General features: G+C 38.8%; 1 protein-coding gene across 2 annotated transcripts; it reads left to right on the top strand.

Annotated features, from left to right (window-relative positions):
• Positions 1–25794: 25794 nt before the first annotated feature.
• Positions 25795–60692, top strand: THBS2 (thrombospondin 2). Of its 2 annotated transcripts, none has more exons than XM_065632075.1 (22): positions 25795–25868; positions 27325–27399; positions 28340–28896; positions 30369–30453; positions 34984–35180; positions 35974–36114; positions 36360–36456; positions 37665–37835; positions 38392–38568; positions 39923–40096; positions 40544–40671; positions 40778–40930; positions 41979–42197; positions 46003–46110; positions 47876–48035; positions 49488–49606; positions 50226–50460; positions 53483–53710; positions 54146–54417; positions 55387–55484; positions 57751–57890; positions 58573–60692. In XM_065632075.1, exons 2-22 carry the CDS (start codon positions 27330–27332, stop codon positions 58578–58580), a joined length of 3537 nt encoding a protein of 1178 aa, XP_065488147.1. In that variant the 5' UTR covers positions 25795–25868; positions 27325–27329; the 3' UTR covers positions 58581–60692. The 2 variants fall into 2 exon arrangements, with proteins under 2 accessions (XP_065488147.1, XP_065488146.1); XM_065632074.1 differs by lacking the exon at positions 25795–25868 and adding an exon at positions 26011–26119.
• Positions 60693–72089: the final 11397 nt, after the last annotated feature.

Below are 72089 nucleotides of genomic sequence, written 5' to 3'. Positions count from 1 at the left end.
GCCACTGTTGCATATTTTAAGGATCCTCTAGGTATATGTGATGCACGCTCTAGCAAACTAACAGACTTGAACCCTTAAGGTACTTAAGTTTTTTAAACAAAGAAACATCTATTTTTTTTATTCTGATCATGTTGAGCTAGACTGAGCTACCTTGAGACTTTTCCACAAGTCCTCAAGGATATTTGAGATACCTAGGGAGTTTTGGAGTCAGATTCTCTAGTTTGCCTGCCTACAAGGTTGGGTAGCACCTGGATTACAGTTAGAGGTTTTTGGGATCCTTTTTTGGATTCCTGTCCTATTTTAGGCCCACAAAGTTCTTGAACAACAGCAGAACTGTGAATGCGTCAATACTGCTGGTATTGAATGAGACCTGAGAAAACAATTCCGTTTTCTGAAGTCTTTCTTCCCTACTTTTACAGGATTTCAAGACAGTTGACCTGAATCTGTAGCTGCCTTTTTATCTAACAATAAATTATAACCAGAAGCTTTGCCTCGAATATTTTAGAAGAATCATGGGAGGACCACAAGTTGCTCAAAAGCCTGCCATTCGAGTAATCTGAGGACGCTCAAAAAGGTTTCCAGAGATGTGTGGTTAATGTTCATCATTATGTGCATTTTTTCCAGCATGACTAAAAAGCTTTTAGGCCAGTCTTGCGTTCCTGCTCACCTAATCCAAATGATGACACTGTGCAATCAGTCACAGTGAACAAAGTGTTTTGTAAGCAGTCAACACTTCATTTTCTGAGCCCCGTCCAGATCCACTCATCCTTTATCTGCTGAGAAACATGGCATTCCCCTTCCTGATTTCTGCTGACTGTCCCTGCTTTGTAAATCACATCTTGAAAGTACTCTATGATAAGTACAGAGTTATCTCCATCACTGCCAAGTATTTCACTTGTGATCATTTCTGGTTTTGTACTTCTTTCCTTAAAGATATCTCTATATAAAGAGGAATATGTAATTCCACTGTTTCCTTTGGGAGAATGGGGCAAATATGTGCCACTTAATACTGCTTGTCAGAATTTTGATGAATGCCAGTGAGAATCACAGAATCACAGAATGTTAGGGATTGGAAGGGACCTCAAAAGGTCATCTAGTCCAATCCCCCTGCCAGAGCAGGAACACCTAGATGAGGTTACACTCACCCTTTATACATTTATAAACATTAATAAGGTCACCTCTCAGTCCTCTCTTCTCCAAGCTAAAGAGACCCAGCTCCCTCAGCCTTTCCTCATAAGGGAGATGCTCCACTCCCTTAATCGTGTTCATTGCTCTGCGCTGGATTCTCTCCAGCAGCTCCCTGTCCTTCTTGAACTGAGGGGCCCAGAACTGGACACAATATTCCAGATGAGGTCTCACCAGGGCAGAGTAGAGGGGAAGGAGAACCTCTCCCGACCTACTAACCACCCCCCTTCTAATACACCCCAGGATGCCATTGGCCTTCTTGGCCACAAGGGCACAGTGCTGGCTCATGGTCATCCTGCTGTCCACCAGGACCCCCAGGTCTGAAATTGCACTGGACAACAGCCAGAGCCAAAGCAGAAGAGCAGCTGAGTGAGGGAGGACAGTCAGGGCCCTGTTATGCCCAGGGGCTCCCCAGCGGTGGGAGGGGCTGCCCATGAGGGTCTGTAAGGGCAGTACTCAGCAGCAAGGGACCTTCCCACCTCCCAGGCAGGAGCAGGACAGCCAGGGCACTGGGGCAGCCCCAGTTCCAGGCATTGGGCACCTCCCTGGGGATGAAGCTGGGCCAAGGCTGGGCCAGGACATGGACCTGTGGGTGGAGGGGTTGGGATTTGGGCCCAGTGAGGGGAACCAGGCTCAGACATGGCTGCGGGAAGACCCAGCAAAGCTGAGGGTAGGAGCTTCAGCTGAGGCAGCCCCCAAAGGAACTGGGGTGCAGCCCTGGCTGGGGCGTTTTCCAGCTCTTCTCTTGCAGCAGCTCCTGCTGTGGGCAAGCCAGCCCCATCTGCTACCGGCTGAAGCCCTGTTAGGAGTGTGCTCAGGACAAACCTCAACAAGGACTCGTTGAACAGCTAATAGCAATGTTTCCATTAACAGGAACATATAAGTTATTACTGCTTCTACAATGTCTTAGGAATATGAAACATTTTATTGGCAAAGGGTGAGGTAAATTTAGGTACAATGTGCAAGGCAGGAGGTTTCACATAGCTGAGTTCTACGGCCAGGGCTCCTCAAGCAGTGGTCTGTGGTCAAACTCCATCTGCAAGGGACGGCCAAGTAGCACCATGCCACTGTAGCCACCAAATGAGCATGGAAAAGGCCACTGGACACTTAAGGTTAACATTCAGGAAGTTCCCATGCTACTGACTCATCTGAATCTGATGTCAATTTGCTGACTTAGTCTTCCAAATCATAAGACAGTGGCTGGAGAGCCACGGTATGTGGGCATTCAGGGAAACCTGGGAACATCTCATTCTGATGGACAGAGGAGGCTGGAGGTAACATTCCTCATGTGCTTTTCAGTTTTCTCCCTAAGCTGCCCAAGGCTTCTGGTCCCTGTGCAATGCAGAACCTCTTTGCTGCTTGGTCCTTAGCTTCCTATTCCAGCCATTGCTAACTGCCTTGCACCATCAGTGACCTATTTGAACAAGGTTTCAGGTATTAAGGGGAAGACGACAATATAGATGAAGTAGGAACAGGAGGGACACCTCACCAATGAAATCATAGAATCATAGAATAGTTTAGGTTGGAAAAGACCTTTAAGATCATCGAGTCTAACCACTCACCTAATACTGTCAAGTCCACCTCTAAACCATGTCCCTAAGAACCTTGTCTATGCATCTTTTAAACACCTCCAGGGATGGTGACTCAACCACTTCCTTGGGCATCATCTGCATACAAAGCAAAACCCACTGCCTTGCTTGAGGATTGTAGTTCCACTAATAGTATTGTTGCATCCAGTGTATGACATGAGAATGGAAAAAAGTGAAGGTATGCTTCTGAGCTCATCAGGATCTGGGCTTGGAACTCACAGCTCCTGCTCCAGTCTAATGTTTGTGAAACTGGGACATCCTACCACACAAGAAGACAAAAACTGAGCTCCCCCAGTGGCACTTACTACTAAATTACAGGAGTCTTTGATATGGTCAGAAATCAGAAACAGCAATCCAGGTGCTAGGGAAAAGACATTTTTCCCATGGGTAGCAGTGACTACTAGTTTCTGCTACATTCATACCCAAAGGCAGCTGTCATTCAAGAGCTCTTACCTATCATAAAAACTTACTTTGTGACTGAGAAGAACAGCAATTGATAGACTGAAAAACAGTCTTCTACCTGAAATCAGAAGAGCTACCGGAATCCACATGTCTCTGTCATTTTCATGGTATCTGAGTGAAAGAAAAACATCTCTTCCTTCCACTAATTAAAAAAAAACCCCACATTTGGGAGAAATGAGAATGTTCATAACTTTAACATCCTGTGTTCTTGAATTAATTATAGTAGATTGACTGAACTGTATGTTTGGAAATTTAATATTTTCATTCACATGGAATTATTTACTGCATAAAATAGACTAAAGCAATAAATATTTTTAGTCATAGGAAAACACTTTGTATTACCAATCCGATACACATGTATGAAGAGAAATGTCTTCTAAGTAACTATTTTAGAGATTTGGCTTAGGAACTATCTTGCATCTTTTTGAGAAGCAGTTGTACTCAGAGCATCCTCTCCCCTTTTTTCTCTTCTCCTGATAAATGTGTATATTGAAGATATTTACTTATCACCATGTAGCTTGTTAGTTTTATGTTTTATAAGTTCTGCAAAACTTAATCCAAAGTACCTGAGGATCTACAGTAAATTGTTTCCCTAGTGCAAACACGCATATCTGTTAACAACAATGTAAAAAGCAATTCTTTTTGTGATATCTCACTATGATATTTAGAATTCATGCTACTACATCCTTGGTTTTCTTTGCTAAACATCATAACGTAATTTAAGAGATAAATTAATTAAATAGAAACACAAATGGTAGTTCAATGTTGGAGTCCATGTTGTAATATTAATCCTAAACTACAGAAGAAATGAGTGAGAACTCTTTTCTTAGGAGTTTCCAAAAAGCTTTGCTGAGTTCTACCTCCTAGGAGGTAAACAGTCAGTACTCCAAAGCTCAGCTGTTTCACTCCTTGTTCACTTTAGAATTAACGATCTTTCTGGTCAGTGATAAGCTGCCTCTAGGGTTTCTAATTAATAAATGCTGACACCACAGGATGCAAAGTAATAACCTGGTATGGATTAGTTTTTCTGATTCAAATGAATCAAAAACCTTTCAGTCTGTTAACTTTGTCCTTCCAAGTTTAATGTTGAATCAACCATTGCCTGTCTAAATCATTCAAGTTTTATGCCAATACTAATATCATCTGTCTCCCACAGCTGGCACACTGTTGGCTTAAAAGCATAAAGCTGTCTTGCAATCTATATCTTGTGTCCTGAGTACTTGGGCTGAAATACAACTGATTGTGTGCCCACGACTGTTTTTTCATTGAATATGTATCTCAGTGATCTGGCAGCACACAGATCTGATGTGAGTGACTTGAAAGCCACAGATACTTCTGATCTCCGCCTAGCTATTTTTTTTTTTTTTTTTAAGAAAACTGTCACATTAGGTTTGAAAGATAAGCTGTAGTTTAATTTATGGACTTGGAAAAACTATATAGGAAGTTTCACATTGACTTAATGGGTTCATTTTCTGCTACACAAACAAACCCAGTGACTAGTGATAGCTCTGTGATTCTGCTTGAACTCTTAGAGACATCTGGCCTTTTACAGTTCCCTGATAGAAGGCAGGCATTTTTGCCTTGGTGTGTGGTAACATAACATGTTATTGTAATGACTTAATTACCCACAAAGCAAAGTGATGGGCTGAAACAATAGCCATAAAACATTTGGAGTCTGGTTGGGAAAAATATGTCTGAAGAAAAGATCAAACAAGAGTTTGTTTTCCCTTTCTTCTCTTGAAAATTCTCGTGGTAAATACGACTCAGAAGACCTTATAGTAAGAGAAATCTTAATCTGCTATTTCAATTACTAAGTATATAAAGAGACTACGAGATGAGATAATTATGTCACTGGCTGAAACAGAAGAATATAGCAGAACATTTTTTGCAATCTGTACATAAAAGCACAAGGGAAATTTGTAATGACATCGTTACTATTAGCTTGCAGAATATGAGAACTAAAGTTCAGGTAGTATAAATGTAATAGACAGTAGAGCATAAATGAACACACTTGACCTTGAGGCTTAATAAAGCATATGCATTAATGAAATCAAATGACGAAAAGTTCTGTCAGATACCTTTAATCTTCTTTTTGTTTTAGCAATTCTCTTTTTCATGACTATTGCTTTAAAGCAGTGAAGAACCCATGAAGTAACTTGTGCGTTTTAACTTCTAACAGTAGAATAGCACTATCGACTTTGGAAATTACTTTGCATTCATATTATAAACTTTGCTTGCATTACTAGCTGTAGTAAAATACATGGCAGTTTGGCAGTTCTCTTACAAACTTCAACTGTGCTAGTTTCTCCCCTCTTTTGTATTCATTTTAGATATATAAGGAAACCTGAGTACCTACACACTAAATAGTGTCACAAAGAAAAGACAAGTAGAACAAGGGATTTTCTTAGAGCTTTAACTCTAACTTAGAGCTTTAACTCTAACTAAACAGTAGAGACCTACTGGGGTGTGTGCTCCTGCCACTATATGTTTTTGGTATTTTTCATTAATCTACATTTTTTGTAGACCTTTCCTTCATCACAGTATCACTTGGCATTGGGTTGCTGTATCTGACTCAGCAGGTGCATATCTGATGGTACAATGTATCTTGATACTACAAAGCAGTAGACAAAGGTGGATGCTGAGGTGGCAGGTCTCTGTCTGCCTTGTATAACAGCGTTTTGAGAGGTTGGAAGTTAAGAAATACCTAATTAAAAGAATTTTCTCCAATCGGACTCTTGTCTTTTGGTGGTGGGAAGACATGAAATTTAGAACTTAAATAATTCTCCTTTCCCCTAGAAAAGCTAACCCTCAAGTAAAGAATCACAGTTAAAAATATGCACTTCTAAGTGAAATACAGAGATTGACAGTAATTATGACTTTGCCATCAGAGCTGCTTTAGTTAAGTGCTTGGGTATATGTTAAATTTCATGCACATATGTAGCTCTGTTGAAAACAAAAAAAATCTAATCAGGTTGTTATTTATTGACTTGTGTGTTTTCCTGAAGTGGCATATAAGGTGGGAGAAGAAAAAAAAAAAAGAAAAAAAAATAAATCTAGTGTAATTAAACTAACAGAAACTCATCATTCAAAGTTACTGTATTCTATCATGACACTTAAATGCAAACTTCATAGCCAAGAGCACGAAATATTGTTTATATTGGAGCATCTGCACTCCATGTATTGCTAGCATACAACTCTGAGGTGGAGCATGATAGTCATATTAAAGAAGAGCGGCTTAGGAGGTGAAGATTAGAAAAAAATGGTCCATTAAGAAGCTGAAGGAGGATGAAGAGAGTTGTGTTCCAGAGATCTGCTCTGGCTTTGAATAATGAAATTATGTATACACAAGGGCACACAGTATAGCAGAGTGAAAAACAGCTGGTGTTTCTCCTTTCTGTAGTTAAATACTACAAAATAAAAAGTATTGGAGAAGTTTACGAGCAGATCTCCATAAACAGCATGAAAGAAAAGCACAAATTCTCTTTCCTGGGCTCTGTTTGTTGCCTTATCTTCCTCTTTGGAAGACAGATGGACTGGAAAGTTGCAGCATCTCAGGCTTGTCTGTTAGGGTACAGGGGATAAGAAAACCCATGACATTCAAGTACCATAGCTGTTCTGGAATAGTTACACAAAAAAGCACCTTTAGCCTGGATGCAGACAGATTTTATAAATAGCATAGAGGTACAGGAATAATAAAATTCATCAAGCTCCCCTCTGGTCTTACAGGCAGCAGAAATGTGCCATTGGTGATGGCAGCATCCTCCCATTTCACAGTTTATTTAACAGCAGGGCTGAGAGAGGACTGCCGTGGACGCAGGCTGCATCTGAAGTTTCAATGCTTTGAGAGATAAATGGGCAGTTTTCAGCCACTGCTCTGAGATGCTTCTCTGTTTTGTGCCTTCGCCTTTCTCGTCTGTCACTCTGCTTGGCTTGCATGGGAAGAGAGGCAGCTACATGGCGGTGCAAAATTTTATCACAGCACTGCTCGCCCCACTGGCCTCACCATTGCTGCTCCACTTCAGTGGTGCATCCCTTCTGCAAACTCACAGTGAGGGGGTACGGAGGAGGCTCCTCAATGTAACTTACGGTGCAGTAGGAAAACCAAAACCAAACCCAAACCAAACAAGCAAAACAACAACAACAAAAATTTAACCAAACCAAACAAAAAACCCCAAACAAACAAACTTGGATTTTAAAGCAATTCCACTACCTAGACATACACAATTTAGGAAATCAGTTTGCCCTCTGGAGATTCTCAGAAATTAGGCTTCACTTCCAAAGCCAGTACTGACTGCAGGGCAGTTTGCAGAGAAGACACATTCCTTCTCTAGGAAAACTCAGTTAGTATGCAGCCAGAGCTGGACAAAGAAAAAGCAGGTGTTCTCCACTGGTGGAAGGAGGTGGGGGGAGATGATGATTTATGTTTAGGAAAGTTAATTTTTTTTTTCAGACTTAGGAATTTTTTTTTTAATTTTATTTTTAGTAAAAGGTTTCTAAGGGGAAAAAAAGCTGTGGTTTCAAGAGGATTTTTTCCCCAAGACATATTACAGTTGTGCAAGAAATCTCTCTCTCCAAAATTTAGTTCTCAAATCTGGAAGTACTTGCTTTTTATTTGTTCACTTTACTCACTTTATGACACCATTCCTGTTCTCCCTATTTCTTGGTAGACACATGAGAGAAGCCACAGGCACTGTGCTGCTGACTTGACTATTCTAGCAATGTGTAGGGGCTCTGATCTATAAAGGTATTTGATCTGTGTGGCTATTGCTGTGAAAAGCTGCATTTAATTACTTTTTTCCCTCAAGCATAAGGACTTTATTTTTATTTTTTTAAAAAACAATGGCAAATTCCACAAGTAGGCCTCAATTCATTTGTATTTATTTTATCTGTTATTGTGTATGCATGCATGCATACACAAGACCTTTCTCCCTCTGACTCCACATCATTTTCAAGATAAGCTAACATTTTTAAGAAAAATATTTTATAAAAGACTAACCCCTTTAACAAGACATGCACTTACCCTCTGTATAACTACCATTCAGTACAATCTAGCATAGCTGTGGGGGAGAATCCTGTATCCCTTTTAAGTGTGTTCATTTATTCTATTGAGTTGTTTCATTTATCAATCTGTACAAAACACAGAAACGTTCTCAGAAAGAGCTACTGCCCCCTGTTTCCCACTGAAGTAGCTATTTTTAATTCCCTCATGATCTGTTGAAGAAGAGAAACAGTAAGAAAATAAGAAATAAGAATCTCTCTCCTCTCTTCCCCAAAGACCCACAAATTGGATTTCTTTATACAACAGGCAAAACCAAACAAACAAACAAATTAAAAAAAAAAAAAAACACACAAAAACCCCCACAACACCTCAAATAAACAAAAAAAAAAACCCTGGTAAGTTACGTACACCTGTGGGGAAATTTAAGTTGGCATATAACGACCATTTGTTTTGCTTGAAAGACCCTTTTGGTTCTAGACTGTATCTGTCTGTCTGTCATACCTAGAACTGGAGGACCTCTGTAAGTCCACTCTCTACACATAAGTAGAAAAATGGATCCATGTTTTTTCTCTGTCCTTTCCACTGAAAATTATAAAAAGTGCTGGTACCATGTAACTACTAAATACTAGGCTAGGCTTTTCACCTGGTAGAAAGTATCTTTTGTAGCACAGTAATGCCCCTGACACCACACTGAGAAACCCTTCCTTGCTAATAATTCCTTAAATAGGATATGTTTACTTATTTCACTGTCTTCCATTGAATCCTCTTTTTCTATTTTATCAATTTCTGGTGCTTATTTGGATTATATGGTCAGACAGTATGGCAAATGGCCCATGAGGAGACTGGCTTCTGTTGAGAGTCAGGTCTGTGAAACAACATGATTTCAGCTGAATGCTTATCTGACCGAGTCAGTAAGAGACAGGGAGTCTTCTTCCATTCAACAAAAATCTGAGTGGAAAGAATGTTTTTTATGACTTCCTTTCCAAGTCTACATAAATCAGGTCTCCACTTCCTCACATGGCATTTCTCAAAATATGGGGTTCTGGTACATAACCATTTGACTCAGGTAGAACATCACTGCCATCCAAATGTGACATTGCTTTTCCAGAAGGCCAGAGAAATTTTTCTGGAGTAATGCATAGCAAAATAAATCTCTTTACAGCACTTGTTTTATTGATGTTTTTTTCTACTTCTAGTGGCTTACTTTTTTCTCCTCTCTACATTTTTCCTTCTCTAGCTCCTCAGCTTTTCCTTTTCTGCCCATCTTTCTGGATTTCTGTTGTAGATCATTACTTCAAGGAAACATCGCATGCTCTTTGTCCTGAATTCAATCTGCACAGAGAGCCCCATGGTTTTTGTGCTGCCAATCTTATAATTATATAAAGAGTGAAGTTTCTACTACTCACCTTCCCTTTCAGTCGCCATTATCACTACTGAGGAATCAAGGAATCCCAGTCCCAGTCTTTCCGCTGACCAGGAAGGGAACTCATGGGTCACAATCAGCTGAATCTCAGGACTACGGAAACTGGAATAGCTTCTTCAGCAAAGCAAGAGGGAACTTTCTGTTGCTAGTGAAGAATGATATATCTTGTCCTGTTTGTGAAAACACTTCCTCTTTCATACCTGTGTCTTTCTTGACTACATGGCCTTGTCGTTACTTTGATCCTTCCTTCTCTCCTGTGTATTCTTCTTCCTTTGCAAGCTTCTGAAAAATGTTCGCATTCTCAGCATGTTTCTTTAATTCCTCCTCAAATAACAGCCCCAACCCATAATGTTTTCCTTTATTATGTTTCGAAAAGATAGAATTTGGGTGTAAATCACATGCAGGGCAATGTGGTAACTACAGACAGAAGAACCAAGAGGAAATGAGGAAGAAAAATGGAGGAAAGTATTCTGATGGTCTTTTCAGTAGTGCATAGGTGGGGGAGATACTTAAGGAGCTGCTGCTTTCTTAATGTACTTTCCACAGCTTTGTATATCCTTTAAAATTACTCTGTGCACAAAACTTGGACAGTGTTAACAGCTGGAAATACAGAGGTAACTGTATCCAGTATCAGAGAAGGCTACTAGTTACTCTAGGCCCTGCACCTACGGCGTGCTAGTTTATATATCAATAATGGTTGTTTCCTGTTCTTGTCCCATAGGGATCTCAATATTCACTATGCAAGTGAGTGCAAAATATCATGGGTTCAATCTCATTTTAGTGTCTGACCCAAAAGGAGAGTAAAATGAGTTTTGGACACATCTAAACTTTCAGCCTTTTCAAACTCCAGGAAAGCTTTTGTAAAGTGACCAAAATGCCCTTGAATTGGGGCAGGGAATGGAGAAAATCTGCCCTCTGAAAACAATGTTTATGGGCTAACTCTTGAAATGGGCTCAGAGGGGTGTGCTGAGTAAATATTTAGATCATTCTAAGTGGAGTATGGAGATACAATGGTGCCTTAATTGAAACTGTGTGCTGCTTTGTAGGAAACAAACACACACTTTTTTTCTGAGATGCACATCAGGTCCATTCCTCAGCTGCAGTAAACCAACGCAACCTTGACACAGTCACTAGAGAAAAACCAAATGAAGTTGTACTGAAGGTTTGAAACAGGAAGATTCACCTTCTCCTAGCTGGTTGCAAATTCAGTGTCTTGAAGAAAAAAATGCCTGCATGAACTTACTGTAGTTTTACAACCAAATATAGCACTTGAATGTTCAAAAGCCGCATTTGACATGCAAGTTAGTGTGGACAGTTTTAACTGAGCTCATCCTGAGTGCAAATTGTGCTTTTTCTGTACACTCTTCAGATCATCTAGTAAATGGCAGTCACATATCTTGCATTTGCTGTAGCAGGGAATATTTCTTCATTTGCTAGCTTCAGAGAGAACAGGTTGGCTTTTTTTCTTTATGAACTATTTTTTTTTTTCTTGGAAATGGTATCTAGGGTTTAGATATAATCAGTCACTCCTTAATTGATTTCAAATGTTGAGATTCAACATAACATGAATTGAACCACTGAACTGTACTTCACCCACTACAGATTTTCTTTATAGTCCTATAGTTTGTCATGCCTAAGTCTGTGGCATACAGTACTGATGTGATACTGCCCTCCTGGCGTAGTAGTGTGCACTGAATTGAAACTCATTGTGTGGGTCATGTAAAGCCAAAGCTCTGATTTTCTTTGGAGACAGTGACATCTGGAAACACTGCCTCTGACGTTACTGTGAGAAGGATCTCATCTGGGGAGAGCTGAGAAGCTGCAAGTGTCATTTCTGCATGTCATCATTTTCCCAGCAGGGGAGTCCTCTCAAAGTCAAACAATTCACTTTACAAATTCTGACATGTTTAACGAGAAGTAAAATAAATGCTATGTTGCAGATGTACAGGTCCAAAAGAATTATTTTATTTCATGTCAGGCATACCCCTCTCATTCCAGGCATTTAATTAGATCCACCACCATGACATGAAGAACTGAGAGAGGAAAAGGCATCATGGGCAATCAGAAAAATATAACAGGTAAGGGAAGGGGGCAAGGAAATAACACATAACCTATGAGGGCTCTGCGTTCCTCTGGAAACCACTGAACCAATCTCAGATAATTTCCTTTGCCAGGTTAGAGTCGTACAGGAGATTTTCTTTTGACAAATCAGGTGCAAAGCAACTTGGCAATAGCAAGTAGCAATTCAAGGAGAGAACAAAAGAAGAAAGACAGGGTCATTACAGTCATCACTCATGCAGAGAGACGAGAAAGTGAAAGGAATTTTATTGCCATCATGTACAGTATCAATCATTGCATGTCAGTAAAGTCTGTTCTTTGTGCTAAATCCAAAAAAAACAGTCAATGAAAAAAATTTGCTTGCACTATGCACTTTCTGCTTCATCAGCCAAAGATGGCTGCACCACTGGTAGCAGAACTTTCCATATACTATGGAGAATGCTTCACATCTCTAATTCTTCCACCAGCCTATTTTTTCATATATGCATTTTTTTTTTCTGCAAAGTTGTCAAGATTTTGTCCAAGATATCTGACAGAAGCCAACCAACATTTGACTAGCTAAGCCTAGTCCCCATTCAACCTATTCCTCCACCACTTTTTTGGACTGGGGAACTAGTTCTAATGGAATACGTGAAAAAGTAGTTTTATATTTCTTGTCTAAAATATTCCAGAAGGCCTTTTACAAACCATGACCAAGAAAGGAAATAGCTGATGGAGATATTTTTTACAGTTGGCTAACCACAATATATAAACATACAGTTATGATAAATATCAATACCACTTTTTTTCCCAATTAAAATATGCATTACGTAACACTCAGGGGACTGCTGTATTCTCACTATTTGCAGACTTTTAACTTTCCATTGTTTGTAATTTTTAAACTAGATGGACTCAAAAAAGCCATGGGAGTTCTTCAGTGTCTGTGTGACTGGTTAGACCTCAGAAACAAATGATACACTTTCTTGAAATGTCTTAGGATGTCAAACTTCCTCCAAGTGACTTCTAAAAAACCTTGGAACAGACAGACACAATGTTAAATTTTCATGGTTTTAACTGCAGCTTCATGAAATTTCTCTGAACTTTGTTAATACAGAGCTTAGGAGAACACAAAAGCTATACTACTATTCAGTGTAATATAAACTTCACCTTCTGAAAACAAGGAAATGCAATTAATCTACCTTTCCTCATCTCTTCTGCCTCTGGAGCACCCTCTTGCACTGTACACCTTCTCTGTCCCTGCTCCTAAGCCCCCTGCTCTCTCCTTATGCTGACATTCCCTATAAATTGCCTCTGACCCAAGAAGGCATGTGAGATGCATCTGAAAGCTTATGAAGAGATCATTCTACAGGATCTGTGTGAGGGATTCCTTGTCCACAAGACCTAGTGACTTGCTGTGCTTTGTTTATACTCAGTTCCGTTGATCAGGAAGTATGTCAGTATAATCCTAGCTACTACGTCAGCACTAATTTCCTTGGAAAGTATTCCTAAAATAAAACTGTAACCCGTATATAGATTTTCAAGCACCTTGAAATAGTCTTTTGCATCCAAAAATATTCATGTTGTATGTATTGGGTTAAAGCTACACTACAAGATCTTTGTATGCTCCGCATGCACATATAATTTATGTCTTAACATAGCATCAAGATGTGATCCATGCAAATTCTAAGCCTGTCTTTATGACCTCCTGTATTCTTATTTTCTCGTTTCCTTGGAAGAGAAATCTATCTTGCAGGCCAGAAAGCAGGCATAACACATTTCAGTCATTTCCCAGTCTGGAACACCCATGGCTCAGAACACGTTCATACACACTTTCTGTGCAGTTGTACATGCCCACATGAAACTTCCCCCACTAGGAGGGGGGTCCCCCACTAGGCAGGAGGCAGGAATATGACGGGTTCTCCAGAGGCCTCATGAAGTTTAGTTTACCTTCACCGGAGGAGGACCATGTCTCTTTGAGGCACTGAGTCAATGCATGTGTGGAGCTCCTTTGCTCCTCAACAGATACTAAACCTCAATATTCACATGATGCTTCTTTCAGCTCATTTTCCTGGCTTTGACTTTCTAACCTAAATCTTGAGAAATTTTGTATTTGAACCCCTTCCAACTACCTGTTTGCCATGGCTATTTTGTGTTTGAGATATATCCAAAAGGTCTCGATTCATTTTGGGAAAGGTTGAGCCAAGGTTTGAGCCTTAGTTGTACATTTAAAATGGAGGATTAAGTGGCTTTGCGTGCTGCTCCGTGGGTATGGGAGGAGGGCACTTTGGAATTGATTGCTTAAATAATGTTGAACCTGGGACACTAACCCTGCCTTGCAACCTCAGGAGACCAACGATTTTCCAAACAGTCAGAGCTATATGTGAATTTTGGAGTACTTGGAATAGTCATCTTTGAAATAGTAAACTGCTGACAATCCTAACTATAACTCAGTCTTTATTCTGGCACTGTTCCCGTTTAATTCTGTAACATTTTTGAGTAAAGAATAATTAAAAACTGGGTATAGACATAAGAATTTTTTCCATACACCATAATGCTGAGACACTGCATGCTGCCATGTCAACTCCAGAAATGCATGTTTTTCTGGCAAGGCTTCCCAGTTTGATGTATAGTTTAGTGACCTCTTCACACTCCCTTCCAAATGCAGCTGCAATGAGAAGTTACTTATGGCCATCAATTTAAGTTGAGGAGTTCTTTTCATGCCTGTCTCTTGGATACAATTTAGCAGTTGTCATTTGAGATTCCTCAGGTCTCATGGGTGAAAGACCTAACAAAAAGGCTTATATGTTTGTGGAGCAAGAAGTATCAGGCATTTCCCCAGTACATTTTGCTCTCAGCTGAGCTTTGTTACATAAATTGGGTACATAGAACTGACACACAAATATGTCAGACATGCAAAAGTTTCCTGAAAAATATAAATGATCAGCTACACCTTTTCAGAAGTTTTTGTATTATGCATGCCACTTCTCTAGAAGATATAAGTTCTCCCACAAGTCTCCTTTCTACTTCCAGAGATTCATACGAGTACCACATTTTATCTTCATGTTGCCTGCTTGAAACATGAACTGTATATTTACTGAGGTTTTTCTTTCATGATTTAAGCCTCAGAAAACTGTACTTATGCCATTTTAGTTTGTGTCTGTCCATAAGCAAGCCCAAATTAATTTTTTAATCAGTACAGAATTAAAGGATTGTTTTTTTTGTTCAAACATACTTCAGTCCTTTGGACTAGTTAGAGTTTTAGAGAGAAATTTTTTATTAGAATAATCACTCAACAGATCATGATCTGACTAGGAAAAATTCCTTGATCCTCCGTTCCTAAGAACATTCCTACACAGTGAGGGTCAACTTCTATTTCCTACTGACATCAATCTCTTCTATTTGCTTAATATTTGGTACTGTAGTTAATCTGATACTTGTGGATTATCCCCAGGCATCCAGTAACAACTGCTATATACATTATAGGAATGTTACAGGCAGCGCAGATAACAACATCTCTATGTTAAGGTTATCTGATTCTCTTTTTATTAACTTTAAAGTTTTTGCCACTCTAGTACTCTAAACTAAAATTTTATGGTTTCGAGGCTGTCTCAAAGTTCATTTTTTTAGGACATTTCAGAAAAAATAGTTGGGAAGGTTGTTTCTGAGGTTGGAATCAGCCTACCTTATATCCAATATCCCAAACTCATATGTAAAAGTCACTTAGAGGAAGTCTTGTGTCCTCATTTTTGAAATAAAATTTCAAAATTCAATTAAAATAGCAAGGAGCTTGACTTGGAAATGTGAAGAATGCAGTTTGCAAGCTTCTTTGAGGACCAGATCAGGGGAGTCAGAAGTGTGGGAAAATACTCTTGATCAGGAGGTAGCAGAAGGGCAGCAGATCTGAGGAGCAGACAAGAGAGATGAAGGCAGGAAGGACATCTTGTGATTGGTGTCACATATAGGGGACAGATAAGGGCAGAGTGTTAGACAGGAGAAAGACAAAGGAGTATAGTAGCTAGAGAAGAAGAAATTATATTAGAGATATAGGCTTGGTAGAGAATACTTAGAGATGGTTTTAGCACCCTCACTGCAGAATTTAACTTTTAAATGTCTGAGTCCAAAGCTCCCAAGAGATATGTGTGAAACCTACAGGAAAGTGTAGAACCATCCTTGTCCAAAGCCTGAGTCATTACTCAGCCACTGCTTTTCACATTGTCTCTGCAATGCCTGGTAGAAGTTCATGATCCAGCCTGTGGGTAAATGTGGTTTGACATGAAGGAATTTCTGGGTGTTTTCAATGTGTCTTGTATCACTTTGTGAACCTCTAAATTATGAGGTGTGGTATAAGAGACGGAATAATTTGTTCTTTTTACCCTACCAGCCTGACTGTCTCACAAGCTTGTCTTGTTGTTATAGAGCTTGGAAGGTCACTGAGAAATTAATTCCCCTTCACAATCTCTTTTTTATGAGTCCAGCATTGACTTATCATCCAGAGCTATACCTGAATTTAGCACGTACTATCTTCCCCTGTTTCTGTGTAATGGGCTGAATGTCCTCATTCATTCTCTCTGCGATTTTAGGTACTCTCTATTTTTTTTTTCCTTCACTGTTACTTTTCAGTATCTGTATTTTCCACATTATTTTTTTTTGGCTACACATTGAATTGTGAGGCCAGGTAACAACTTGCTAGTCAAAGAACAAATTGTGAACTCATGGAGACTTTAAACAGAAAAGGCCAAAGGGATCTTGGAAAGATTAGATAGATGATAACACTTAAGAAAAAAAATACGTTCAGGCTCATCAGAACAATGCGTGAACTCTGACATCTCAGTCATTTACTGTCACTGTAAACTTTAAAGGCATGTTTTGCTCATTTTGGTCTTTGGTTAGCACCTCTGGATCTTGTTCATTCTAGACTTGTTTTTAGGAGGGGAGGAGTCATCCTCTGGAAATGCCTGTGTCTCTGCATTGACCACAGGAAGAGTCAGTCTAAGACTAGCTAAGACTTGTGTAACCATCTTCTGAGTTAACTGAGAAAAACATACATCTTTATAGCTAGGGCAGCTGTCAACCCATCACAATTGGAATTTTCCAGAATCTCACTTTCCTACTTGATATTTTTTCTTCCTTAGAAAGCATAATCTCATTAGTTTTAAAATTCTCCTTATGGACCTGCTCCTTTTCCTCATGGAAATAAGAAACACAAACAAACAAACAACAAAACAAACCACAACAACCTTTTTTTTTTTTTTTTTTCTGAATTTACCTGGCAAAGGATGCTATTGGACATCTTTCTAAGTTGTCATGAAGCTGCCGAATGGACCTAAACAGGGAATGTCCATAAGATGACACCATCCATGGTCCTGTGCCATGACCTGCTTACCACTTCTACAATGCACAGGCATACAGTAAATCTGCTTTCTATCATGAAGGCAGATGACTAAATGCAGTTGTGAAATAGGTCATCTATAAAGCAATCCAGTAAAGATCAAAGAAGATCTTGCGCTGGCCTTGTGCTATGAAAGCTCCTAAACACATTTCCTTTTGGCTGTGTGTTCAACCTTACACAGACTTCTATGATGCAGAAGTTTTAATTACATCTGGGAATGAATTTCTAAGAAAACCAGCATTCTAACAAGGCCAAACCTCAGAAAAGAACTTTCATTGTCCTTTTTCCAACAATAATCTGAGATAATTTTCTTTTGCAGCACCACAGCCTTTCTTCTATAGATCTGACTTTTGGAGGCCACATGTATAAGGTACTTGGAAGCTTCTGATTTTCCTGGCAGAACTAATTAGTGCAGATTTATATGATAAGGTCAGACTGTGTCCTGCCAGGAGGAGAAGTCACTATTGCAAGTTTAAAAGAAAGATGATAGATGCCACCTTAACTGAGACAGTAGTAATGGTCAAAGAACAACTTATATACCTATGGCTACACCACTGACATAATTAGCCAGATGTCTTTCAAGATTGGTTGAACTACAGCCCCTGTAAGCTTAATCATTATTTTTTATCTGTGACATGTTAAAGCTGTCAATGTGCTGATCATCTCATACTGGTCTTTTAAGTGACAAAACAACAGAGACACACCTAACCCAAACTTAGATTCCATTCACACTGGGCTGATGCACATCTCTGAGGAGAAAGCAGGGTGAAAAGGCAAGTTTACACTTCAGCATCCAAAAAGCAACACTGTAAGAGCCACTTAGGCCATGTGGTGCAAATAACCTCATCCCCTTGTTATGTGCCACTCTCACCTCCCTTCAGAAGGTAGTTTAAGAGACTGGAAGCAGTATTTGGCTGAACATATCCTATACCATAGTCCATATATCTCTACAAGGAACCCCAGGTTTGCTGAAGAAATTGGATTATTTCCATTTACAGAATAAAATCTTCTTTTTTATAGGTGCTGTCTAACTTTACTGTACAATCCAAGAGGCTGAAATAGTAATTCTAAACAAAGGTCATGCAGTTAGATTTTTATTAATTACTGAAAACTTGATTTCCAACAAAGAACCTCAATCTAATTTTGGCACACAAAATGTACATGCAACCATTCATGCTCCAGATATTCCACTAATTTACATATGCTGGAAATGAATTTGAGAAAATCATAACAGCAAGAGAGCACTGAGAAATTTAACAAAGGACACAAATCAGGACTTAGTCAACTATCTGTGAAGGTGTGAAAAATAAATAACTTTTAAATAACTAATAACATTTCACTGAATTCAAAAACTCAAACTTTGCTCATTATACCAGAAAAGGCTTCCCATTACATGTAAGAATGTGGCCTCAAGGGGACTCACATGGGTACAACTTACTGAAAGTTATAGCTGCAGTTCTTACTTGGCAAATAAGTAGCTAGCAAGCTGCCTTGGACATGACATTGCCTGTAGGTTGTTATTGAGCTGGTTCCTAAATGGGTTCTGGATGGAGTTTGATAAATATGTGAGGGATTAGACCTGTAAGTTAATATCTAGACTTGACTCCAGATTTTCAATATTTTTTAGCATCTGTTAAATGCTACATTCTTAAGGATTTAGGGGCAGAAGAATGAGAAATAGAAGAAAGCGCTATTTAAACTAAGTGCTATTTAAAATAAAATATCTCAAAATAATTTTGAGAAAAAAACATTAAATCTAAATGAAAAGACAAATGAAAGGCATTCTGCTGTATTTGAACAAGGGATGTCTGATGACAGGATTAACATGTAGCATATGATTAACCAAAACAAATAGAAGTAAAAATACACATTTTTAACCAAGCTGATTCTGAACTTGTGTCTTTAATCTCACATTACACAGGTAGCTTCCAGGGATACCATAGTGAGGGACATACCTTTGAACAGTCACACACGCTTACACATACAGTTTAATGGAACACTGTGCAAACCTTACCAACATGTAGGCATCCACGACCAGTGACATGAACACAGGCTTATCCCTACCTCTGCAAAAAACATTCACTCAGTTGCAAAAGTGCCACAACCACCAACTTTACTTCTCTTTCCCTTAATGTTTTGAATCATGCAAATTACCATGCAAATTTAAGATGCATTATGTGGTTAACTGAAGAAAAAAGAGACAGTTTCTGGCCAGTAAAGCTTTTCTTGAAGTAGAATCAGCTTTGTTCTTGTGTGGTTTCCTAGAAACTGATACTCTCAAAACGTACAATAGCTAACTAAATAAATGCAAGACAATAATAAATATTAATGGCCCTCTTCATTTGATGAATATCACTCCCTTCCTGTGCCCCCATTTCCAGCACATCATTGTGAACATTCATTGAGAGGAAAATGAAGCAATGGTAAGAAAACAATATCACTAGGAAGAAATGTAGTTAATTCCTGTAAGACAATGTCGAGGTTTGGTTGCGGGGTGACAATAAAACCATGGCAGACATATTGTTAACCCCCTCTCCCCTGGCTCCTGCTTTTTAGCCCCTCCCTCTCCCCCCTTCCCATTAAGGACAGGCAATTGAGAGGGAAAGAAGAACCGAGAGAAGAGAGTTGGAAAAATTAAAAATGTTTTACTAATGCTACTAATCAAAATAGAGAAAATAATACAAAAGATACAAAACCGATCTTGGAAGTCCCGGCAACTGCTCTGGCAGATGTAGGGCCAGCACCCGAAATCCTGGACTGGACTCTGCAGCCAACTGGAGCTGCATTCAGTCTGTCACTAGGCCTCAGTTCACAGGGACGACTCGCAAGGTCCTCTCCTAATGTCGGCCATAAGGAAAAGGGATGAGATCCTCGTGATCTCCCACTTTTATATGAAGTAGCACGTGAATGGGATGGAACACTTAGTTGGTCAGTTTCAGTCACCTCCTGCTTGCACATCTCGCGAGATGCATCATTATCAATGACCTTGCATTCCATTGCTATGTCTACCAAAACATGTATCTAGCTTTCAGGAAAGCACAGTTTGTAAGAAGACTTTAGCTGACAGAAAAAGAGAAACTTGTGTTTAACAAAACCAGGACAGGTAAGTAAACAAGGAAGAGTACTAATATCAGTAAACCACGCATATGTTGAACTGATCTTTAGTTTATAATTTTTATTGCCAGAGAACATGGATAGAAATAGGAAGAGCATGTTTTATAGGAAGGGGAACAAAATGCAGTTTCATTATAGTCTTTTGACTGACGTGAAGCCAATTGGCTCTTGAATGGAGTGAAACATAGAACTAATTACAAATAAATAAATAAAAAGCTAATAACTTGCAAGAACTGGTAAGTCTGCAACAAATGTGTGTGGAGATACATTGTTTTGTTCCCAGTATATGCTATAATAGATATTTTCCCCATTACTCTAGTCTCCCCGGCATTCTGTTATATGATTATATCAATTTGAGTAGTTTATGATTATCACCAGAGCAAGTTTTTCTGTTCACTTTTCAGAGACAGTCACAGTAGAGCAAGGTACATAGCAGTAAAACCAATTTTCCTCACCTTTAAACTATGACAGAGGGGTTTTTCAAAGTATTTAATTCTATGTGGATGGTGCCTTTCAGAGCCATTTCAGACCAAAATGGATGCTTAAAAGCACGAGTAGTTATACTTTTATAGAGGCCCCATTTTTAATATGTATGCCCAAGTGTTGGTTCAGGAAGAGATGGTGTGCTGACTAGGGAGCTGAAATTCCTCAACTGACTCCTCTGACCGTTCACAGCTAAGTAGGATGATTTGGATTTTAAATATTCATCAACAATGCAAGTAACGGCTATGTGAGCACACCCAAGTAATTAATGTGCTAGAGGAAGCTGTGGTCTGTGTGTAGATGTTCTTATAAGAGGAAAAAGAGGCAAAACACATATTAGAGTTAAAAAAAAAAAGGTGGCAGAATTATTTCTTCAGCTTTAATCATCATAAGCATTATCAGGCCACAGCTGAATGATGCTCTTTCTCCTACTTAGAGACCCACAGTCAGCTGTAGTAGTTTCATGAATTGCTTTCTTTCATCTCTTCACTTCTTCCTGTGGGACCCATGACTCCATTTGTGGGAGTTTTGAACATATGGAGAGATATCAAACCTCCAGACTGTTCGGTGTGGTCTTTCAAATTTTTTGCAATTGATTTCAATTCTTTTGAGTATGTTTTTTTCTTGCCCTGTTGGGGCTTTCATCCATTCAGTTTCTCTTCAGACTCTGTGAATCCCATGTTTCAGGGATGAACTGTACCTAGTGAGACCATACTTTGCTGTCAGTCAACCACCCTGCTGTACCTGTAGAAAAATGGAGATCGAAGGGGAAGGGTGCAGATGCCCAGGACCTTGCCAGGAGGTTGGAGAAAGCATAGCAGAGGGAGGCAGCACCCTCAGGCATGGGGCTGCAGGTCTGTCCAGGAGAGGGGCTCCCATCCTGTGTTTGCACCTGAAGTCCCCTCAGGATGGGTCCCCCCAACAGCCAACACATCCAGCAGTGGGAATAACATGCTTTTCACAGGGCAGTTGTGGAGGTAAGGCAAGGACCCAGCACAATTCTGGGGAAACACAAATGTGGGTCTCATTGCAATAAAAAATCCCTTTCAGACTGAGATCATTCAAACATTTGTGATAACTTGTTAAAACCTCAGTAACATTTGGTATTTTATTTCACCCAAATAAGTGAAGCTAGGTCCAGAACTTCAAAGGCAGTTTGGCTCTTATATCCTGCTGAAGTGAATGGCATCTTGTTCCCTGAACGACTTCTAAGGTCTGGCTGAACCACCAAAGTTATCATTTTAGTTGGATTCACTTGTTCTTCGGCTAAAACTACTATCTACTTCAGTATGTTTTACTTCTAAATAAAGAGTGAATCCAAACCATCTAAAAGCTTTGAGATTTGGTCTGTCTTTGAACATGTGTAATTACAACAGACCAAATTCCATTTGACATACAGAAAGAACAGTACTGCAAATAAAATAAAAATTATAATTATCCAGCCTGGATAATAAGGATAGTTTTAGTTGCTTAAAAGTCAGTGCTGTAATGCTGTATTCTTTTCCTGTTATAAATGAAAAAATCAATATCTTTGTGATGAGAATGTGAAACTATGTAACAAAGATGTAATAACAGCAGGTCTGTGGGTAATAAATCTGTTCCGAATTCAGTAAAAGGGGCTTTTTTTGGAACTCAGGGCAACAACATGGGATTTACTGAACATTTTCAGACTCACTTGCATTGCACTTGGTAGGGGAATGTTCCTTTTTGGAGGCTGAAAATATTTGGCAGCTCACACTTAGGGAAAGAATACAAAAATTCTGTAAAATGGTTAAGGATACATTTAACTGTTTGTAGACAGATATTTGTTTTGTCATATGCACTGTAAGGACAGGGAAAAATAGTTTCCAACTTAAAGTTTCCGACCATGATTTAGAAGCCTAGGGCTCTTTCTGTAAGTTATTGTGACACCAGTTAAATCATGTAGGAACCAATGTAGCAAAATACTTAAACATGTGCACAGCCTTAAAGTTCTCTTGCTAACACCACTGAACAGGCCTTTATGTGTAAACTTTGCACTTTGCTCAGTAAAGATGACGTTTGTAAATGGATGGTATCAAGATTTCCCTCTGACAAGATAATTGTAAAAGTATACCAGATAGTACTTGTGTAGCCCATGGACATTTGTTCTGACAGAATGTGTTACCATTTGTATCTGGATATATTTTATACCTGGAAAATACTTTAAAAAGGTTGGAAAGAAACCACTTCTCCCTCTGAATCAAACAGAAAACTAAGTACCCAATTATGATGCCCACTTTTTCTGACTACTTGTGCACCAGAACTTAAAATAAATCATACATAAAGCTTTGTCAAGAATAGCTTTTTCTTTCATCATAGATAAATTCACTGACTCTTGTGTAATCTGTTCCAGTATTCAAAATCTGTATTTATCTGGAGTATTTACAACATGTTGTCTGAGGAACCACCCAGGTCTCTCTCCTTATCAATACAAGCTCATTCAAAAAACTGAATGGCTCAGTTACATGCTAACCTGAAATAATCTGTTCTGGTTTGGGAACCCAGATATAGTGAATTATGAAAATCAAACCTTACCACAGGAAGAAAAAACTGAAAACTTCTTCATGCCTGTGGGACAGCATTTCAGAAAGAATATTTATCAGCATCAGGTGAGCATCCAGGACTGCAGGATAAGACCTGAAGGACTCCTCATCACATTCGTGCAATTAGATCCATTTCAAGTAGTAGGGATGTTTTTGTGGTAAAAGAAGAAAGACCTTTAGTGGGATTTCTTCTAACGTAGGAGAGTTCAAGTCTTGCCACAAGCTAAGCTAAGCCAGAATGTGAGTGACAAACTCCTAGGCAAAACTAGGATTATTTGTTGGACATCCACCAAATCACAGTTCTTTCTGGGACGACGTGGAACCAGAATCCTGCCATTCTCCAGTGATTTTCAGTACCGTATGTTAGCTTGCATGATGCTCACATGATCCAAAATGGCAGTCCCCTAGGGCTGGTGCAGAAGGGAAAAAAAAGCAAAACCACAGACAGAAAAAGGCAAAGGGAGGTGCATAAGGAAATGAGAAAGATCTGTGCTCATGCCTGATACACAAGTCTGAAACAAAGCACAATGAAAGGTAAAACAGTACAGAAATCATTAGTGTGAGAACTACTGTTATCCCACTAGTGTTCTAAGATGTTACTAAATCTGAATTTATTATGTCTAATTGCCATTGCTCACTTTCCCCTCATACTAAAAAAGCCGGTAGATTGAGAAACATGAACTTAATTCCAGTGTTTGCATGTGTACATTGGCTAGCTGGGGAAAGCGGAGAGCACATTCATTCCTGTGAGCCTCTGTCAGGAATCTTGGAAAGAAGAGGATGTTTACCTCTTCAAAGGTGGCCGGGGAAAGTGAGCAGTGAGCATTTTCACAGTCGTGGAAAGAACAGAACCAAATCTGTCTTCTCAAAGGTCATAATCCTATATATAAATCACTCAGCTTGAAACAATATGCTATCAATCCTTCACTCCTGCAACGCCCACAGAGTCAGGAAGAAGAGTTTTGTCATGAGGTAGCTGGTTAAAAGCAATTATGATAAAATTTGACTCTTTACTTTGCACTGTCCTTTTACTGACTTAAGAATTTCCACTGTAAAAAGTGCACCAATAGTAAATCGCACTATCTCAGAGATACCTTTTAGGTCTCTTAAACACTTTCTTGCCTTCTCTTCTCCACCTGTAAACCCAGAGCAGCTTCTTGATGAGACTTGTGTCAGTGCTGTTCAAAAGTCTTTTGGAAAACACACTAAACAGCTACATATATAGATATAAAGACTAAGTCTTAATATAGTGGGGGGAATGAGTAAACTCAGTAGAATTTGAGGTTTTGTGAACTTCATTAGCTGTTTTTTTTAAAATTCTTGAGGTTTCGCAAAACTGAAAAATGAATGTCTTAGGAAGACAAGAAAGCCCTCTCTCTCCTAGCTTGGCTCAATCCTCTGGACCCTGTGAGAAAGGGGAGGGCTCCTTGGCCCCTGCTACTCTGCAAGGCCAAGGCCAGCCAAGTTGGAAGGAGCTTCCATGGCAAAAGGAAAGCTAGCAATGCTTGTGCTGGCATTTTCTGATCTAGTGACAGATTGAGCCTTTTGAACTCTCTCGAGTTCTGAAATATTAACACCTTTTTCTAGTGGAATTTCAAATTGTGATGGGCAAAGTTGATGACTTCCTATGCTGCCTTTTTTTTTTTTTTTGGCTCACGTTTGTGGTGTTTATCTACCTATACATTTGACAGGGCTCCATTTCTTCAGTTCTGCACCCAACTCAGCCAAATCCAAGTCCATTTGCATCAGCTGCATGATCCTTCCACAGATATTCTGCAACTTCAATTTGGGCCTCAGCAGCAGGAATGCTGGTCTTCTTGTTTGACTTCTGAAACATTTCTGCATGTCAAGGCAGGTTCTGTGGACCCATCACAGGGATTCTCCTGCTCCCCGCAGAGCACAATGCCTGCAGCTGCCCTGGCTGCTCCTCAGCATGGTGACCTGCTAGTCCAAGGTTAAGGACTGGAGTTCTTGCTTGTGGAGATACCTTTCAGTCCTCCCAACGAGACTGGGAGCAGCCCAAGAGTGAGATTTCTTGTGTGCCACTTTCGCTAGCCTGAGGCAAGGTGCCCTCCGTGAGGAGTAGCATGCTTAAACAAGACCACCTCACCTTCCTTGAGATCAAAGAGGATGGTGCTTCCTACGCAGAAAGGAGGGACGGAGTTGCTGGGCTCACTTGGCAAGTTGCTGACCGACTCCAGTAAGCACTTTATAAAAGGAGCAGGCGAGGATGACTGGGGCAAGCCTCGCCTTTGGGCTGCTGCGTAATTTAAAACCAAAAATGATAAAAAAGAGAGGACTCAGTCCTCGGGAGGGCTGAATTTTGCCCCAGTGGCAGCAGGAGCACCGAGGTTTCAGCCAGTGAAGTTCTGCGAGGCCGCCGGCTGCGCACGAAGCTCGGCTGCCGGGGCTGGCGCCGCCTCCCGGGGGCTCTGCCGTGCCGGGGCGGTCGCGCTCGCCCCTTCAAGAGCCGCTCTCGGACGCCTCTCCCCGCCCCTCCGCGCCCCGCCGCTCCCTGGGGGAGGCCCGGCCGCCCAGCCCGCCTCCCGCACCGCCCGCGGAGGGCGGTGTGGCGGTCGCGGGGCGGTACAGGGGAGGGTCTGGGCACGGGATGGCTTCGCAGGTAGGCGAGCAGGGGCCTCCCGGTGAGGAGGGGGCGGTGGGGGGCTTATGTCACGGCCGCCGAGGGGCGAGTCGGGGGCGCGCCCCGGCGCTGCTGATTGACAGCGGGGCCCGTCCCGTAGCCCATAAAGGCAGCGGCGCGGGGCGCGGGGCCGTGGAGGGACTTGCGACGGCGGCAGGGCACCGCGCTCCGCTCCCCACCGGCATCGTCCCGGCAGAGCCTCAGCACGCCGTCGGCTCCCCCCATGCCAGGTGAGGCGCAAGGCAGGAAAGCGCCGTGCCCCGCCGTGAAGCCCCCTGCGGGGGGCGGCTGCCGCCCGGCGGGGTCGGGGGAGGCGGCGGGGGCTGCTCCCGACGCCTGGCGGGGGCTCGCCGTGGGCAGCCGGGTGGGCGCCCCACGCTGCCGTCCCCGCGGGTTCTCGGAGGTCCCGGGGAAGGCTCGCCGGAGGCGGTGTGCGGCACCGACCGGGCGCTGCAGCAAACGTGCCCGCGGGGGCTGTGCCGGAGCCGAGCGGGTAGGGTCCCACGGGAGAGGTGCCGGATTAGAGAGACGCGAGAGTCTCCTGGCGTTTGCCGGTAATTGGCTGTAGCGGTGATACCTCGGGGTGACAGATAATAAAGTGTTCCCTGTAAGAGAAAGGAAATACAGACAGTAAAAGGTGGCATCCCCGAGTCTTTACAGAAATGCATGGAGTTAGCAGTGCCGAAGTGATGTGGCGGTATCCAAAGAAACGAATGTCTGCACATTCCAGTGAATGCATCTGCTCCATTCATTATGAGTGCAGACACATATGGAGATGCAATTATGTGGCTCATAACTGCATAGTGCTTCGAGGCAAAAATGGCATCACGTTAAAAATTTGTCCAGCTATAGTTGGGTAAAGAGAATTGTAAGAATGGGTAAATTTTTTATATATATATAGAGAGAGAGGAGAGGATATAAAGAGAGAGGAGTTTCTATGATGGCACTGAAAAAAGGTACTGAAAAGAACCCTACTAGGGTACTAGCTCAGGAGCAGCATCTAGTGAGATCCTGTTATCCTCACAAGGAATTTCAGCTGAACATTGTGCTCCAAAGTAAAAATGCAGCTACTAATATGCTGTATCTTGTGTAGTCTTGTGATCCCTATGCCAGCTACTGAAATATTGTGGAGAAAATAGTAGCCTATTTTTTCTATATGTCTTTCCTGTCTTATTATTAAGGACATTTACATAAAAAGGAGGTTTATCATCCAGAATTCCTCTTCCCTTCACTTGATGTCCTGTTTTACTTCTGGCATCAAGAATTACCCCAGAATAAATATTACGAGAGTCAGACAAGAGAGAAATTCTGATTTTCAGACGTATAGTTGCTTCTAGTGAGAGTTCTGTTTATGGCATTTCATGAAGTAAATTAAAATATTTGTAGTTGATAAATATTTTTCTGTAATACTTACTACTTTTTGGTTTATTCATAGGAGTTATGCTGCAGAGGAGTGGGCTGTTGTGGCTTGCTGCCTTGATAACCCTGTGGGTTTCCTCAAATGCTCAGGGTGAGTTCTGACACTTCTTAACTAGATATAGACTAACTTCCAAAGCTAGAAGTTGGTGTAAAGTATTGGCTTACCTGAGCTACAGTGGGCAAAGTAGTCATATATGATTTTTTTAGAAGTGCCTGGAGTAGTAGTTGCTGGGGATATTTTTGGTAGATACATCTTACTGCTAAATGAAGATTCCCCAATAAATATCCCAAAATTGCTTTCTTTACAAATTATTGATCAAAATGTATATAATCTCAGAAATAACTGCTTTTATACTTTCCTGTGCAGTGGAAATGTATGGTGAAAGTAACATAAACAGAGTCACTGAGTAGGGTGAACATTTTAAAAAGACGGAGGTAGAGAAATAGACCTCTACAGACCAAATATAACTAGAATGTAAATTGGCACGGTGCCAGACCCTCATTTGTATCTGATTTCTTGGCCTGAATCTTTATAAGTAAATCTCTTGCTTCCTGTTGTCATGTGGCCACATGGCTTCTCATAATTTGATTTTCATTAGCTGTTAGTCAAAATATAGAAATTGACTCAACTTCCTCATCCATTCATGTATATTAAAAATATTCATTGAATGCATCTTTACATACATCCATGCGTAGGCGTATACGTGACATACAGCCTGTATATATCTACAAGTGTGTATTGTATAGTGCTATAAAATATATAGTCATATGTTTAGTTATAAAATCAAACATATTTATACCTACACACATAGAAGGAGAGAGTTGTCATGTAAAGGAAAATGACAGGTGGAAAATACAATTCATTTGCATGCTAATAGGAAGAGTTCTCTTTGTGGAAGTAGGAAAGTGCTAGGTTTATTCTGCTGATCTTTACGTCTGTCATACAACTGCAGTTATTATGTATAGTGTGCGGAGTTGTTTCTTATAAGACTTTTTGTAGACACATTGTCACACACTGTTAACTTTTTCAGATGGTGACAAGGAAGAGGAGACTACCTTTGATTTACTTCAAATCAGTAACATAAACCGAAAGACAGTTGGAGCAAAATTGTTTCGGGGTCCAGACCCTGCTATCCCAGCGTATCGTTTCATTCGGTTTGACCATATACCTCCATGTAAACCAGAGAAATTGAAAAAGATTGTCAGACTCATACGGCAGAATGAGGGCTTTATCCTTTCAGCCACCCTGAGACAGGACAGGCAATCTAGAGGCACTATCCTTGCTTTAGAAGGTCCTGGCATCAGTGAGAGGCAGTTTGAGATAATTTCCAATGGCCGGGCCAACACCCTGGACCTTATCTATTGGGTGGATGGCTTCCAGAATGTGATTTCCCTGGAAGACGTGGACCTCGCTGACTCACAGTGGAAGAACCTCACCGTGCAAATAACAGGGGAGAACTACAACCTCTATGTTGGCTGTGACCTTATTGACAGCTTCATCCTGGAGGAGCCTTTCTATGAGCAACTGAAAGCAGAGAACAGCAGAATGTATGTGGCCAAAGGGTCCATTCGGGAGAATCATTTCAGGGTAGGTAACCTGGAGAAGCTCAAGCCTCTGTTGAGGTAAGAAAGTAACTGCAAGTAGTTTGAGAAGATGCAATAGGTACAGTTATGTTCTCTCAATACCTCTTGGATTTGATGGGGTCACAGGCGTTCCCAAGCTGAATTTCTCCAGAGTGTGTTTTTATTAATTATTAATTGCTGGATCTGTGTTGTGTGAATTTGAAAGCAAAGGACTGGGTCCAGTTTATAGGCTTTGCTATGCAAACATCTGCTCTTTTAACAGATGTAAGGCTTCTAAACATGTCACATTTTTGTACTGATTTATAGAATTCTTTGGAAATTTCTTGAAGAACTCTTTGTCTGTTGAAAGGACATGTTCAAGTCATAAAAGCCTGTCAATATTTTTAGATTTTATTTGAAAGATGAAGAAAAAAAATGGATTTTTAATGGAGCTGAAGCATGTGGTGTTGGTCCATCCCCTAACAGAATATCTTAATTTGCCATTTTGAACAACGTTTCATTTCAATTTATTAAAAAAAAATATTAAAAAAACCCAACATTTTTTGTCAGTCCTGCAAATGAGATTTTTTCTTTTTGTGGGAAACCTTATTGTTTCATTTTTGTTTTAAAATGAAGCAATTACAAACTTTCTGGTTTTCTTATAAAAGAAAAATTACCTCTTGCCTCATATAGCGGTGTGATCTGGCTCAAGTGCCTTAAGGATGGCTTCTTTTCACTCACAGCTAAAATCCAGCTTGAGCTCATGGCTTCAAAAATTTGGAAAGCCCTTTCTGTCTCATCCTATTGTGCCATCTAGTTGTCAGCCAGAGCATGACATGCTGGTGTCGTTCCATGGGGTGACAAGTTTTGTCAGGGAAGCCAGAAGTTCTTGTCCACAGCCTCTCCACTCCTGCCTCCATGATGAAGTTTCTCCATCCGTTGTGCTCATACAAGTGGTTCTTGACCTGTACTGTTAAGTGGGTTACTGAAATAATCTGGTTTTAAAGCAATTTTTTTTCTTTGATTTTTCTTTTTTTTTTTTTAATAAGTGAAACAGATGCCAGTCTGGTTTTACAGTGTTGTCTCAGAACAGTGTCAGCAGAATTGAGGAGGCAGTGAAGTGTGGTGCACGGGAATGACTGGCTAACGATGGAAGTGTGATGGGGCAGGAGCGTCAAAAGTTGACTTTGACCTTATGGTGAATGTCTCATAGAACTGCCATCTAAGATGCGCTATGAAAATAGAGATTTGAGCTAATAGCTGATTAATAACTTTTATCATGACTTATTTCAGAGCATACATAATTTTGTTGCTTATAGTATTGAAATTGTTTATAAACACATTTTTTTCAGCATCTGTCAGGTGTGATGCTTGTAGATTATTTTTTACATATTTATGGCTGAATCCAGTCGTTAGCATGGGATTGATATAGATCAGTTATTACTTACTCCCAAATTGATCTAACTGGTTTTTAATTACTTTTTATTTTTATTACAGGGCCTTTTGCAAAATATTCAGTTAATCTTTGATACTTCAATAGAGGATGTTCTGCGTAAGAAAGGATGCCAGAGAAGCCAGTCAAGTAAGGCTTTTTTAACTCATTAATACCATTCACTTGACTCTGAAAATGACAAATGCCAATGCTGACGTATTATCTTAAAACCATGCAACAGAGCCCTTTGAAATAAAAGAGAAAATGAGTGGCTTTTTTGTCTTGGTTTTGTTGTTGTTCTTTTTTTTTGGGGGGGGGGGTGTTTGTCTGGGTTTTTTGTATTTTTTTTAATTTATGGTAATAGGAACATATTTTTAGCTATCTTGAGATATCATTTCTACTTTCTAGCCTACTATTTTAGTTCTTATTGCTTAGGTTTATAACTCTGAGCCTGTCTTTAAGTTGGGAGAAAAGCTCTCAAGCAAGAAATTAATAGAAATAGAAGGAAAAATGTGTTATGTATGACAATATCTACATTATTCCATGAGATGTCCGTGATTGTCTGAGCACAAGACTGGTAAAGTTGCTTCTGAATTTTGCTCCTGACTCTCAATGGGCCATGAACAAGTCTGCAAGTCTTAAAGACATTGAATTGCTCTGCACTTAATTTGTTGACCGAAAGAGGCTTTGGGTTTTAATTCCAAAGCATTGTTAATCAAAACAACTTAAAGAAAACAAGAAAAAAAAAATGAAGAGGGATGGAAGGCATGTATGTGACAGGCTGATGTGTTCTTGTTAGTCCACTTCATGCTGACCTCACTGGGAGGGAAGCCCTCTATGTGTGCGAGTATATTGGATTCATCATGAAAGAGTTATGAAAATCTGTCAAGTATGCACTAAGGTTTTGTACTTGAGCTCATGGGAGGTGCTGGCTATTTTACTTTCCAGTTTTTGTAACTGGCAAGAGCTCAGTCAAGAATTGGAGGCAACTGAGTCTGTCAGAGGAATGCGGTGTGTGCACAAGGCAGTCAAGACTTCAGGATTTTATTTTAAATGCCTGCCACCTGAAATTCCATTATTTCTGTAACTTTGCTAAAATGTATGACATAGAGCAAATCAGTTAATTGAACTGTACTCATCATTTTGCCTTGTTTATGCAAAACCCAGAAATTAAGCAGTAGCAGGTCTTGACTTCTTCAAAGGGAGCCAGAATATTGAGATTTTGTAATGGAAAGTCTCTATAAGATATACACATGTGTTTATATAAATTTATATAGATATCTGTATAGGAGTGTGTAGATATGCACACGCACAAAAAATTAACTGAGCTTGCTAGTTGGCTTTTAAATCTTAATAAAGGATTGGTTGTTTCATTTGTTCCAGAGGTGTGCCCTGGTGCAGGACCTCACACACAAGTGTGACGATGTGTTACAAATGAGTCACATAGGCTAGAATGAAAGTGGTCTTAGATGGCAAAGGCAAGACATGCCCTCATTTGTTGGTTGTTATCTCTCCCAACCAAGCTGTCTTCTGTACTCAGAAACTATGGAGAAACTACTCAGAACTACTGATTACTAGTGTTCAACTTTGTTAGTGGGAGAAAACAGTTGAGCAGAACTGCTGTGGGAAAATATAAAGATGTCTTTAGGTCTAATTGTAAACTGAATAAAAGAGAAGGCTGGTTTCAGGAAGGATGCAGTTCAGCTATGCTGATTCATTTACCAGTGGAAACAAAATTCTCAGAGGCTGAAGTAGAACCTTGAGGGCACATTCAGCAGTCAGGTGGAAAAAGTCTCAGCCAAGAGAATGGGATCACTGGTTGTGAAGGGATTGAACCAGCAAAACCAATGAAAGACAGTGTCTACAAATCTTTTATATTGTTATTGATTGATTACCACAATGGCAAATTGTGTGGCCAAATGTTTTGAAATATCACGAAGTAAAAATGTTCTTCTACTTGTACTTCTACTATGAAGAGGAAGCCAATGGGAGCCTAGAGGGATAGTAGAGTTCTGCGTGCTGATACATACCTTAGGAGGAATTCTTATACCCTTCAGCTATTGTAGCTATAACCAACAGATAATATTTTCTTAATATATTTTTTTATCATATCACAATCTTCAGGTCTAATAAACTATACAGACTACACAGATTTTTGTTTGTTGTTTTATCCTTCCTGGGAAGTATGTAGCAACTAGTATTTAGTTCAAGTCACAGTATCTTTACTTTTACTTTGTAACACCAAGAGAACACTACAAAGTGGAAATCATGTGTGCAACAACAGAGGAGGTCTAACAGCACACTGTGGCTTGCGGCCATCAAAATTACTTCGGAGGCTTGTTACCTGCATGGCTGATTTCCTAGCACTGTCTATCCATCTTAATTACCACAGCTGAAAAGCCATGGGTGATATGTTACTGACCACAAGGTACATATTTTCCTATTTTGATGGCCCACTTGTTGAGCTGAGGTACAGGCACTAAGATGCCCTATTTATATGTTGGTGTCCCATAACAATATGGTGGATGTAATCAGAGAAGTGCCCTCACCTCTGAGGACACAAAAAACCTGCTGCTTTTTCGGAGACAGGACTGTGTTTTCCTACTGCATCTTTACTCCTAGTATGAGAATGTGAGGTATGGTGAAACAGTAGCTTGGGATTGCTGTTAGGTTGAGGATAAGAAAGTATCTCGGTAGTGTGGTGGCTGCAAATACTTTAGGCAGGACTTATACACAGCACTAGGTAGGAGAGATGACAAAACCACGTCTAAATAGGCACATGAATAAAATCATTTATTCAGCTAGATCAACAGAATGACATTTACATATGTGAAAGAATGCACATTCTGCTCTTCTGGTTTCTCATTTTAAAGATAATCATGTGGTCCTTAGGAAATTAGCAGGAAGCCAGCACCAGAGAACTGATTTCCCAGTGATCCCCAGGCATCTTCTTTCAGTCACTGCCAAGTACCAGTAGGAAGTGTGGATTTAGTTCTTCTAACATAGTTTTGGTTTATGTTTCCTGCTGAGACTGCAGCTTTATTAATGTCCTCAGAATGTTCCGGTCAAGGCACACGCCATGTTGGCTAGAAAAATATGAAATTAATGACCTGAGAAGTGCTATGGGGGAATCTGAGCAACCTAGTGTTTCAATGTGGTAGGAAAAATTCATTCTTTCCAGGGAATCAAAAAGCAGCTGAAGTAAACAGTTATGACACAGAGAGTTCTGATCTGCTATGTGGTATATCAGTTTTCTCCCATCCTGTAAGTGAAGCTGGACAATTACTTCAACTCTGGAATACAGTGAACAATTTTTTTAGACCTTGGCTGGTGGCAGATAGTTCGTAGCTAGTTTAAAAGCACATCAAGCCAATCATTTCAAACATGACTAAGAAGGATTTATTTAATGTCGTCTTGTGGGTTGTTTCTTTGTTCTTTTATTTTTAGCCTTCTAAATGAATGAAGAATACTTTGCTTACATTTTCACTGCTTGTACATTTAAATAAAACACTTTACATTGTGTAGTCAAGCATCAAATCAAACCTTCAAAGTTTTTGAAGCGTTTCCACCTTCTGTGACTTGTCAATACTGAATGGTGTTGGGGTGTTTTGAAGCATATATTTTATAACACACATTCCCATCCTGATTTCTTCTTTTTAAATGGCTATATCCTTTGCTTCTCGTTTCGGTTTGGTAAGCATGAGTCATTACAGCATTACTAAATCTGATAAACAAGTCCTTATTGAGAGACAGGGCACTATGGATTTCTGTACAGCTGCTACCAAATTTGAGTGTACCATGGAGTCCTTAGAAAAAGCTTCTATGGAATCCACAAGATATTAACTTGGTGGGGATTTAAATGCTTAACAGAACACAGACTGATTTATTTAGCTGTGTTCTTTTTTCATTAATTACTACTGATGCTTTGTGTTATATTATTTTTCAAGAATTTGCTATAGACAGAGAAGTCTTTTAAACCGATATTAGAACATATCCAGTTCTCCCTTTATAGTGCATGCAAGTTCTGCTTTAATTACAATCTGCCTGATGGAGGAGTGTTTAGAGCGACAAATCAAATATCCTGATCTTAGCTTGTCCTCCCTTTCACTTCAGAATTAAACTCTCATTATAACAGCTCCCCTGAGTTTAACACCAGGCAGTGCAACATAGAGTAGCCTAGAGTCTGGTATAAGCTGCACAATGGTCAAAATTTGATCCAAGTAACCATGGAATTTATGGGCAGAACAGGGACAACGATTTTCTGCAAGGAAGCTCTTTCTCCTGCCTTTTTCTCTACATCAAGAAAATGTGATAGCTCATGAAAAAATCTGAAACCTTTCATGGCTCTGAGTGAATAAAAGGGGTTTGCTTTTTTTGATACTGTGTCCTTTTGTTATGCCTTCATAAATTAAAGTTTTGCAGTGCCAACCATGTTTTAAAGTGAGGGCCATCTGAGATGCATCTTGGCTCTTAATTTTGAAAAAGGAAAGCCTGTAATTGGAACCAGCTGACATGTAACCATTGTATTTTACTTATGAGTGTAATCTAGCATGAAGTTGTGCCAAAATAGATGTGTTTAAACCCTACCCATGGGTGCCAATCTGTGATTTCAGCAGGAATCTGTAATCTGTGGAAGAACTTTGTATATGCTGCTCTTCTCTTTCCTTCTCTTGCTACCAGCTGAAGTGAACACCATCAATGAGAGCACTGAAATCCTTCACTTGAGCCCTGCTGTTACAACTGAGTACGTGGGTGAGAAACCAGAGAAGAAGGCTGAGTTCTGTGACCGCTCCTGTGAAGAGCTGGGAACGATGTTCACAGAGCTCACTGGCCTGCGCATTGTGGTGAACAACTTGGCTGATAACCTCCAAAAAGTGGTAGGTATTTGTAAGTCTGAAGAACTGAAAGAGGTCTGCTGTGCAGTGCCCTTTTCTTGTTTGTTTTATACCATAGACAGTTAATGGAGTTTTCTGTATGTACATTCAGGTACCTGTTGGTATATCTGCATAATGTAGAGGTGACTGACATTTTCAATGTGACTAGTTAGGTAGTTTTTGAGTATAACACTTTAATGAAGTCTTTGTTTACACAGACTGGGTTTAAAAGAGCACACACACATGCACTCATACATGGGGGAAATCAATCCTCCTAAAGGTTACTGCAGGTTTGAAAATCAGAAGCTAACATACTGCCTGTGTACTGTTGAAGTGTTGGTATCATGCTTAAACCATTTATGAATACATTAGCAAGTGGCTACACAGAGTACCTAAACTGTAAGTAAATGTATGGGATTTTCATAGTTGAAGTATGATGGTGACATTTTACTGAAGTCTGCCCCTCTTCTTATTCTGAATCAGTTAATTTTTCCTGAAGGAGGTTTATAACTATGCCATGTGCCTCGGGACTAAAATCTTCCCATCTAAAGATGAGCTATACTAGAAGAAAGCAAAAACGCTAATAACAGATTTTCCATAGTATTGTGCGACTGTGTTTGTACTATTATCTGAAGAATTGCTATGCAGTATTGTGGTACCTTCTTTATGTACATAAATATGAAATTTTTTTTTTTTTTTTAATGGAAGAATTAAATCCAGTAGTGTCTCAATTTTGTTTACGTAAAATGGTTTCTTACCAAGTACACAATTTGTTTTCATTTACTTCATCTTCTAGTCTGAAGAAAACCAAATTATGTGGGAATTGATTGGGCCCAACAAAACACTGAAGAACCAGTCAGTTTGCTGGCAGGATGGCCGTGTCTTTGCAGATAGTGAAAGCTGGATTGTAGATAGCTGCACCAAGTGCACCTGCCAGGTAAGGTTTTGGAAACATTCTTCTTCACTGTAAAATTGCATAGTGTGTTTAACCCAGCTCAACTGTCCAGGTCAGGTCACATTTACCCAGAGCTTGGCCTAGACTTACTGATATTTATAAAAAGTAGCCCTCATGTCCATGACAGAACAAATCAAAGAATTTCTACACATGAAACTTCCACAGATGTCCACCTTTATTTGCCTCTGTATGTGAGCATGTCAGTAAGTTGATTTCTTTGCCTGTAGGGTTCTAAAATTGTGTGCCATCAAATCACCTGCCCAGCAGTCTCCTGTGCCAATCCATCTTTTGTTGAAGGTGAATGCTGTCCAGTCTGCTCTCACTGTGAGTATTTAGCCAAAGAGAAAGATACTCTTTGGCAGTATTTAAAATCACTACTAGTGTGTTGGAAAGGTCAAAACGAGTAAGAGGTCAAGGCAGGTAAGATCAAATACAGAACTTATATACGCACAAAGATCATACGAAGTAGTTTGGCTGCTTGAAGTTACTTTTTGGAGGAGTTGGTCTCTACAGTGATTATATTGGTTACTTAGAAGTGAGCTGATAACTGGCCTACCTAAGTTGGACACTAAAGATTAAATGCATGCTCCTCCCCAGTAATGTTTTCCAAGGCTGGACATTCTGATTTTTGTTGGTTTGCTATGGCACTGTGCACTATTGTTTCTTCTTCATACTGCCTGGTTAAAACAGACTAACATAGGTTAGGATGTCTTCTTTTCTCCTTGTGGAGGATGTTTAAGTTCCAGATCAAAAGTTTCATGCAGTTTGATGCAATGTTTATTAAGAATGTAAGTAATGTTCTCTCTGTTATTGTTATTCTGTTATTTTGTTTTATATTTTCTCTGTCATGTATCCTCTCTTGGTGTAATGCTTTGCTTACAAACCTTGGCAATCTGTTCCACATTTAAGGCAACATTGCAGGCTGTGAACTGGACTTTGGAGTGACAATAGTTTAAATAATTTTACGGATTAAGTGACTTCAGTGTGGGTCCAGTACATTTCAGTCTGTATCGGAGAGGTCTGTTACAGAAAAAAATGGTTGCTTAGATGTTCTAAATAAAAATGCATTGGAGTATACTCGGATGGGTTCTTTTGCCTATCCAAAACATAGGGCATATTCTTACAATGTGCTCTTGATCATGTTCACCCTTATGTTGTATTCAGAGGTGGGGCCACATCTCATCATACTGAATCATATTCTGAAATCAAAGGCAATTGGAACTCAAGTTTTTGACTCAGTCCCTTCTAGAGATAAGATGTTCTTCTTCCTCCAGAGGTCAGTGCTTCATGCATACACTGCATACAAGTTCATGAGAATTCAGTATTGTTGTCTGGGCTAACCTCTAATTACACTAAACCATAATTCCCTAAGTTCAGTGGCAGCTTGGGAAAGCAAAATTAGAAAAAAGGAGATCTAAAGGACAAAGTACATGTTCTGTAGAAAAATAACAACAAAAAAGTGAAAATCTTCTCAATAAGGTAATAGAGTAACTTTAAATGCTCAACAGTTTTCCTTACCTTTTGCTCTGCAGCTGATGACAGTGAGGAAGGCTGGTCACCATGGTCAGACTGGACAAAATGCTCAGTTACCTGTGGTTCTGGGACTCAGATGCGAGGAAGGTCGTGTGACGTCACCAGGAGTGCTTGTACAGGCCCACACATCCAGACAAGGATGTGCAGCTTTAAAAAATGTGACCATCGCAGTAAGTAATAAAATTTCTCCATTTTTAAAAGCTTCTTTGGACATCTCTAAGTGAAAACAAGCTGGATTTCCTATAAACGCCTGCTAGTCAGGACAGTATGTATTTGAACACTCATATATGCATAATTAAAGTAGCTATCATTAGATTCTTTGTCATTTCCCCCTTTCGAATATTTCTGCTTTTCCTGACATTCTGTAGTTAATACTATTGCAGGTAGCTGCTGTGTCCAGGCTACTATAGTAGCTATGGCTATTGCTGAAGCTGCAAGATGTCCAAATGTGCATTTTAAACAAGTGTCCGTTTCATTGGGACAGTTTATTTTTAAGTAAAATGTCTAACATCCATGTTAGTCATGTGTTGGTCACTGAGATTCTTAAGAAAGCTGTACTTGAGTGCCTGAGCTGATGTGCTGGGCTTTTTAAGTGACAGTGGTAGGAAAGACATAAGACATTCATCAGGCGTAGGAGAGGCTTACTAGAAGTTTAACTTCACAAGTGAGTTTGTATTACTGCTGCAGGTGGGCTATTTCCTTGAGTTTTGCTCTTTTCTCTGACAGTACGTCAAGATGGTGGCTGGAGTCACTGGTCTCCCTGGTCTTCCTGTTCAGTCACCTGTGGAGTAGGAAATATCACCCGCATCCGCCTCTGCAATTCCCCTGTCCCCCAGATGGGTGGGAAAAACTGTGTGGGAAACGGGCGTGAAACAGAGAAGTGTGAGAAGGTTCCATGTCCAGGTACGTCTGTGGTCTTGAATCCAAGGTGACACAATAATACTCCAGCTGAATTTATTCTCTTTAATCAGATCTAAATGACAGCGAATTTCTATGATGAAAAATAAAATTTGTAGCTTAGGGGTGAAACAATACACAAGAGTGCTTTTAAAATGAAGACAACAGTGCAGTCAGAGGTTTTGTAAGCCTCCCAAGTTATGATTTGGCTTTAAACATTAGAAGTTTGAGAAATTTTCATGTGATAGCTTAGTGATATATCTCTGCATGTCAAAAATATAAACATTTTCTATCTAAAAGGAAGCTGGTACTGTACGTGTTAGGAATAGACATACAGTCTCCCAATAGCCAGGTTTCTTTGAAAGTATGCATACATGTACATGCATACACATACTCAACACATTTAATTGTTATTATAATACTTTCTTCCACATCTACACTTTTTAACCTTTTTAGACACCATTCATTCCACTCACTTTCACTTTCCTATAATTTTTCCTCACTTTTTTCCCTTTGTATATCTTTCTTCATTCCCTCCTCTCTTCAGCCTTTCTTTTCTGCTTGTAGGATATGAGCTCGAAACTGATATCAAGCTTCTAAACTAATAGCACTTTAATAGCTGTAATCGTTTAAGCTATTTTTTGATCTACCTGTGCATGCAAACATAGTGCAAATGTTATTTGTTGAAGGACACATACCATTGCCCTTATGTTGGTTGGGGTTTTTTTTCAGTACCAAGAACAAACACAGAGTTTGGTTCAAAGATGTTTGTATTTCAGGAAAATTCAGGGTTGATGACAACGGGATCAGTAGGGTTGCGTTGTACCAATATAAAATGTGCAGAAGAATCATTGAAATAAGTTATTTATACTGAGTCAAACAATACTATTGAAGATAAACTGATGAATGGATTACAAAACCAGAACAATAGCTGCAACCTTACTGAGCATACTGTTGCCATAAAAAAACCATAGAGCTCAGGTTTGGCTCAGCAGAAGTTTGTATCCTGTGGTCACAGCCTGCTTTCTGTACAAAATGAAAGCTTAGTAGGGAGCTTTGAAGGCACTGTACTTGTTCTGATCAAGCAGCTTAAATGGAAATACACCATGCCAGTGGGCACAGCATGTTATTTCAAATTATTGGCCAAAAAATGCCTATAAAGCAGTTGGGTATTTTTTATTTGTTTGTTTGTTTCTGAAATATTGTTATCTCAGTGTAAGGCATTGCCAGCATCTTTCTTCCTGTGTGTGTAGTGAGAAACTGTCCCCAGTCTGGGATCTGAAGAAAGCATTGTTGTCATTGGCACCAAATGTCCCCAGTAAATTGCCTGTGATGCTCTTCTCTCTTCTGCATATCCTAGTGAATGGCCAGTGGGGTCCTTGGTCTCCATGGTCTGCCTGCACTGTTACCTGTGGAGGAGGAATTCGTGAGAGATCTCGCCTCTGTAACAGTCCAGAGCCACAGTATGGAGGAAAGCCCTGTGTGGGAGATACCAAGCAACATGATATGTGCAACAAGAAGGATTGCCCAATTGGTTGGTATTTAGTCATTCTTTATTCAGTCTGAGTAATTATTATTGCTGTTATTTCTTTAATGGATAATTATGAATTGACACTCTGGAAATCTACTAATTATACTTCTGTTTCAGGAACCAGAAACTGTTTAACTATTTTGGGTGCTGTTTAGATCAGTGGGATTCTATATATATTCTTAGTATTGACTTCTGAATAAGAATACGTTTCTTGAACAGGGCTTCAATATGCTGTAATATATACAATTGGATGCAGAAATCTCTAATACTTTCATATTGAATCAATAGGATATTAAATACCTTTAATAACCCCAATTCTAAGGATTTTTATAAGTCGATTGCATCAGATGTTATTTAAGCTGATGAACAAAGAATACACATTTCTTAAATAAAGTTTTACATGCCTTTTATGCTCCTAACTTGATTTACACTCTTTTGTGTCTTTGCCAGATGGATGTTTGTCAAATCCTTGCTTTCCTGGGGCAGAATGCAACAGTTACCCAGACGGGTCTTGGTCATGTGGGCCATGCCCAGCAGGTTACCTTGGCAATGGTACCACCTGTGAGGATCTTGATGAGGTATTGACTTTGTTTCCACTAACATTAGGAAATCACTGTGAAGTTTTCATTATCTGGGAATTAAACAGCCATCTAATTGGTTTGTTCTCTCTTTCTTTTCCTGCAGTGTATAGCTGTGTCAGATGTTTGCTTTAAGGTGAATCAGGTTCACCGCTGTGTCAACACAAATCCGGGTTTCCACTGCTTGCCATGTCCTCCACGCTATAAAGGAAGTCAGCCCTATGGGGTAGGGCTGGAAGCTGCCAAGACAGAGAAGCAAGTAAGTGATGTTGGTGGCTTTGAAATGGAGTAATTGTCACCTGAAAATATCTGTGAATGAAACCATGTGATAAACTTGGGTAACAAACAAAAATAACCTGAAACAAATAACTGCTTTTACAGGGTGTTTTTAGTTCAAGTAACAGATGCTGAATGTGGGGGGGCGTGGGTTAAGGGTTTTATTCTCTCTAGACATCTGCCCTGTTGCACCAAATGAATGTAAAGTGCCGGGAGCAAGCATCCCTCTGCTTTGCACTCCTTTCTTCAGGTGAATATACCTAATCTGGAGATTAGAAACTGAAGAATCAAGATTGTTCTCTCCATAAATATAATGCTGTTAATGTGGATGTCATCAGAAATGTGTCTGAAGTTCTCACTCCCTAAATTCCATTCAGCCAACACTTATCAGCAGTGAAGGATAGAAGGAAGTGGAAGTGATATTGAAGACTATGGTTTGATAGACAAGACAAAAACATTAAAATGGATACCATGGGATGCCTTCTCCTTTTTGCTGTTGAATCGATCTGTAGTTAGCTCAATATGTGAAGTCTAAATGTAAAACATCTGTGTAAGATCCTCAGATACTGTCAATGAATATAAGCAAAGTCATAAGAAAGAGGGAACAAAAACTTACTTGAAGGGAACTTGGGAATTCATTAGGGTCTCTTTGATTTAAGAAAATAAGATAGTCCTTGCATACTGACAGGCAGAACACTAAAAGAAAGAAAGGACTACAGTCTACTGTCTGTTGCAGGTAACTTCTGGGAATTACTGACATCTGGAAGAAAGCAGAGTTCTTAAAATGTTAATCACTTTAATTGTTTTTTGAATAATGTCCAGTTTTTCCTGTGGTTTATTTTAATTATTTTTATTGTACACATTGTCTGGAGTTGTGAACTGACAGAGCAGTAGGACTTACAAACCACAATTAGAATAAAATTCCTGTCTTTAGGAATCTAACTAACTGTCCTGTTTTTGACAAAGTTGAAGCACACACAGCTGGCTGTGAATATCATCAAGTTTCAATGAGTACACTCTATCTGTTACAGGTCTGTGAACCTGAGAATCCATGCAAGGACAAGACACACAGCTGCCATAAGTCTGCAGAGTGCATCTATCTGGGCCATTTCAGTGATCCGATGTACAAGTGTGAATGTAGGACAGGTTATGCTGGTGATGGCCGCATCTGTGGTGAAGATTCGGATTTGGATGGCTGGCCTAATAATAACTTGGTCTGTGCTGCTAATGCAACATACCATTGCATGAAGGTAAGTAAAGAAAAGTTGATAAACATGCCATGACATAACCAAATTTTATCTCCTTTTTTCCTAAGTAGTTGTGAATAACACTTTTCAGCATCAAGCTGGTGGTTGCTTCCATTAAGCTTTGACTGTTGCAACACGCTCATTTTGTAGCAGACACTGTGAAATGTGTATTCACTTAACTAGATCTAGTAAGGGATTCTCAAAATGAAATCCAGAGTCCTCTGCTTTGGATATCTTCCTACTTAGAATGCATGGAAGGCTGGGATGCTTGTGAATAGAGTTAGCACACCAAGCAGGAGCTGTCTAAAGCATGGATGTGGTACACACGGGTAGTGAGAACTAAACAGGAATCTCTGGGCGCAGGTGAGTATGAAGTCCTACCTGCAAGGCTTGTAACAACCACATAAGGTCTACAGTTCCAAGTCCTTTAAAAGAGTTAAGCAAGTCACAGTCTTTGAAAACTGGATTCAGAGTCTGAGATAATTTTTGGCAATAGGAACCTAAGAGGAATGCATACAAGTAATTAGAGGAGTTCTCCTTCTTGCAAAAGCTTAGTGGCAGAGGATGGGACATTCAGCCTCTCTTACCCTTCAGAGATATGGAGTCCCAGCTCTCACCCTTCCAAAGGGAATGACCTACCTGCCACTGTTGGCTCTAGACCTGGCAGAGGACTGTTCTCCACTCTTGCTGCTGCAGCTGTACCGCTGTAATGAAAAATGAAACATTACTTCACCAAGGAAAAAAAAAAGCATCAGGGAGCCTGAAAATGGTAGTATATATAAGTTTAACAGTGGGTTCCCATCATGGTATATTCCCTGGGACCTCATTTTGTATTAATCTAAAACACACCAAGTCTTTGGCTCCACGGCCTGAAATTCTTTCCAGTGGAAATGGCTCAAAAATGCTCAGCCCAATTAGGTGTCTCATGCTGATGCAGTTAAACTGCTGTGCAAAACCAGGCTGAAAGTTGTTCCAGGTCTACCAGTTTAACAATGGCCCGAATAGCTGAGGGGTGAAGGCACCCCTGTCAGGTAATTCCTTGGATCCCAGTTCTGAGTGGTGACCTCACTGACAGTTGAATGACGGGGACGACACAGAGGGGCAGCAAATTAAGTAACTGGGATGAAGTGAGCTTTATCTGAACAGAAGGCATAAGAAAGTGCTCAGTTTTAAACATCTACCCCTGAGGCCACTGACAACACTGGATTATCTATGTCCTTTTGCAAGGGAACATGCTCAATTGTTTGCTGAATCAGTTGTGGCTACAAGGGCAATGCTTTCCCTCCTGAGGGTTTTAGATTGGTTGTTGGTTTTGGTTTTGGTTTGGTTTTGGTTTTCGTGTGTGTGGTGGGTTTTTTTTTTGGTTGTTGTTGTGTTGTTGGGTTTTGTTTGTTTGTTTGTTTGTTTGCCCCCCAGACCTGAAACATTTTGGTTTCTCCTTCTGCATGTTAAAGTGATCTACCTCTAGACTCTCATAAAGTTCTTGCTAATAGCTTCTGCTAAAAAAATTAAGAAAGAAATGCAAAAATGACTGAGTTCTAGATCACTACAGTAGTTAAAAACCAAAACCAAATACAGATCAAGAGACTAGAAACATTTGAAATCGGGCTGTTTGAGAGAATCAGTAGTCACTCAGGTGTAATCCACTTGAAATTGTGAATGTGGGCTTGAGCAGCAGAAGATTTTCAGACATTGATGGAAATTTGAGCCTCAAATGTTGATCTTCCTTACCATAGTTGATGTCTGCTCACTGTGGATCCAGCCAATTCAGTGATTGAAGTTCATATAGTCTTTTTCAGTTCCTGTCATGAGAATCTGCAGCATGTTGACTCAAGATGTAGTGCAAATGTTTAGTTTTCATTAAAAACCCAACACGCTGAACCTATTCAGAAAAAAACTATTTCCAATGTTTGATTCATGGTTTCTATAATATATGTGTTGATCTAACAGACACAGGTACTTCATTTAAGGGATGCCTCCTCACAAAAAAACCCAACCAAACAACCAAAAAAACCCAAAAAACCCAAAAGAAGCAAACAAAACCCAAACAAAACACCAAGCCAAAACCTAAAAAAGTAGCAGTTATTTTCAGGTTCTTATATTCAATATGGAATATCTTAGTTAAGTAATTTGATTTTAAAAAGGCAAATCAAATCTTCCTTTTTTTTTGAGCTGATAGTGGTTGAAAATTAACTTACTGTCTAAGCAAAGCTATCTGAATAAAGCAAGTAGTTGTAAATAATAATAAAAATAAAATCTTAGTAATATCTTCTAGTCTAAATTTCCTTTTCATTCACATGAAAGTAGCAGTTTTTCCATAAGAACTACCATACCAACATACAACTTTGTCAGTTGATGAACCAAAGAAGTCTAGTTTCCAGCTGGTTTGTGCCTTAAGGTTGAGTTCTCAGGTGGAAGGTACGATATCTAATAAGTCCTCTTTGTAATATCTAATAGGAGACTTTTAGTGCACTGTGAGGATCTCTCTCCTCTACCACATTACCTCTTTTTGCAAAGCTTATAGGTACTTGGTACCCATGAGGTCTCCACCATACTACTTGTATGAAACAACTACTTGTTGTATGAAACTGGACTCAAACCTATGGAGAATACAGACAAACAGAAAAACATATAGATACAAACATACAAAGTGATTGAGCAAGCTTTGACTAACTTATTTTATTGTTTCAAAAAAATGGTTTTTTGTATCACTGGTAATGAGTGTTGACTTGGACAGTTGAAGCTGTTCACAGGTAGTTGGTAAAATAGTGCCATAAAAGTTAGGAGCTGTATTGGGGTTTTGATATTTATAATAAATTTTCCAGTTCTTTTTGTTCTTTTTTGTTGTTGGGTTTTTTTTGTTTGTTTGTTTGAATTAACTATGGAATTAGAACCACTGACATTGAAAACAGGGCTATGAATCTTACTATAATATTAATTTTCTTAGGGTATGTGTTACAAAAAAGATACTTCTGCACTGTATTGGCAAATTCAGTTTTGGTCTGAGGTAGATAACAGAATGTGAGAAAAAAATAATAACATAATGGGGTTTTATAGATGTATTTATTCTTAGGCAGTGGTAGAATTGCAATCCATTTTTAGCCAAGTTTAGTATTTTAGGAAGGAATACATGTTAAAATTTGGCAAACTATTTCAGTTATTGTTTTTTCAGTGTAATCGAAGACTTGCTCATTTAAAATAATAATTCTTTACAAAGCTGTGATACCAAATAAAGCAATATATTTGCCTTGTATTTTCAAAGCCAAGGGAGCATGGGAGTGTAGATGTACTGTTTTGCAGAACAGCATAAAGGCACATTTTTCAATACCCTTTCTTACACTGTTCCCCTTCATTGCTGTGTACTCCGTCATTTCAGTAACTTTTCATATGAACAACTGTTTCTGAAGACCACCTCCTGGCTTGTATCTTTATTTTTCTGGCAACCAAACCTGGTCATTTTATACGTAACATTCAAACATACTTCATGAGTTGTCTGTAAAAAGTTGGTGTAAAGTTGCATGTGTGTGCGTGTGGTGTGTTTGTTCTCTGCTACATAGTTTCATCACAAATTTACTGGAAACATCCCTTTAAAGGAAGGAGAACTGGGAAATAGAATGATTTGCAGATGCATTTTACTTACTTTACAATATGAAAGCAGCAAATGAACTACTATCTTTGGCAGCAAACAAACAGGCACTTTAAAAAGTATTTGTGACTGATTGTTCTTGTTTTATAGTCTCTGGTGTACCATATCTACTCTTCTGCCCAAGCAAGTAGACATAATGTATTGATTATTTCTTTTGGCCAGGATAACTGCCCCCTTCTGCCTAACTCTGGCCAAGAAGACTTTGATAAAGATGGCAAAGGAGATGCCTGTGATGAAGATGATGACAATGATGGTGTCGAAGATGACAAAGTAAGATGCATTTCTGTGTTTTTAGTACAGTTGACCTAAACATCTGGTTTTAAGGAAAAACATTACAATAGATGAGAGCTTTATTGTTTAGAGCTTCAGCTGAGTTATTCTGCTCTGCCTTCCTTGAACGATATCTGGTGCAGAGTACAGCTGTGTGGTGTCAAAGGAGAGTAGCGCTGTGCAGAGCAAAGCAGCCTGGGGAACCTGGGCTGAATTATGTTCTCTGTATCGGTTCTGGGTTCAGTTGTGTGCATGAAAACAGTTTAATGGAAAATGGTATTGGACTTTTTATTTTACAATGGAAGAATGATAGGTCCATTGTATTTGAAAAGCTGGTAAACATTAGATCTGAGGTATGTTGAAAACAAGTTATCATGAATAATAATAACTATAAACACACAGCCAGCATCAAGGGAAAATGACAGGAGGAAAGTACCTTGCCTGGTTCATACTTTGCTCCTTCAGATCTCCCCACAAGACTGAAATTCATTTACCTGCAGAGCCAAAAGGTAGGCAGTTAGTCTAATCCTGTTCTCCCTGTACTTTCAGCAAAAGGACAGAGGCATCTCAAGAGTGGGCTTCATCCTGCCTTTTCTGAACATGTTTAGGATGAATGAATACATGTTAGGAATTTACTGTTCCTCCTTGTTCCCTTCAGAGAGAGCCTAGATGCTCTAGAGCTTCAGACGGTTAAAGCTGGATTAGAACTGTGTTCATGGAGCCTCTATTTGGAATATTTAAAAACCTACACAATAATTTGATAAAATAATATGATTTAGTATATATATTTGAAAAATTGTAGCCAAAAGTTGTTTTATGATCAGTATAAAATTTTGACTTGCCTCCATATTTTGTCTTTGGGTACATAAAATGTATTTCTGAGCAATTTAAAATGTGCTAAAAATTTCCCAGTAAATGGGTTTTGTTTTAGCAGAGGAAAAGTAGTTCACAGATTTTTTCCATATGACCTCCCTTCAGATTCCATGATGCTGATGTAGCCTTCACTCCCACTGCTTTGGTTTGGTTTCGTTCTTCTTTGCTTTCCACACTGAGTGCTTCCTCATGCCTGTGCAAAAGTCCATGTGTGATTTGGGAATGTGTGAAACATAAGAATTCTTGCTTTGGCAGACTTTCAAATTAGGGACTAAAGTGAAATGAAATTTTCCAAATTCCACTGAAAGGAGTGGTCTCGGAGAAAAAAATATTTTCAGTCAATAAGAGTATTTCATTTTAACATTTCTTTATGAAACTCTTCACATTTTATTATCGTTAATCCTTGTTTAAATTGAAAAATCGAAATATGTGGTTTAAAGTGAGAATATTGATACTAGATTGTTCCAAAAAGAAGTCAGAGTAAGAATTTTCGTTTTTTCAAAAAAATGTAATATACAGCTGAAGTTGGCCTGATTGTGCAACACATTCTGATTTTTTGAAAAAAATGCATGTACCAGTGATACACTTACATTAAAATATCTGAGTACAGATCCAATTTAAAGTGCCTATTGCTCTCCTAGTGAGACACGGAACACATTTTGCATGCATGCCTTGTACAAAACCACAAAACCAGACAGTGAGCCAGGCTTTCCAGATGCCAACCTGTTACCACCAAGATCTTCAGTGTAGGTACAGCTTGTCCATTGGAAAAATAATGGATTAATATTTTGATTTTTGGCCTCTGTCTGAGGTGAATGAGAAGAGATACCACTTCATAATAGGCACACGAGTTGTGATTTGTATCCTGAAATCTTCTATTTATTCTTACTAGGACAATTGCCCTCTTCTGTTCAATCCTCGTCAATTTGATTATGACAAGGATGAAGTTGGTGACCGCTGTGATAATTGCCCCTATGTGCACAACCCTGCGCAGATTGACACAGATAATAATGGGGAGGGTGACTCGTGTGCTGTGGACATTGACGGCGATGGTATGCTTTCAGTTTTGAGAATTAAGTGCTGTTCCACAAATACACTTTGCTTTATGTCCAGTACAATAGGTTACCTTGTTTTATATGTAGAATAAAATTGTGTCTAGCAGCTCAAAAAGGCAGGACAAGAAACAGAAGACTGACATTTATCACTCTTGTGTAGTATAGTTGTACGTAATCCCTAAACGACTACAGTATTGAAGAATAGATCACAACAAGTTTTTATCAGTGTAATCTTAAAAAAAAAAAAAAAAATCTTTCCTTCATTGCGTTCCAAAGTAATCAGGGTCTCATATAACACTTCCGTTGACTTTTTTTTTCCTTTTTAGGGGGGGAAAAGAACATCAGAACATCCATGCGGTTAAGACAATATCTGCAGGAAATTAATCTGCTTTTCTATGAACATAATGCAAAGCCCACAGTAATCCAAATACACGTTTTTTGTCTTAAAATATTATTAAAGGTGTTGATTTCATCTACCAGTACATGCCTATATGACCCAGTTTTTATCAGAACTAAGGAGTGGTAAAAGCACTTGTGTCTTTAAAAAATCACATCCCTGCAGCGTTTCAAATTTATGAGAATCCACAAGTACTAGAAGTTGAAGAAATCTAGTTTTGTATTTTCTTCAGTAACATTTTAAACTTTTGGATGATTATCTGACTTGAACTTCTGAACATTTTGAAGTCCTCTCATCCTTCTGATTATCAGGTTCTTAGTAGTACTTATGGTAGTTCTGCATTTGAAGAAAAATGTATCATATGTTATTGGCTGAAAGATTATGCAAATATCCGGGGACTGTATAATGAAGGAAAGAGTCCTTGTATCATTTCTAGACAGATATGCCAACGTGCCTGGATTTTGTTTGTTTTCAACATATTATAATTTTTTACAGAGATTGTCTGTCGTATAATAAAGTTTCCTGAGGAGGAACAGTTTATTTTGAAAATTTGGCATGCTGTACAATAAATGATGCACATATTCTGGTAAAATTAAATTATTTAGTGGTGAGGCAGCTGAACATTAATGCAGTTGTTCCTTTACAAGTCTTCTCCTGTACAAAACCATGATATAGCTGTGTGTTCTATGCCATTTCTTAGAGTGTGGGAAGAAAATCCAAATCAAATTATCTAAAAAGAAAAATACTCCACCCCTTTATCTGTTATTCTATGTAAAAGGGCTAAATTCCTAAGACATGACCGGCCCTTACTCTAGCAAAATTCCTTAGGAAAATACATCCAGAAGACTTCATCATAGCAAGAAAAGTGGAATTTATGCCATCATTTCTCTTTTCAGTATTTCATGTTGTAGTAATAACGTAGCAATCAGAAAACCTATGAACCCTTTAAGACCCTTGCTTCTTTACTGATGACTCCTACAGTCTATGACTGTCTGTGCTTGATGTTTTATCATTCTGGTTTCTTCAATCTTGTGTTGTTTTTTCCCTCATAGACATTTTTAATGAACGAGATAATTGTCCTTACGTCTATAACACAGACCAGAGTGATACAGATGGTGATGGAGTTGGTGATCAGTGTGACAATTGTCCATTGATGCATAACCCAGACCAGGTAAATGTTAGAGACAGTTTCCTTAATAGTAACGTCAGAACAAGGGCAGAGAAAAGAACACAGGAATTGGCATTAGTTCCTGTTTACTGTTGAACTGAAGAGGTGGATCTGCATTACTCATTTTCACATCTTGGGTTGTCAGATCTCTGTGTCCAATGAAAGGGAAGTAGAGTGATGATACCTTTAATCCATCTTCAAGCCTTTGGTGAACTGCTTTCTTGCCCCATGGCAAGTGAGTACTGCCTCAGGGCTGCATTTGGTATGTCAGTGTTTGTTGGTCCATGTGCAGATAAGTAACGTCAAGTATACAGAAGCAATCAGAAAATGTGCTGCCCAGACTGATGCTCCCCTGTTATCTCTAAAATGAGTGCAATGAAGATTGTGGCCAAAGACCTACCTTGGAAATGTCTTGGGCACCAGATCTTACACACTGATAGCAGAATAAGTAGCCATAGTAGTTTGAAGTAACATTTCTGCCTTAAGCACTGTTGTCATCATGATATTACTTGTCTCCAGAGAATTTCTTGAAGACAAATATTGAGAAATTAAGTACCAGGCTGTTCATACTTTTGTGTTAAGTAACAATAATAACTTTACTTTTTAAATTTTTTGGGCGTAGACTGATGCAGATAATGACCTTGTTGGTGACCAGTGTGACAACAATGAGGACATAGATGAAGATGGCCACCAGAACAATCAGGATAACTGCCCTTACATCCCAAATGCTAACCAGGCTGACCATGATAAAGATGGTAAAGGAGATGCCTGTGATCCTGATGATGACAATGATGGTGTCCCAGATGACAGAGACAATTGTCGCCTCAGATACAACCCTGAGCAGGAGGACTCTGATGGTAAGAATAATGTCATATTAATTTCATTTAGTTCTTATTATCCAATTCTAACCTTGGAGTCTTTATGTATGATGAAAAGAAAGACTTCAGGTCAAACTGAGCTTCTTTTGACATTTGAGACACCATGGACTTCAGTGGAACTGAACTGGCCAGTTTGGTCCAGGGTTAGAGTGTTAGAAAGGATCTTCGGCAGAGGCTCAAACATGCACATGTTTATTTATAGAAGAACACCTTTAACAAATTTATACTTCTGATTTTCACTTTGAGTTGAAATATTATAAATATGGGGAAATATTATAAATACGGGAAAATATTTCAAATAGTTTGAATTTCGAATGTCTTCAAAAAAGAAAAATGAGCTGCTTTACTTTCAAAACAAGTTATCTTATGAAAATTAAAATGGAAAAAATATGGTTTGCTGCTCTGTTTTATTTTGAAAAACAGAATATTTCTTCAGGTTCCTGAAGTCTAAAATTGTTGTTAGTTTTTAGCTATTTTTGTAAAAAAGATTTCTGAGCAGCTTTTCTCAAATTTGCTTTCTAAGTAGTTTTAAATATGTCTTGATGATGTACATGTCAGAGTTTAAAAAGTCAATATATAATTGTTCTGTGGTAAAATGTTGCTGATCACTCTCAAACAGTCCTGTATGCTTGGCAGTATTTTAATAATGAAATAGTGATAGTTTCATGATGATAAATGTAATTTAGAAAACATTTATGATCCTTTGAAAACTGCCATAGTATGTCTACAAGTAATGGCCCTTGCAATAAATACAGGTGAGCAATTTCTGTTCTGAGTTTTATGTACATTTAGAAAGATAAAATCCTGTGGCCTGATTGATTTCCTGGTAAGACAACTGCAGGTAGTAGGAAGTTTCTTGTTGGTAGTCAGTAGCAGTTCTTAAATTACTTAACCCCTCAGTCCAATTGCATATTCAAAGTGTCTTTGTACTTGCCAATCTCTGGAATAGTCCCTTAATTTCAGAAATATTCCAGAATATGGGTGCCCCCAAACTAGGATAGTTTGCTATAATTGTCTGTCACCTGGATCTTGCAAGGGGAACTACATTTATGTTTTGAGTAAGGATTCACAAAAAGTGTAAATTTAAACAGTTGAGCCAGCTCATCAGCGTCATTAGTGGTAGGTCCAACAGAAATCTTGGCAAAGCAATAAATAAAGCCAAAAGATGCTCCCACACTCTTGAAGATATGAGCTATAGCACATAAAGATGAAGCCATGGAGAGAGCTGTTGGACGTGGCTGGGTAAACAAACGCTTTCTAACTTTCCTTGACAGGGAATCAATCTTGTCAGCAGCAGCTCAGTACCAAATGAATGTCAGCAGGACTTCCAGTGAATAATTAGATTCTCCTGTGACTCAAGAATTACCTCTTTGATATTTGTGAAGGAAATAAAATTGGAATTTCATTCTCTTTTCTCCAATAAGCACTAAGACAAACAGGTGCAGGAGCACACAGCTGGTCAGGATTTGGAGTCCTCCAAGGCTGATAGCCAGGGTGGAAAATGGGACCATTTTACAACATATGTGACCTGCAGAAAGTCTTTGAGATATTAGGTGCTCCAGCTTTCTTTTTTTTTTTTTTTTTCCTGTTGCTTAAAACTCCTCTCTGAAAGCTTCATAGTTGAATAATGCTATGTTGATTAGGCATAGTAATATAGCTTTCCATTTGTCTGTGAAGCACCCAGTAGGAGGTCAATGTTGAATGAGCTGAATCATTGCTGTTTCCCATTGTGTTAATTCCCATGTTTTTAGAGCAGTCACAAACACACACACACACACACAAAGCTGATGCTACATGAGGGTAGAAACAAATTAGCTGACAGTTCTGGTTTTATATTAGTACCCAATGTAATATCCAGTGGTTTCTGTTGTAAAAGTCAGAACCATTTGTGAATTTGTTTCTATACTTGTCTAGCCAAGTTTTTCTACTTTATTTTCAAGTGTTTGTACTATTGTATGCCTCTGAATAACAGTGAATAACACTGAATAACAGTGGCATTGGCAAATAGATTTTTTTTTTTTGGTATGCCTCCTTTTACCACCTGCTATCCAAGGCAAGTCACATCTCCTGGTTTCTACCAATGTTATGGATAAATTAAGAAAGGAAATATTTTTTTTTTTTAAATATTGATCATAGTAGAAGTATTGAGCAGAAGCATAACTGTAGCTGAGCTGTATGGATGTATTTTTAGGCTCTCTAGAAAACTTCTTGTGATTCATATAACAAAACTTAATATTTCCATTCCTCCAAGGCCAGTCCTGTTGGATACAGTGCTTCTTTCTATTTTCTTACATTTTTTAAAATGCTAAATTTTTATGAGACAAATTGTTCTACCCACAAGTGAAAGCATGACTGAACACGTATGCATATTTTACTGCAATATTGTCCCCACTTTCTTTTGACATAAAGGTGATGCTTCTGCAATCTGAAGCACCTTAGATGGATTGTTGATGAAGGAACCTTGAGACGATAAAATTGTCTCAAAAAAAGTTTAATATATTCAGTATATAAGGATTTAGTAACATGCAGAAAGATTAAGATTTTAATGCTATTGTTTGAATGAATTCACTGCACATATTAAAATGTGGTGGTGTATTAACATATTGAAATGTGGTATGGTGTCCACATCTGGGACAAATCAAACTGAAAATGTAATACAAGCATTAGTGAATTATATCCACATAGCAAACTTCCAGCTTATCCCACCCTGATTCTAAAGCAACGTATAGACTGGGGCCAAATTGATCACTGACAAGGCAATTTTATTAGCAACAATTTTGGCCCTGATTTAAGTTGATGACTTCTTACAGTCATTACCAGCAACATTTCAAATGGACTCTCAGGACTGAAGCCTTCTTTGGAGTAATTTGGAGCGTTCTTTGAGAAACAAGAGAATAACATACTCATATGTATCATAAATTTCTTCCATCAGTGGTAGCGCTTTTTAGGAAGGCTGAATAAATTGCTAAAAGTTACATTTGCTTATTTACATTTCTTATAGGTGATGGTAGAGGTGATATTTGCAAAGATGACTTTGACAATGACAGCGTCCCAGATATTTATGATGTATGCCCTGAAAACAACGCCATCAGTGAAACTGATTTCAGAAAGTTCCAGATGGTCCCCCTGGACCCCAAGGGAACAGCTCAGATTGATCCCAACTGGGTTATTCGCCACCAAGGCAAGGAACTGGTGCAGACTGCCAACTCTGATCCTGGAATAGCCGTAGGTGAGTATCATGTGTCAGCCATCATCTTTGGAAAAGTAAGCAATGAGCTGGTGATAAGGAAGGGAAAAAAAAGTATGCAGACACACCTTTTTTGTGCTGAGAGCTTTGGACTGACACGTGGGCACAGTGTATATGCTCAAATTAAAACCAGCTTAATGCAGTTTGCCTTTGATCATTCATCTCATCACTGACTGTGACACACACAAAATACCCCGTTGAAGAACTTGATATAAGTGTAGTGCCTGCTGTCTTCAACATCACTTGTAAACAACTTATTTCTCTCCAGAAGCTTCCATGTGATAGGTAGGCAAGTTTCATTACCTCCTATCCTGCAGGTAAGGAAACGGAAAAAGATTATGACACCTGGCAAAACTCAGGCTAGAGCTGGGACCCAGCATTGTAACTTAATGGTTTGTCTCTTCCATCCTCTCCCAGGCTATGATGAGTTCAGCTCCGTTGACTTTAGTGGGACATTCTATGTTAACACAGACCGCGATGATGACTATGCCGGCTTTGTGTTTGGCTACCAGTCCAGCAGTCGGTTTTATGTTCTGATGTGGAAGCAGGTCACTCAGACCTACTGGGAGGACAAACCCACCAGGGCTTACGGCTATTCTGGTGTGTCACTCAAAGTAGTGAATTCAACAACTGGTGCTGGTGAACACTTGAGAAATGCTCTCTGGCACACAGGAAACACCCCTGGACAGGTGAGAGATTTAAAAGCTCAGGCCAATGATGCATGACTAATATTTTTTAAAAAAGGGAGATGTCTTGAAAAGAATGTCCTTTCACACCTCAATTTTTTACAGATGTTTATCAGATTTTCTTCAATTCTCATATTACTAATGTCAATAATGACATTTGTATTGTGTTTCAAAGAAAACATCACGTGTATAAAAAATTATGAATGGAAAAAATTACATGTATGAAAGGGAAGATGTGGTGTGGTCCAAAGAAAAAGGAGTTAGAGGTCTCAGTTATCCACAAATCCTTTATGAATCTCTATATTGGCACTTACTTCTTTGGCATTCCACTTTGTTTGAATTATACGTCGTTTAGAGTTCAGTAACAAGTGACAGCCAAAGAGAAAAGAAATGAAAACAAAGAGAGAGAAAAACTGCTGCTGTTCCAAATAGAGCCCAGCCATGGAAGAAACTTGTGCCTTTTAGAAATGAAGCTAGTGGGTCTTCACATGTGGATAGGAGTTTCGCAGTTGTGAGCTCTTTGCAGGAAAAGAACCTTGCAAGAGATTGCAAGGAGCAAGCCACAGCCAGTAACATCTGCGCAAGTCGTGGTCCCTCTCCTTTGGTGGAGGCACTCCTACAGCGTGGAAAAGTAGTATTGACTCGGGCAGTGTGGGTGTGTATGTGCAAACGGGCAGCACTTTCCAAGGGAAGTCAAGTTCGATGCTGAAATGGTCTTCAGTGGCTCCAGCTATGAAACTACAGATGAGTAACTGATCAACAATTTAAGACAGAAATTTTCATTACTGTTGCCCTGTAAAATAGGTCTGATGATCATCTGGTGATCATCATGATCATCAAATGTTGAACACTATTTTCAGGTTCATGCTGGTGTAGCAAAGAAGTTTTGACTGAATCTATGGTTACTGTAGTGGATGTGCAGTTACTGGAGCACAGTCTGTTTCTAATAAGGCGTTTGTATTCCTACTGTAGGTGCGCACTTTGTGGCATGATCCCAAGAACATTGGCTGGAAAGATTATACTGCTTACAGGTGGCATTTGATTCATAGGCCTAAAACGGGATTAATAAAGTAAGAAATGTTTCTGCACCTCTATATTTTCTAGTTGGAAAATTGTTGTCTCTGATGTAAAAGCTGCATTAGCAGTTTTTTTGTTAGTTCTGATAATAGTGAGACATATGTCATAGTTTTTTTTCAATATTTTGAGGACATTTCATTACCTTTAGAACAAGTTTTTTTTCCCTTTTCAGATGTATTTAATTTACGCTGGGTGGTTCAATATTTACATCAGCTAAATATTTTTAAATTAAAGAAAAAATAAAATTATTTCTCAATAGCTCTTCTGTAAAGGAACCAAAAATTCCTGACCAAAACTCAAAGCAAGATTAGAACATGAGATTCTTCCCCAGCCTCTGGAATGTGAATGAATGAAATTAATTAGAAACATCAGAATTGCCACAGGGAAGTAGGCCAATGGCCTGTCTACTTCAGCATCCTGTCTCCCATAGTGGCTTATACGGGATATGGCAGAAGAAGCCATGAGCACATCTGTAATGCACACAGCAAAGAGCTGGGGCATATGACTTTCCTTAGAGCCCAGCTGTTTATCTGATGTTTCAAAGAATGAGCATTAACTGTGCATGTCAATTTTATCTTCTTCTAACTACTGTAACTGTAAAGGACATTTTTCATGGGACAGAGTCTGACCTCTTGTTTGTGCTTATGAGCAGGGGAGTTTCATTTGGCTCTGAAAGACAAATTCATATAAAATAATTTACCTTTTTCTTCAGAAAAAAAGTGTTTTATGCATCAAAGTATTGCAGTGCAAAGCATTGACTGATACAGGTCAAAAGGAAACTTGAGGCTTTCGTTCATGTTGCTGTTACCTGTATCTTCTTTTGGCAAATATCATTAGTGTCAGACAAAGCATATTTCAACTAGTATCCCATTAGATTAATCTAGCTTGACAAATTCTATGGTCCAGAACATTAAATTCCTTCGTTTTTAGGGTGTTTTTGTAGAAAATATATAAATAAAATTATTTCACTAATATAGTCATGAAACCATTTTATTTGTAAAGAAATAGCAATTTAGTATTAACATGGTTAGAGCTGCCTAATGGTTGTTTTTTTTTTTGGTGGGATGAATAATTTATTAAAATCTTCCCATGTGTTTTGGGTTCTTGAAGTTTTGAGAATGACATTAAATAGGGTTACATGACTATGAAAACCTGTCATTTTTTGGCTGTTCTTTTTACCATCCATTAAATAGTGTTTTCAGGGAGCATTTTCATACTTGTCTTTGGGCACTCTTCAGAAAATAAAACTCTTCAAGGTAGAGCAAGTGCTGGATATGCATTTCTGGCTAAATAGATATCTGTCTCCAACCCTTGAGTTATAGGAAACTGCTCAAGTGTGTTCATCCTCATGTTAAGCTATTCTGCTTTGTATAACTAATGTATTGTCAATAGAAGCAGAACCGTAATCCCTTCCTCCAGAGGTTGCTGTAATTAACAGTCTATAGAGTCATTTCTTATTTGGCTCAAAAGCTATTTTAAAAGACTGAGAGCCCAAGAACCTTGACTATCTCAAAGTCTCCCATGAGAAGTGGAGAATCCAAGTTCAAGGAAGTGCAGTCTATCTGATAGAGGAGAAAAATGAGGAAATGTCTTTGGAGGTCCTTTGGCTCCAGGGTGTATGCCTGAAACACTAAAAAACCCCAAAAGCAAACAAACAAAAATCTCAAGTTCTCCCTTTCCAATGTCCAATTTATTTTTAGTCTAGCTGTTTGTTCAAATCCTTCCAGCTTTGATTAAGCTCTGAAAATGTCAGAAATGGAGATTCAGCATGTCTCCAGTTAATGTTTTGTTTGACTCTAAAGGGATGGTTCTTCCAATTTCTGATGTTGGCCCTTGTACCTCAAGATAAATAAATCAGCCATTCACACAATGGTAAAGAAAACTTTGCTAAGTGATGTGGTGAGGTCTTGTGCTAACCTCTGAGTTCACAGGGACAGGGGCTTATCAGTGAATGCTAGTACATGACATAGTTCATTCCAGGAGACATGACTGTTCTAAATAAAGAATTAGGAAATATTTTGCAGATGGTGTGCATAAAATTACTTACGGAACAGCTCTGCTGCTGCTGATTAATGTGCTATGGCTGCCAGCCAGGTGGGCGTGAGATAGAGATGAGAAGTGATCCTTACAATGAAGTTGGATTTTCTGGTGCCTTGCTAAAATTAATTCTGTTTCAGTTCCTGGGAACTGTTACCAGCCCTTAGCACTGGACACTGCGTTATCATCCTTGTCTAACTTAAATTATGTTTCTGTTTACAGAGTCTTGGTGTATGAAGGGAAACAAGTCATGGTGGATTCTGGACCAATCTATGATACAACCTTTGCTGGTGGACGATTAGGTCTTTTTGTCTTCTCTCAAGAGATGGTCTATTTCTCTGACCTCAAATATGAATGCAGAGGTTAGTTACAGAGAATGTCTGGAAAATGCTGAAGCCTTTGATAACATAGGGAGCCAGCATGAAATGTAGAAGTGAAAAGTATCCTCCAGTTACTGAAAAGGATCTACTGTATCATAGCATGGAGGAAACCTTGTTTTATTGAATTACCATGAATGCCCTTTGCCCCTGTAGTCATCTCAACTGGAGTAAAAACACCCAGATGTTTATTACTACCCACCTGGAAAAAATGAGACAGAAATCTCTGAGCAAGATATGCATTTGGAATTCTCTGTATATCCACTTTCATTTGTAGGCTATTTCAGTGTGTCCTGCGGGCAGAGAGCTACTCTGGATCAGCAGTCTTTCAAGAGGCATAAAGGAGAGAGCAGATATTTTTAATGAGCATGTCTGTCTGTAGTGCCTTGTCTGAAATGTTTTGATATACAGAAACACTTTCTCAGATTTTCTTATATGTGATTTTTTTTTTATGCATTTAGGTACGTAGGTGCACATATGTGTGTCTGTCTGTATAGGCAGATACCTATTTTTCTATAAATGTCCTCACGTTTGTAGGAAAATGCAGAGCAGGAAACTTTGTGCTGCATCCCTATACTGTATCATGACGGAGCTCGGTTCTTGTGTGGTTGACTTCCTAATGAAATAAAACAACCACAATTAATATATTTTCTCCCATTTCTTTCAGATGCTTGAGCAATGGTTGCTGCATTATCAGCAAAGTACTGTAAATGCTATGCAACCTAGACACCTCAGTACATCCTGGTACTCCCAGTTTCTATTTTTGTGTACCTCCTGTCCTCTGTCTTCGTGCTCCATTCACCAGGTACCTCCCTGCTGCCAGGAGTGCCTCAACCATCCCTCCACCCAAGTGCCTTCTCACAGCCAGGACTAATGAAACCTAAACGTGAGCGTCCGACCCACCACTGAAGCAAAAGCAGATTGATACATTAGAACACTTTTGTAGAGTGAAAACTTAGCAAAACACGTTTGTTTGTTTATTTGTCTTTTCTAAGGAATGACGTTTACATATAAAAATGTAATTACTTTATATATTTATATATATATGGAGAAAAAGAGAGGGGTGATGATTATCAGTCATTGTCTTTAAGTGAGGAAAAATGTGTTTGAATAACTTTTTAGGTGTATTGTTGACAATTCCTTGCTCTGATCAGGACAGGGCTTCAGCAACACAAAGCCTCTGGGTCTAACTTTAGCAAAGTAATGGAGGGCCACACCAACAGTATCTATAATAACAATGAAAATGCCTTTGGATGTTAAAGATGAACGTTTCTTGATCCAAAAAATATGTTATTTAGCTGATGAGGATGCTCTTAATAACACCCACTAAAATTAGCTGATAAAAATGTCAAATTTGCAACCTAAAGCATTGTCTAGTAGAGGCTTAATTCAGGCCAAACAGAACTGAACTAGAAACTCCCATATGAAACAGAAGATTCATTTAAACATCCAAAGCTGTCACTGTTGTCTGACTTTCAAAAAAATATTTCCAGTTGTTCCATTTTCATCATATTTTGCATTCTCTTGTAATAAATAATATACCATGAACATGTGGAGCAAAATGAACCTGTACCGCTTTCCCACCTCTGCTGCAAAAAGCACTTTGACATCCTGAATCCTGATGTGGGTTTTTGAAAAGGTGGCAACGCCACTATTACTTAATTTGGTAACATATGAATTTAAGGTTCCATTTATAAATATTTTGTTAGTATTTATTATGATTATCACACCAAGCTACCTTCTCTGATAATTTATTTTAAAGCATGCCATGTAATGCATCAGTAATACATTCACAAATAATGATATTTTAAAGCTATTTTTAAAAACCTATCACAATGTGTAGATATTGTCAAAGCATGGTATACACTTAAGTATAGTTTCATGGGTTATATTCATGTATGCTTTAAAGTTAAATGAAAAATAATAAGGAATTTATAAATGGAACCTTAACATATAGGCAGTTACCCTAATTTTAATATTTTGTATTGTTACCTATGTCTGCTGTATATAGAACTTCTTAAATAATGCTGAAGGGATACCAGTGTTTATTATAAACAGATACAACAGTTACTCAGATATACAATAGTATAAACATGTTAAACATTTTGTTTTGTTTTGTTTAAATTGTATGAGGTATGTTCACAGACAGAACACATGCTGGTGTAATTTTATTCATAGATGGGTTAACTAATGGAATAATACAGTACCTCTGCCTTCTTATAGGGCACAGTGAGCTACATGTTGAATCAACTTTTTCTCCCTTGGAATAGATTTTATTGCTATATTCATTAGAAAAGAATCCACAGTTGCTGGCTGTATTGCACATTTTATAGTGTTCATATTACGAAATTTTTTTTCATTTTGTTTCAATTTTGTTTTGTTGCCTTTTTTTTTCCCCAAAAAATCCTCTTCATGAGGTTTTTTAAACGTTTCAGTTTCTTAATTGTGGTGTTTCAAATTGTATACCCAAGTCCCAAGCAGAAGGGAGGGTGGCTTCATTAAATGTAATGATTGTAATGGCTGTGTAGGGTTTTTTGTTTTGTCAGAGAGAGACGTCAGTGTGGGGGAAGTAGATGTTAATATTTGGACTGTATCATAATTTTCCTATTCTATGTAAATTATTTATGATTTTTTTGATTCTCTTTTTTCATTTTTTTCTCCTTGCAAGTGTGTGTGAGAGAGTGAGATCAATGAAAATTCATTTTATTTTGCCAAAGATTGTAAATAATTATTTATTTGTTTACATGGACGGAACTTTATCATTTAACGTCCTGATTCATTTAGTCAGATCCTCATTTATATATATATATATATATATTTTAAGAAATTAATGATAGGAAATAAACTGTAAAAAGGTTTTATAAACAAAATTCTCTTTACCTTTTTTATAGTTTAAAATGTTTTTTTAAAGAAAATGTTCCATTCCCCAAAGCCCTCAGTTAAATAAGCCTCTTGCCTTGCTATAAACCAGTTCATTTCAAGCAAATCAGCAAATTTGTTGCTTCGTTACAAATCACTGACTGTCTCGAAAGGTTGTAAAGAGCAGATTTCCTAGTCTCTGTGACAAGAGATCATTCCCCCAGGTCTTTATCTGGCAAACTATCCCAAGTTTCATTTATGGCATTGCAACTCAGAAATTTTGGTCCTGCTTCTTTTTTTTGCTAGACTCATACGCACATTCACTGTATTGTGTCTTGGCCAATGTGTTTGAACAAATACATGACCCTATTCTGTAACTGGTTCTGCTGTGAGTCCCATCAGAGTTGCTGGGTTTCGATGGTGTGAGCGAGGGTTGCCTTCCTGCTGGAGAATTTCAGGAACCAGTGAATCATCACTAACCAAACAATAAAATACAAGAAAAAATTCTTAGCCTGAGAGGTCTTTGCCCTGAGTATGAACTGCTCCCAGGGAGGGGAATTTGAATTGGATTAGGGAAGTAAGAATGCCCAGCATACCAAAGTGGCAATTTGGAAGTGTGAACTCAAGTCATATTCTCTTATAAATATCCCAGCTATTAACTTTTCTTGATTTTATTAATATCTCAATTATTTGCTTCTCTTGGTTTTACAAACATCCCAGCTATTTGGTTTCCTTGGATTTTGGTTCCAGGGCTAGTAGTCAGAACATTACACAAGAAAGCCGTGTAATCTTCAGCACAATCTTTTGATGAGTCCTTTAAACTAACAGAGATGTTCAGTCTTGTGGAGAGGTAGCTTTTTTCTATTTATGCTGCAAGGACATCAATGATTGACATTGTTTAGGTAATAGAGTGATAAAGATGCTGTTACCCACATTGTCAAGAATCCCATGTAAATCTCTGATATAGATCTATAAGGGAGTTTTGAGCATAAACGCTTAGTGATGATTTGAAGAGAAAAAAACCAAAACCCTTCATGACAACAAAACGAAACCCAGTAAAGCAGACCCAGGGAAATAAAACTACTAGAAACACATGAAACCATAACAAAAACACTTCAGTACTAGTACAGGTTCCTTGAGAAAAACAGAGGGAAGTACCAAAAGCAGCAAATGTTGTTCTGTGAATGAGCAGGTTCACATAAAGCAGTGACATCCTCTGACCTCTGCCCATTGTTCTAACAGGCTTTGGAAGATATTCAGGAATATTTGGGTAATCTAGGAAAAATACATATTTAAGATTTTTTCAGCCTCTGTACTTCTGATTCCCAGAGAGATATGGCTATGGAAGAAGCAGCCCTGAAATCCCTGCAGATGCTGTTTTTCTCACAAGGGGAAGCAGAGTGGAGCAGGTGCTGATACTGCCGCTGACTCCTGCATGATACAAGGCAGAATTTTTTTTATTCTCCCGAGCATCAGGCTCACATCTACTAAAAGTCAGTGATAAATTTCCTCCTCTTTAAAATCCTTTCGATAAGTTTTATGCATCTTATGTTTCTGGGCCAGCCAAAAAACCATGAAATAATGAAATCCTGAACTCTCCCAAAATTAAATTCTGGTGAGACTTCTTGATCACTTTTAAAACATGGGTTTTTCTGATAAACCTTGGGTAAGCCTCTGAATTCTGAAAAATTAAGCTGAACTCATAGTGTTTAAGGATTTGTCCATTATAAGACTAATACATTTACCACAGTTTCTTCCAAAAAGGAAGGAAAAAAATCCACCCAAGGATTATACCTGTGATTTTGCACATCAGGCAGCCCAAATATTGGCGTCATGAATGCTAACATCTGTGTCTACTCCTTGCTAGCTACACGATAGGGGCAGAAGCTGAACACACTGTCACAGTCACTGGGCCAAATCCTCATCTTGGTCAGCTCAGTGGGAGTTTTCCTATGAACTTGAGTGATATCTGGATGAGGTACAGGTTTCAACTTGTGCTGCAAACCTCCATAGAGGAAGAGCTCTAATGCTCGCATGGGAACATCTGCTCTCTAAAGCTATTTGAAAAAATAAATAACTATGTAATAACTTGGCACAGTGTTGTTCCCAATGTGGAGAAGACCACCCTTGTAGATCAGGACGGGGAACTTTGAAGCAAAAGAAACCTGAGACTGATTCAATCAAAGATCCATTATCCTGCTTCTTGAAAGCTGCCTGTATCAAATGCACCAGAGGAAGGTGTAAAAGATTTATTATTAAAAATCATACATTATCATACCTGGAAGGGAAACATCATTCCTAGCCCCAGGCCATTAATGGGTTGTTTCTGCTTTCGTACATGCATGGCTTATTTTGCACTAATATAACTGCAAATATTATTGTTGTTCATATAAGCATCTGGGGTTTTAATCCCATTTCTCAGCCTATTCAGAGTTCTGGAGGTTGATTATACATGATATATAGTAGAAATTTCCTTTTACTAGTTTCGGGTTGGTTACTGTTTAATTTCATTGACAGGCTTTATTTCTCACGGGCTTTGGGAAGGAGTGAATAGTATATATTTCATCATGAAACTTCATGTTAGAAAAAAAAATATTCTGCTTTGCTTTTACTGCTTGCGTGCATGTGTTTGTAATGGATATATGCAGTACATCAAATTTCCTCTTCTTGCTGAAAAGATCAGCCGTCATGTTGCAATTCTGTTCAAGTACAGGATGCTACCCATAGTTGTGGCCTTCTCCAGGTCTAGCTCTTGCACAGACATATGCGCACACACACACACACACAGAAATCTACATATTTTGCAAAGGATAAGAGTCATTTTGTACTTCTCTTGTTATTAATGCTTTCCCTAGACATCTGCTACCAGCCACAGTTGGAATCAGGCAAATGAGTTGGACAGATCTTTTACAACCTTTTATCTCGTCAACGGTCATTGAATGTTACCTGTTCATCTTGATATTTGTAGATCTAGATGTGAAAATGTATGGTGTTTCTTTAGAAGCAAGTGAACTTCTTTTCAGACATTTCTGGACTCTTGCTGACATTTTTGGACTCTTTTCAACAATGCTGAATGCATGCAGCATTCATTCTATCGATGCTAGAGGCATGCATTGCAAATCACACTTCATATCTTAGCAACAGCTGTAATAAGGCAACTCTTAACTTGGAAATTGTTTTTAGTCATTGAGATTACATAATAATTGAGTAACTTTTAGGAGATACTGTCTTGACACTCTCTTTGTGAGCTGATTTCCTCTCTTTAAATCATCCTGACATAAAGGAAATCAAAGGACAGGGTGAAAAGCTGCAAATACTGTCAGCTGCTACAATGGATAATTTTTGACCAATGCCTCTTTAGATAAGTGAAAAAAAAATCCAGATTTTTTAGTTTCATGCAAGGCAGGTTTCTCTCAGATAGTCTTCTGATTGAACATTTAATCTAGTTTTCTTCCTGGAGTTGTTGCTCCTTCCTTCTTGAAAGAAGCAACACCATCCAGTAGAAATTTTAGTGATGGATCTGCCTATCATAAAGAGACAATGATTCAAGATCTGGCAAAACCAAAATCTCAGCTTGCTTTAACAGATATTCAGGAGCAGTGGCTACCAATTGCTAAGACATTCTGTGCTGGTGAAACTTGACTACTTTAGAGCTGGAGAGTGGAGACCAAGCAAATTAATCTGCAGTGGGCATTGATGGCCTTCTGATGAGAGATATAGTACAACTGAGTTACTGAAAGCGAGAGCTGGCAGCTGTGGCATGATTCCACTTGGCCCATTGTGACAGCTAAAGATATAGCCAGGGTAAGAAAACCTGCAAGCAGCTCTCCCCTACAGGGGAGAGGGGGAAAAAGTGCTAAACCCACAGAGAGTTACTTCAAACACTGAGGTCTGCAGATCAGCTCCATGGCTGTTGTGTTGCCTGTACTTAAAATGCTTTCCCCTATCCTCATGTCAATGCATCTGCCTACAGTCTGGTTCCAGATTTAACACCTGAAGGCTATGCTTAAGGTTTTTTTTCTTAATGATTTGGATAGATTACATCTAAACAGTTTTACTTGTTTATTTCTAGAATTTTCATGCCAGCATTGTTTTTTTCTTCTATGAACTGGGGATTCATAACGCTCCTGTATGTCTCAGAGGGTGAAATAATTTTTTGAAACAGTTCTGAAAAAAACTCCAGTGCAAAGCATTGTGCTGTTGTAGCACTGTGGAGGATCATTGCTTATGCCTCTTAATTCCTGTCCAAGATGAGTTCATAATGTGGTGGCTGCTATTTCTCAAAAAGTATGCATTGTTTAGCTCAATAGCTATGTACATACTTTCTTCCTTGTATCGTTTTTCCCAATAGAGCATGAAATATTGTGATTTAACAATGCGGTTGGTAAATCACAACCTATTTCATATTAGCTATTACTTCAGCTGTTTAAGTCCTGCCTAATTCCCAAAACAGGGTCGGAGACACTGTAGTTTTTGCAGTCCTTGGAGAAATAGAAGATTACTTAGAGAAGTACTGCACTATTTTCTATAGCTTCAAAATAAATTAATGCTCTGTTTGCACATATGGCCTTCTTATTAAAAGGAAGTTACCTTTCTGTCCAGTTCTGATTAAATATTAATATTAATTTTAAAATGTTGACACTACAGATGGATATGGAAAAGATTTTATCAATGTACATGAGTCAAGATGCAGAACTGGTATTTCTCAATAAGAAAGATTAGTGTTTAGAAGAAACTGTAAACATTTCACTGTGAATTTATTAACAAGTAAAAAATGACAAGTATCTGAGACATATTTATCTCTTCTATTGCCCAAGTCATTCCTCTGCATAGATGTATCCATGTGGGATAATTCAATGTTGTCACTTTGCCTTATTAGGACTATCAGTTTTTCATACAAATGTTCCTAATTTTGAGGGACATACATCATCTTTTAGCAAAAAGCCCAACACTTCTTATGTTGCAAGGGTTTTGCATTAGGAATGTAAAATAAAACCGAAACCATTGAAAAAGTTATTAATTCAAAAGGAAACAATCTCAGAGCATTTTAATTTCCTGCTATATTCATATTTTTGTATCTCATCATCTGAAGCTTTGACACGTGTTTGTATTCTGCACTGTGATGTCCCTATTGCGTAAGAAGTTGTTCTATTTCTCCTGGGGATAACCTGTAGAAAGGGTAGAAAATACTCCCTTTTTTCCCTGCCACAGCTCTCAGAAGTGCACAGCAATGCCAAGGTGGTGGGCAGCAGAGTTCCCCAGTGTCGCAGACCAGCAGGTGCTGAGAAGGAAACTGGAGAAGGATGAACACAAAAAGGCTGATATGATTAATCTGTACAACTATTTGCCAGGTCCCACAACACTAAAGAGCAGTTCCTGATGGGGGATTTTAGGGGTTTCTAAATTTTCTTCAGGTTAAATATTAACTTTCTTAAGTGTATTAAGCCAAAGGGATTTTTTTAAAAACTTGCTTCATACAAAACAGTGAATGTCGGATGTATTTGTCACCTGATCTTTCTTTCTCTTCCATTGATGATATTTCACTTTGATATTGGTAAAACTTCAGGGTGTACATTGGAAAAAAAAATCCTCCGTATTTTTATACTGAATGAGACACATACTGTATACTATAAAGAGAATTATTTAATTGTCAAAGAGAGGGGGGTTTTTTAACTTTTTTTGGAAAATGATAGGGAGCCACACAAGTGGCAGAGGTGCTGCTGTGGGAAACAGGGAAATATTCAATCCTTGTGATGAGACAGACATATTGCATGTTGAGGAGGGACAAGGGCATCTGAATTTGTGTGGTTCAACTGTGAGGCACAAAACCTTGCAAAAATCTATTAATAAAGTTTATTGCTTTCTGTTGATTACTGGCTCAAGGATATTGATTTTGCTCACCCTGGGTTAGCCACTATGTGTTTATATCCATTTTTAAGTACACTTGCACATAGACAAACCTGCATAAAGACATGTACAAATATGCACAGGGGTTTGCATGCAAATCATAACAAAAAAATAACCTCTTGCTAAATTCCTGTTAACGAAAGCACGGCTGCTGATTCAAAATAGTCATAGGCAAAAATATCAGTACTAAACTTATTGGCTCAGTGGCAGATGGAGACGTATTGTGATGATTTGTGCTGCAAAGAGGCCTCCACTTTTTCAAAGTACCTATGCCAATATCACTTTACTGAAGCTTTTGAAAAGCCAGCAGAAATCTCTCAGATGGAGACATGTAACATACCAGATGTGTCTTTGAGGAATGAATGTGGGGAAAGCAGCAGGAATAAAATTGCACAAAATTTTATAGGGACTGACAAGCCACATAAAGTATGTGGGCAAGGGTAGAAAAATACTCTGCTCAAAGTCATAATCAGTGATTGCAGAAATATAAGATCTAGTCTGCAGAGATCATCAGCCAGTGTCTGAATCACCTAAAATGCCTGGCAGGAATCCCTCGGGAACCATTGTCCTGTGTGCATCAGAATCCAGCTGTTAGTCTTTCTTCATTGCTGTGTATATTCTATTAAATAGATTATAAAAACAGAGAGCCAAATTCTTGCTTCATTTATGCAAAGGCAGGCTGAAGAATTAGATGTACACATAAAATACAGAAGTTATGTTCCTCAGACTGAACTTACAGAGGTGGCATTTTTCAAATACATACTTTTTGTTTGGGAAACTTTTCTTAATTCTTTCAGATCAAAATGAGGGCCACTGATCCATGCTCATACTTTAGAAATACCAAAACCTCTTAAAGATAGAAACAGAAATGATTTGAGATTGTTAACAGTGAGCTGAGGGTAACTGTTAAATCATATTTCCCAAAGGAACACTGGTTATAAAGGACTGGCCATTTGGTCTATGTATCACAATGCCCAATTTTCATCTGTAGCTGTAAGAAATGCCCTGTTTCCAGATGTGTGAGACAGATGATATTCTGGTAAATAAATGGAAAAAAAACCCAAACAAAAACAGAAATGAGATTTAATCATCTGAGAAGTAGATATCTATACCTGCCCTGACGCTTTATACTTCCTTTTCAGTTAGTGAAGAAAAACAGGCTTTCCTAGAACAAAGTTTTTATTTTAATTTAGTTGTATAAAATAGAAGAAATAAATCTGAAAACCTCAAGTCCAAGCTAAAAGAGGTATGCACTGACAAAACTATTCTTTAGGATGAGGAAGGAAAGCATCTTTCCTGTTACGCTCCACTCGTGACTACAACACTACAGATACTCTGCATTTTTCTGGTATGGTCTTGTGAAAACATCTCTCTTATGCACTCTTACTGGGGTATAAAAAATGATTCCATAAAGGTTTTTCAAGGTGCACTTAATTTTACCCAGGCAAACAGGGAAAGTTTTCCTTTCTGACTATGCTCATTCAGAAGGATTCAGTACCTGTGTTCACTGGACTGGCTACATCCAAGTTACTCACAGCCCTGCATTGAGGCATTTGATTAGAGGGAATCATTAATTACTTATTTCTGAGCTTAAGCAAAAAGACTCTGATCAGAAGGAAAGACTTAAATGGCTGTGGTTCTGGATCCTAGCAGCTGCATTCACTTGACATTGCTCATTCTAGACATATTAACAATATTGGAATAGATATAAATCATATCCTAAAAATTTAGGAACACTGTTGTGATATACAGGCTATTGCTGGGATATAAGAAATCTCATCATTAAACCAAAAATCAGTTCTGAGCAACTGCTCCAGTTGGCTCTGCTTGGAGTAGGGAGGTTGGGCTAGACAATTTGCAGAGGTCCCCTCCCACCTCAACCACTCTGTGACTCTATAAAAGATGATGGAAAATTAAAGGAGCTCTTACATAGCCTGCTAGAAGCACCAGATTCGGGTGCTTCATCATTAATGGCAGAGCTTTAACAGCAAATTAGACTGAGTATGAAAATCTGTTAATTGGTTGGTATATCAGTGGTGAACTTAAATCCAACTTTAAAATAAGGAACAGTGGTATGTGTGAGGCTGTATGGTTATCTTATATTTAACCTGTATTTAGTACAACATACAGGACATCAAGTTACACAGATCCTAAGGGAAGACAGGGTCCTGACTATGCTATTAGACAGGCACAGAAAGTCAGTGTAGTCCTATTTAGACCAGCAGATGTCTAGAACTGGCATCAGTTTTAACCACTACCAGAACTGCCTGGTTGGTCCTAAGATACCTGTTTTCCATCAGAAAATCAGACAATTGCAGAGCATCATGATGCTGCTTCTTCTCAAGGGTTTCTACTTCTTTATTCCTCTCACCGAAAACCATTTGCCTTGGCTGTAGTCTATACAACAAAAATATAAAATAGAAAAACAAACAAACAAAACCAACCATAAAAATAAATAAACCATTAAGGATACAGAACATGATTCGTACCTAATAGACCAATTTTACAGTGAAAAATGAACTAGGAACTGAAGTAGGCTTTTTACTAATCCTGGTTTCTCAAAGAAACAAAGCTGGCATGATCATGCTGTCCATCTGTTTATCATCTGTTAGTAAGTCACTAACAGAAGTTTTAAGCTCATTGACCAGTTTTAATTGACTTGACAGAACTGAATTTGACCAACATTTCTAAGATTATTAAGTACTTACGATTTTTACACAGATAGGATTGATTAAGATTTCTCTTCCATGTGGATTTTCTTTTTATTACTGAATCACAAAAATACTGAAATCTTTTCTCATAATTAGCAGATCTGTAAGCTCTTTCCCTTTGATGTCGTCTAATATTTAACTACTTCTTGCAGTTTCTGAGGTCCTTCTTTCTAAAGAAGTACTTTCTTTAAGTAAGAAATAATTCTGTCTTAAAAGATGGGCAACATTTCAATCCAGCAGTCCTAGTCTGGAACAGTTTATCACAAAGAAGCTCATTTGCTTTCTGACTACAAACTAAATCTGATTAAAGAATTTTCAGGGATCAGCTACCTAATTAGCACTGTTAAGCTAAAACTACTGTGTATATTAACATCACTACAAATGGTTATACTGGGAGAACATGAATGCTGAGAAGAAACTGCACTATTATACCTGAACTGCCCTTTGCACTTTTGACATCACAGCAGGTGGACATGTAAGAATAAGGGATATCCCCAGCAGATACTGCCAGCCAAAGATTTCAAATTTCAAGCCTGTACTGTGTATGCACACCAATAATGAAGTAGACATACGGACAAATACTCGAAGTGGAAATAAATGTTTCAGCAGTCACTCTTTATAACAGTAATGAGAATCAGAACCTCATGTTTGAAACTCTTCGTCACTTCTGTGTGTTAATATCTGAAAGCATTAATTGTCCATGGACCTAATCATGAGGTCATTTTCACTAACAACAAAGTGCTGAAAGCTCTCAACTCCCACTGCAGTCAGAGTGGAGAGATGAGGATACTCAGTACTTTGCAGCAGCAGCAGCATTATCATCCTGCCTCTAGAAACACATACTGTCTTCTGAAGGTCCTAGCTGAGACCACTTGTTGTCACTAAACAAACAACAGCAGCTCAGCTGGAGTCCCAACTGCAGTTGGGCCGACAGCCTCAATTTCCTGGCTCGGATTTGAAGAAATCCATTTCTGACTCTGGAGAAGAAATAAGGCATTTGCTCTGTGGCTCACGGAAGGCCATTCCTTCCCCTGTCCTCTCTTGCATTTCATGTTTCTTTGAGTTACATCTCCTACCACCATTGTGGAAGGAAAGCCAGTTCTGGTGATATCAACAAGAGTCTTCCAAGTGAGTTACGTGTCATCAAAGAGCTGCTTCTCAGAGGAAACCTGGAGCAGCGCCTAGAGAGAGCACAGGCTGCCAGCCTCAAAGAAACATTTATGTTATTGAACGGGGCGAAGGCGCAGAGGCAGCTTGTCCTTCTTTTCATCAAATCAATCAGGCAACAAGGAGCAATTCCAGCAAAACAGTCCAAAGTAAACACTATGATTTTGAGAAGGATAAATGACACAAGAAGTCAAAGGAGTCCTTGCAGTTATGATGTATTAATATTTCATTAGACCACCTACTGCCACAGTTGAACAGCTCCATTATGTACAAGTGTAAGGTGATGAGGTCTTGAAAAGTAGGGGAGCCCTGCAGAAAGGATGAACCATATTCTCACTTGAAAAGCAGACCAAAAAAGAGCTTCAGAAATCCTGGCCCCAAAGCTTGTAAAACAAATAATGAAGCAAATTTACCTATAAAAATGTTTTAAAGTGATTGTTCTTTCTGGATGTCTGTTGACATTGTTTGTTTTTTGTTTGTTTGTTTTGTGGTTGGGTTTTTTTTGTTGTTTCTTTCTTTGTGTTTTGTTTGTTTGTTGGGTTAGGTTGGGTTGGGTTGGGTTTTTGTTGTTTGTTTGTTTGTTTGTTTTGTTTTAATATACAACAAATATTTACTAAGGCCAGGACTACAATAATGTAATTACTTTCAGTGTCCTAAATCCCATAAACAATGCCAGTATGTGCAGTATATTATTTTCATTTTTACTGTTAGCTAAACTGTTGTGCAACTTGATGAAAGGAGTATGTTTTTTACTGCTACTCTCCTCCAAATATATTAAGCTACAATTACTCAGAGAAGTGAGGCTATTTGAAAGTAAAGCACCATATTACAAAATTCAAGTCCTAATGCTTGTGGTTCAAATCTTTGGCTTCTGTCTTTCTGAGAGTGTGGTGATTTTAAAGGGTACTGTAAAGTTAAGCAAACAAAATTTACATGTCACTGAACAGAGACATCAATAAAAAGGAACAAACTATTGAAAGGGATTGCCTTGTTCTCCCTTTAATCACTAGCAAACCTAGACATTATTGGCAATTGCCCAGTGCCTTTTCTTTAACTTGGATTGTTCGTGGGGGTTTTCTGTGTGTGTGCATGGGGAATTGAAGAAGTCTCTGACTTTAGACAGGAGAAAGAAGAACTGAAATTTAGCATGGAGGATTTAGATGGTCATGCTGCGACTGCTCCACAGTCACTGTTATTTGTCAGTCCTTACTCATGCCTGTAGTAACTCTGTAGTAACTGCTGCCTCTGTCCCACCTGCCACCTTTTGCCTGATGCGATGTCTTTGCTGACATCCCACTAGAAATGACCTTCGACTTTTTCAGACAAGTTATGATAGTGACTCAGACTGGACTGGTGGAAGCTTCATCCTTTTCTTTGAAGAAGTTCTGTCATGGAGAAACATCAGCATTTTATTTAGAAAGTCATAAAAAATTGCTTCCCCATTTTCATATTGCACATCTCTGCTCTTACTGGTGCACATTCGGAAATAAAGCCTTCATTCCTGAAGCTCTGTTTGCATGTTTGGAGAGACCACTCTGCA

Source organism: Caloenas nicobarica, chromosome 3, assembly GCF_036013445.1.
Source record: "Caloenas nicobarica isolate bCalNic1 chromosome 3, bCalNic1.hap1, whole genome shotgun sequence".
NCBI lineage: Eukaryota > Metazoa > Chordata > Aves > Columbiformes > Columbidae > Caloenas > Caloenas nicobarica.
Note: the sequence above shows the minus strand (reverse complement) of the source record. Positions and strands in the feature narration are given on the sequence as shown.

Coding starts and splice junctions, on each gene's coding strand:
- THBS2 (XM_065632074.1), top strand. Junction 38,569..39,922: donor TGAGAAGGTTCCATGTCCAG/GTACGTCTGTGG, acceptor TGCATATCCTAG/TGAATGGCCAGTGGGGTCCT. Junction 46,111..47,875: donor ATGGTGTCGAAGATGACAAA/GTAAGATGCATT, acceptor TATTCTTACTAG/GACAATTGCCCTCTTCTGTT.